The sequence below is a fragment of the Nerophis ophidion genome, linkage group LG01, assembly GCF_033978795.1.
Source record: "Nerophis ophidion isolate RoL-2023_Sa linkage group LG01, RoL_Noph_v1.0, whole genome shotgun sequence".
Classification (NCBI taxonomy): Eukaryota; Metazoa; Chordata; class Actinopteri; order Syngnathiformes; family Syngnathidae; genus Nerophis; species Nerophis ophidion.
Genome location: NC_084611.1, coordinates 50,493,543 through 50,565,631, shown reverse-complemented (window position 1 = coordinate 50,565,631; position 72,089 = coordinate 50,493,543). Strand labels below are relative to the sequence as shown.

The window sequence follows — 72,089 nt, the reverse complement described above, 5'->3', positions numbered from 1 at the left end:
ATCATACACCCTCCTCCAGGTGACCCAGCCGGGGCTGATCAGACCCCAGCTTGTGTCCAGATGGCTAGCTAGCTACCATGACTCCATGGCTCTCCCCTTTTGAGCCACAGCCATCTTGAGGCCCTCTCTGCCGCTTCGGTGGTACTGCGGATGGCTCTCCTCCTTCTCTCTTCCTCGATGCCCAAAGTGCTGAAGGCTCTGATCAAGGTGCGGGCTGAAAAACCCCTGCATCCAACCTCAACTGGGAGGCACCTCACTCTCCAGCCAGCCTGCTGACAGTCACTGACCAGTCCCGCGTACTTGGAGAGCTTCCTCTCAAAGGCTTCTTCCAGGCGGTCTTCCCATGGGACGGTCAGCTCCAGCAGCACTACCTGCTTGGTGGACTCAGACACGAGGACAATATCTGGTCGCAGGGTGGTGACTGCAATGTGGCTGGGGAACTTCAGCTGATGTTCAAGGTCCACCAACAGCTGCCAGTCTCTTGCAGAGGTTAGAATGCCCGCAGAAGTTCTTCTGGCAGGGGTTGGCTGCTCCCCAGCTCTGACAAAGGCGATGATTTTCTTGGAGGGTCGGAACTGCTTCGCCCACACAAGTCCTGCGCTGATGGTTTCAGCAATGGTCTTAAGGACTTGGTCATGCCTCCAGCGGTACCGACCATCTCCAAGTGCCCTGGTGCAGCAGCTGAGGATGTGTTCCAGGGTTCCTCGCTTGGAACACAATGGGCATGCCGGTGGTTGCCGTTGTCCGGATTTCGATAGAGGCCCTCTGCACTCTGGCTCAGCAGACTTGGTGAGCATGTTCATGGCCAGGGAGAATAGTGTCACAGAGATAGTGCACCCTGTGATGATACCGATCTCCACCTTGTGCCAACGAGATGTTATTGCTCCCGAGGAGACCCTCATCCTGAAATTGGTGTAGTAATCAGCAATGAGGTCTCTACATCTGCTGGGGAAATGATGTTTTGTTAATGTGAGCTGAACCAGCTTGTGTGGAATGGAGCCGAATGCATTTGCCAGGTCAAGCCAAAGCACTGACAGGTCGCCCTTGTTGTCTCTTGCCTCTCGAATGAGCTATGTCACTACACCGGTATGCTCCAGACAGCCTGGCATTCCTGAAATGCCTCCCTTCTGGACAGATGTGTCGATGTAGGTGTTCTGACCCAGGTAGGTACACAGCCGTTTGGAAACAGTGCTGAAGAATATCTTTGCCTCGACGCACAGCAGGGAGATGATGCGGAACTGGTCTAGCTGGGTGGAGTTTTCCTCCTTCGGGATCCACACCCCTTCAGCTACTCTCCATTGTTCTGGGATCCTCCCTCTTCTCCAGAAGACTCGCAGGATTTTCCACAGACGCAGTAGTATATATATATATACATATGTATATACATATGTATACATATATACACATATATATACACACACGCATATATATACCCACATATATATATAAACATATATACATACATACACATATATATAGACATATATATATATACACACACATAAATATACATATGTATGTATATATATACATACATATATATTTTATATGCATATATATACATATGTATATATGCATATACATATGGACATATATACATATATATGCAAACACAAACATACATACATATGTAAATACACACATGTATATATACACATATATATATATTTATATACATATGTATGTATATAATGCATGTATATATACATATGTGTTTATAGACAAATATATATACACATATGTACATATATATAGAGATACACACGTATACATATACAGTGATGCAAAAAAGTATTTAGTCAGCCACCGATTGTGCAAATTCTCCCACTTAAAATGATGACAGGACTGTAATTTTCATCATAGGTACACTTCAACTGTGAGAGACAGGAATTCTCATTCTAGGAATTTTGAAGAATTTATTTGTAAAATATGGTGGAAAACAAGTATTTGGTCAACCATTAAAAGCTCTTACTGATCGAAGGATGTTTTGGCTCAAAATCTCACAATACATGGCCCCATTCATTCTTTCCTTAACATGGATCAATCGTCCTGTCCCCTTAGCAGAAAAACAGCCCCAAAGCATGATGTTTCCACCCCCATGCTTCACAGTAGGTATGGTGTTCTTGGGATGTAACTCAGTATTCTTCTTCCTCCAAACACAACGAGTTGAGTTTATACCAAAATGGATACATGGATGATACAGCAGAGGATTGGGAGAATGTCATGTGGTCAGAACTTTTTGGTATAAACTCAACTCGTCGTGTTTGGAGGAGGAAGAATGCTGAGTTGCATCCCAAGAACAGTATACCTACTGTGAAGCATGGGGGTGGAAACATCATGCTTTGGGGCTGTTTTTCTGCTAAACGGACAGGACCATTGATCCGTGTTAAGGAAAGAATGAATGGGGCCATGTATTGTGAGATTTTGAGCCAAAACCTCCTTCCATCAGTGAGAGCCTTGAATGGTTGACCAAATACTTATTTTCCACCATAATTTACAAATAAATTATTTAAAATTCCTACAATGTGAATTCCTGGATTTTTTTTTCACATTCTGTCTCTCACAGTTGAAGTGTACCTATGATGAAAATTACAGACCGCTGTCATCATTTTAAGTGGGAGAACTTGTGGCTGACTAAATACTTTTTTGCCCCACTGTATATAAGTATATATGCATATTAATTTATATACATTTGTATATATACATATATACTCATATGTATATTTATATCTATATATATAGATATATATATATATATATATATCTCTATATATAGATATATATATATATATACAGTATATACATACATACATATATACGCACATGTACATTTATGTAAAGTAGGTATGAAAAGTATTCAGACCCCTTTAAATGTTTCACTCTTTGGTTCATTGTGTTTGCTAAAATTGAAACAAAGTTGATGTTATTCCTCATGAATGTCCACTCAGCAGCACAGCTTCACACAACATTTTTTATCACAAATAAAAACAACAACACATGTACAAAAGTATTTACAGGCTTTGCTCACTACATAGTTGAAGCACCTTTGGCACAAATTCCAGCCTTCAGTCTTTTTTCAACAGGAAGCCACTAACTCTGCACACCTAACTTTTCTTTGGGCACTTTCTCTCTTTCATTTGCAACGCCTCTCTAGCTCCATCAGGTTGGATGAGAAGTGTTGCTTGTCACCCAGGATTGATACAGTTTGTCTACAATAAATTGTCAAGTACAACATTGACACTTCAGTTGCAAGAATTGGACTGTAAAAAAAAAAAAACGTTAATAACTGGAGTGAAGTAAAAAATGATCTTGTGGTGTGTCAACATGTTGACACGTTATGGATGGATCTAATCAATGCCTTCGTGTTACAACAGCACAGTGTTTTAGGAACTGCTGACCATAGACTAAAAACATGACAAAGTCCATCTCTGTGTCACTGGCACACCTTCTCTAGACAGGACCACGTGAACCACGCAAGACCTGCTGGGTTCTTCAGAACAAGACCTCACACAATAGACTTTTATAGTGCAAAATTCAATTAAGAACCTAATACTTAGTTCTAGAACAGGGGTGTCAAACCTGTTTTTTATTGAGGGCCACTTTGCAATGAGGGCTGCCTTCAGAGGGCCAATTTAAAGGACTACAAGAGACAGACCTTGTAGACTGCCCCCTGTCCAGGGCTACAAGGGAAAGACGTCCAGGACTACATGAGAAAGAACTTGTAGACTGCACACGGTCCAGGACTACAAGGGAAAGACGTCCAGGACTACAAGAGAAAGACGTCCGGGACTACAAGGGAAAGACGTCCGTGACTACAAGGGAAAGACGTCCAGGACTACAAGGGAAAGACGTCCAGGACTACAAGGGAAAGACGTCCAGGACTACAAGAGAAAGACGTCCAGGACTACAAGAGAAAGACGTCCAGGACTACAAGGGAAATGCGTCCAGGACTACAAGGGGAAGATGCCCAGGACTACAAGGGAAAGACGCCCAGGACTACAAGAGAAAGACGTTCAGGACTACAAGGGAAAGACGTCAGGGACTACAAGGGAAAGACGTCCAGGACTACAAGGGAAAGACGTCCAGGACTACAAGAGAAAGACGTACAGGACTACAAGGGAAAGACGTGCAGGACTACAAGGGAAAGATGTTCAGGACTATAAGAGAAAGACGTCCACGACTACAAGAGAAAGACGTCCAGGACTACAAGGGAAAGACGTCCGGGACTACAAGGGAAAGACATCCAGGACTACAAGGGAAAGACATCCAGGACTACGAGAGAAAGACGTCCAGGACTACAAGGGAAAGATGTCCAGGACTACAAGAGAAAGACGTCCACGACTACAAAGGACAGACGTCCAGGACTACAAGGGAACAACGTCCAGGACTACAAGGGAAAGATGTCCAGGACTACAGGAGAAAGACGTCCGGGACTACAAGAGAAAGACATCCAGTACCACAAGAGAAAGACGTCCAGGACTACAAGGGAAAGATGTCCAGGACTACAAGAGAAAGACGTCCACGACTACAAGGGACAGACGTCCAGGACTACAAGGGAACAACGTCCAGGACTACAGGAGAAAGACGTCCGGGACTACAAGAGAAAGACATCCAGTACCACAAGAGAAAGACGTCCAGGACTACAAGGGAAAGATGTCCAGGACTACAAAAGAAAGATGTCCAGGACTACAAGGGAAGGACGTCCAGGACTACAAGAGAAAGACGTCCAGGACTACAAGGGAAAGATGTCCAGGACTACAAGAGAAAGACGTCCACGACTACAAGGGACAGACGTCCAGGACTACAAGGGAACAACGTCCAGGACTACAGGAGAAAGACGTCCGGGACTACAAGAGAAAGACATCCAGTACCACAAGAGAAAGACGTCCAGGACTACAAGGGAAAGATGTCCAGGACTACAAAAGAAAGATGTCCAGGACTACAAGGGAAGGACGTCCAGGACTACAAGAGAAAGACGTCCAGGACTACAAGGGAAAGACGTCCGGGACTGCAAGGGAAGGACGTCAGGGACTACAAGGGAAAGACAAACGGGACTTAAAGAGAAAGACATTCAGACCCACAAGACAAAAACGTCTAGGACTACAAGGGAAAGACATCCAGGACTACAAGGAAAAGACGTCCAGGACTATAAGGGAAAGACTTCCAGGACTACAAGAGAAAGACGTCCACGACTACAAGGGACAGACGTCCAGGACTACAAGGGAAAAGAGTTCCTGTGCATCCTTGTCGGGAGGTGAAATATTCCCCTTCGCCAGCCTGACCCACTTCCAAGTCTATTATCCATTATTAGCATTAAATAATTGATGAAAGCGCCTGCATTTTGCATTTTGGAGTGTGTTCATCAGCGCTGTGACTTGGCGGCGTGAGCGTGACACTCGCCGTGGGCAAAAAGCCAGCGCGGACAAAAGCTTTCAGGGATGATGTCAGCCTGTTTGAAAGGACCCCCCACACCCCAGGGAGGTCACGTGGGGTCAGAGTCTGGCAGGGCTGAGAACATTTGGTACACAAGCACCACGTCAGCTTGCTTCTCTTCCTGCTGCGCACGTGCATTCTAGACAAATCTCTGTCTGCCTTTCACTAAAATGAATAAAATGTTTTTGGGGTGATTGGCTTAAGTTACGTGAGTTTGCATTAGGTGTGAGCAAGAAATGTTGTGTGCAAACTCCACAAGCAGTTAAATTGTCACCTTGTGTAAATGGTAAATAAAAAGAGAATACAATGATTTCCAAATCCTTTCCAACTTATATTCAATTGAATAGACTGCAAAGACAAGACATTTCATGTTCACACTGAGAAACTTTGTTATTGTTTTGCATTTAATCATGAACTTTGAATTTAATGGTAGCAACACATTGCAAAAAAGGCATTTTTACTAGTGTGTCACATGGCCTTTCCTTTTAACAACACTCAGTAAAGGTTTGGGAACTGAGGAGACACATTTTTGAAGTGGAATTCTTTCCCATTCTTGCTTGATGTGCAGCTTAAGTTGTTCAACAGTCTCCCTTCTCATATTTTAGCATTCACATTTTCAATGGGAGACAGGTCTGGTCTACAGGCAGGCCAGTCTAGTACCTGCACTTTTTTACTATGAAGCCACGCTGTTGTTACACGTGGCTTGGCATCGTCTTGCCGAAATAAGCAGGGGCGTCCATGATAACGTTGTTTGGATGGCAACATTTGTTGCTCCAAAACCTGTATGTACCTTTCAGCATTAATGGTGCCTTCATGGATGTGTAAGTTACCCATGCCATGGCCACTAATACACCCCCATACCATCACAGATGCTGGCTTTTCAACTTTGCGCCTAGAACAATCTGGATGGTTCTTTTCCTCTTTGGTTCGGAGGTCACGAAAAACTATTTGAAATGTGGACTCATCAGACCACAGAACACTTTTGTACTTTGCGTCAGTCCATCTTAGATGAACTCGGGCCCAGCAAAGCCGACGACGTTTCTGGGTGTTGCTGATAAATGGCTTTTGCTTTGCAGAGTAGAGTTTTAACTTGCACTTACAGATGTACCGACCAACTGTAGTTACTGACAGTTTTTTTCTGAAGTGTTCTTGAGCCCATGTGGTGATATCCTTTACACACTGATGTCGCTTTTTGATGCAGGACGGCCTGAGGGATCCAAGGTCCGTAATATCATGGCTTAAGTGCAGTGATTTCTCCAGATTCTCTGAACCTTTTGATGATATTACGGAGCGTAGATGGTGAAATCCCTAAATTCCTTGCAATAGCTGCTTGAGAAATGTTGTTCTTAAACAAATTGCTCATGCATTTGTTGACAAAGCGGTGCCCATCGCCCAGTCCTTCTTTGTGAACGACTGAGCATTTCATGAAAGCTGCTTTTATACCCAATCATGGCAACCACTTGTTCCCAATTAGCCTGTTCACCTGTCGGATGTTCCAAATAAGTGTTTGATGGGCATTCCTTAACTTTCTGTTTTGCTTGCAGGAGGAGTTGTGATGGCACACAACCACAAGGGGGTTATATATAATATATATAATAATAGACAATACTAAATATACTAGAGAATGGAGTGTGATTAATTCAAAAGTGTGTGTGTGTGATTAGCTGTAGTGTTTTACCAAATGTTGAACGAGGAGAAGGAACAAGGCAGGAAGGCAATCCGTGAGCAGGCAGAGATAGTCAGGGAGAATGGCGAGGCGGCAGAGGTCCGTGTCCAAGCGAGGTCGAGGATGAAGGGAGGCAGTCCAGAATCCAGATGGGAACAACAGGGGATCACAGGAGAACTCGGGAAAGTACAGCGGGAGGACAACACGGACATCAAACACGGAAACAAGGAAGTCAGAGGGGGAGAGCGAGTACGCAGGATAGAAGCCAGACAAGGGTTGCTTACTAGGTACAGAAGACTAAGTTACGGCCAGGATCCTTGGGTCCACTGGTCTTTTTACAGCTCCCCCTCATTAGTCCCAGGTGTGCCGGCATGTGGGCGTGACGCGGCCGGCGCGAGTGTCGGTGCGCAGCCAACGGAGGTGCTGGCGGACACAGCTGCCGGAGAAAAGCGGGTTCGAGCCCGCGCCGTGACACTTTCTCAGTCTTTGTGCCAGGTTTTTTGAAACACGTTGCAGGCATCAAATTCCAAAAGAGCTAATATTTTCCAAAAATAACAAAGTTTACCAGTTCCAACATTAAGTATCTTGTCTTTGCAGTCTATTCAGTCGAATATACGTTGAAAAGGATTTGCAAATTATTGTATTCTCTCTTAGTTACCATTTACACAACGTACCAACTTCACTGGTTTTGGGTTTTGTACATTAAACAGTAATAGGATATAAAAAAAATATATATATATGTCAACACTGATTAATAATAACGCATATTTGTTTTTAAATGTGTGTTTACATATTTTGAGCCTTTTTACAGCAAATCCTACGATGGCGTCATGGTCACCACGCCCCTAACCACTCGTACCTTGGCAATCTCGTCACAAAAAAATCCAAAGAAAAAAATGGCTAAAGTCACAAATGGACCCCACCCCTTTCTTATCCTCACCGCCTCCGATATGGAAAAATGTTTCCTGTCTTTCTCTCTTTCACTTGTGCACAAGTAGGTCAGAGACTCCAGCAGGGCTGAAAGTCTGACGTGAGCAGAGGAGCTTCTTTAAATAAATCAGCGAGCAATCAGCACTCACGTATGAATCTGGCAGAGATGGACTGGAGGTGAAGTCAGGTGACTTTAATAGTCAAGCGAGCAGTGCAAAGGGTAAAGCGGACAATAAATCATCTTTTTGTTCCGTACTTCTATTGACCTGATTGACAGTTTGGTTTCAACCCTTGTATTTTGTGTCTGAAGACGTAATACTGCCAGACTTTCCGACAATTATTATTATTGCCACCTAATTTCCCCACTTTAGAGCCATTAGCTGGCCTACTTATGTAATGCAGCAATGGAACACCATCTATTTCCGTGTTTATAATTGAGTAGCAGTGCACATGTGTTATACAAACCCCAAAAGCAGTGAATTTGTCACATTGTGCAAATGGTAAATAAAAACAGAATACAATGATTGGCAAATTCATTAACACTGGAGGCAGCTCAAACTTATTTTAATGCAATGATTATGTCTCGTTTTTAATTGTATTATTGTATAACATGTTGGTCGCAGGCAAGCAAAATGACACTGAGGCCGTTGGAAACTTTGCACAAACAATCGCTCAATATCCTTGACCGAAAACCATGCCACCATCACTGTTTAGTTCTCCAAAAATATAGATTGTTGAATTTAGCTAACGTTCAAAAGATTAGCGTCAATACGAATGGCCCATCCAATCCTAAATAACACTGCACCAGCGCCACTTAAGCACTTTGTCCAGGATACATCTGCTGTGACAACTAAAACACACGAGCCTCCACCAGGGGGCAGTGTAGCGTACCTAACACAATCAGCCTTTTAATATAAAGCCATTAAGAAATGGAACGACCTCACAACAAACATGAAAAGTCTAACCGATTACTCTTCATTCACAAGTGAATTTAAAAAGTGGCTTTGGAGCAATCAAAACTGCTCACACGGTCACTAAGGTGGACACTATGTTTGACAGATCAACTTCATGTGTATTACGTATATTTATCCATCTGAGCATTTTTGTTGTAAATTGTAAGGTATGTCTGTTAAAATCATGATTGTTTTTACAAATGATGACAGATGTGAACAAGAGCATGTATTGTTTTTGTGCGATGATGTTAATGAGATGTGGTTGTATTGTATATTAAGTATGTCTCCATGACTTTTCTTAATTTGATTACATGCTATGGTATGATTTTATTGTAATGATTTTATTGTAATAATTTTATTGCGGGATTGTTGTATCCTTTCAATTTAGGTAGCCAGGGACTGCAGATGGAAATTAGCTATTTAGCTATAATCTGGTACAGAACATATCTGTTTTTGAGCTTAATGTTTCTGTGCATTGTCCCTTCAAATAAAGATCAAACAAAACTAAATCCTTATATTCAATTGAATAGACTGCAAAGAGAAGATATTTCATGTTCACACTGGTAAATTTTTGTTATTTTTTTGCAAGTATGAGCTCCTTTGAAATTTGATTCTTGCAACATGTCTCAAGAAAGCTGGCACAAGTAGCAAAAAGACAGAGAACATTGAGGAATGCTCATCAAACACTTATATGGAACATCCCACAGGTAAACAGGCTAATTGGGAACAGGTGGATGCCATGATTAGGTATAAAAGCAGCATCCGTGAAATGCTCAGTCATTCACAAACAAGGACAGGGCGAGGGTCACCTCTTTGCCAACAAATGCCTGAGCAAATTGTTTAAGAACAACACTTCTCAACCAGCTATTGTAAGGAATTTAGGGATTTAACCATCTGCTGTCCGTAAGATCGTCAAAAGGTTCAGAGAATTTGGAGAAACCACTGCATGTAAGCGATATTACGTACCTTGGACCCCTCAGGCAGTACTGCATCAAAAAGCGACATCAGTGTGTAAAGGATATCACCTCATGGTCTCAGGAACACTTCAGAAAACCACCGTCAGTAACTACAACTGGTTGCTACATCTGTAAGTCCAAGGTCAAACTCTACTATGCAAAGCCAAAGCCATTTATCAACAACACCCAGAAACACCGCCAACTTTGCTCGGTTTGAGATCATCTAAGATAGACTGATGCAAAGTGGAAAAGTGTTCTGACGAGTCCAAATTTCAAATTGTTTTTGGAAACTGTGTACATTGTGTCCTCTGGAACCGGATAGGAAAAGAACCATCCGGATTGTTCTAGGTGCAAAATTGAAAAAGGCAGCATCTTTGATGGTATGGGGGTGTATTAATGCCCAAGACATGGGTAACTTACACACCTGTGAAGGCACCATTAATGCTGAAAAGTACGCACAGGTTTTAGAGCAACATATGTTGCCATCCAAGCAACGTTATCATGGACGCCCCTGCTTATTTCAGCAAGACAATGCCAGGCCACGTGTTGAAACAGTGTGGCTTCGTAGTAAAAGAGTGCGGGTACTAGACTGGCCTGCCTGTAGTCCAGACATGTCTCCCATTGGAAAATGTGTGGTGCAATATGAAGGCTTCAATATAAGGCAGGAGACTGTTGAAAAACTTAAGCTGTACATCAAGCAAGAATGGGAAATAATTCCACTTCAAAAATGTGTTTCCTCATTACCCAAACCTTTACTGAGTATTGTTAAAAGGAAAGGCCATGTAACACATTGGTAAAAATGCCCCTGTGACAACTTTTTGCAACGTGTTGCTGCCATTGAATTCTAAGTTTGTGATTTGCCCAAAAAAAATTTAGTTTCTAAGTTCAAGCATTAAGTATCTTGTCTTTGCAGTCTATTCAATTGAAAATAAGTTGAAAAGGATTTGCAAATTATAGTATTCTGTTTTTATTTACCATTTACACAACGTCACTGTTTTTGTACATTCATACTACATTCTGTCAGCATTGGAGCATTCACATAATTCCTTCAGGAATTGCCTCATCTGGTTGACATATGATTTGGTTGTTTTGATCCAATGGGGACACCGTGTGGACAGAAGCTGCACTGCACTATGTAGAAACAGCACAACATGGAACGTGGATTAAAGATGTGTGCACATGTACATCACGGCAGGAATGTAAAACAATGAATCAAGGCTTTGTGAAAAGATGATCATTTGGAAATTTCGCAGCCATTCTCAGTCTCGTGTGAATCACCAACAAGGTTGTCAAGGAGGCTTTCTGTGTCATTTGTGAGGAAGAACCAGCACAATCCAATTAGTGTAATTAAAGAGGAGCCCTGAAAAGAAACTAGGACTAATAAATGAAGGATTAAAGACCTGCTGACCTCCACTGTCAGGTCAGCCACTTGGTGGTGCTTCTGTTAAAAAAGGACACGGGTACTTTGAGTTTCATGTTTGTGTTCTGCCAATTACTGCAAATTCTTAAATGACCATTTCACACAGACAAAAGCGGTTAATACCAGATGGAATTTGTGTCTATCCGAATTCACAAACAAAGTTTGTTGCTGTTCGAGTCTTGGATTATCTAATACAAAAGTGTTATCTTCCATTTCACGCCGCTGAATTTCCAGTTGATTGATGGGTGGAAAAAATATGTAGACGTTGCACACTTTTAATTGGAAGACAATTAGACAGGATGTGAGGACCCTTATCTTTTTTTTATATTTCATATATATATATATATATATATATATATATATATATATATATATATATATATATATATATATATATATATATATATATATATATATATATATATATATATATATATATATGGGCTTCACGGTGGCAGAGGGGTTAGTGCGTCTGCCTCACAATACAAAGGTCCTGCAATCCTGGGTTCAAATCCGGGCTCGGGATCTTTCTGTGTGGAGTTTGCATGTTCTCCCCGTGAATGCGTGGGTTCCCTCCGGGTACTCCGGCTTCCTCCCACTTCCAAAGACATGCACCTGGGGATAAGTTGATTGGCAACACTAAATTGGCCCTAGTGTGTGAATGTGAGTGTGAATGTTGTCTATCTGTGTTGGCCCTGCGATGAGGTGGCGACTTGTCCAGGGTGTACCCTGCCTTCCGCTCGATTGTAGCTGAGATAGGCGCCAGCGCCCCCCGCGACCCCATAAGGGAGAAAGCGGTAGAAAATGGATGGATGGATATATATATATATATATATATATATATATATATATATATATATATATAAAATTTAGGCATAGCAACCACAAAAGAACACAAACTAATTGTCCTTTCTTTATAGTAGGGAATATACTGGATTGTATCACAAAGTTCCTCAAACAAGTTGATTTGCAAAATGTCTCTTTGTGACACTGATTTTTTTTGTTTGTTTTTTCGATATTTTTCCCAAAGCTCTTATCGCCTCCTTGAGCTGAATAGAACAGTATGTGTTACAAAACAAGTTAATCATTCCCCGCTGATTAACCGCTATCTGGTTGTCAATTTGAGGCGTTAATCTGCTAACTTCACTTTGTGTCTCCTTTGATCCTTTTTGGTCCTTAAGCTTGGGGATTTGGTCCAAAAATTGTATTTTGTTTTTTTTCCAGCGAGGAAGACATCAATCAAGCAAAGGGAGAATCATTTTAGCATCTGTTGAGACAACTACTACACTTGAATTTAGCAATTACAATGCTCCTAAAAGTCCAATTCTAAAGTTGGCCTTCAGAGGTTGAACCAACTCAGAAGATCTCTTGAATATCTCAAGGATCAAATCCATAGGGGCATTCTCTTGTTTTGTTTTGTTCAAAACACCACAGAAGGGTCAAGAGTCAAGAAATGGAACAAAGTTGGCCTTCAGAGGTTGAACCAATTCAGAAGATCTCTTGAATATCATAATGATCAAATCCTTAGGGGCATATTGTTGTTTTGTTTTGTTCAAACCACCACAAAAGGGTCAAGAGTCAAGAAATGGAACAAAGTTGGCCTTGAGAGGTTGAACCAATTTAGAAGATATCTTGAATATCTCAAGGATCAAATCCATAGGGGCATTCTGTTGTTTTGTTTTGTTTAAACCACCACAAAAGGGTCAAAAGTGAAGAAATGGAACAAAGTTGGCCTTTAGAGTTTGAAGTAATTCAGAATATCTCTTGAACATCTCAAGGATCAAATCCATAGGGGCATTCTGTTGTTTTTTTTAAACCACCAGAGAAGGCTCAAGAGTGAAGAAATGGAACAAAGTTGGCTTTCAGAGGTTGAACCAACTCAGAAGATCTCTAGAGTATCTCAAGGATCAACTCCGTAGGGGCATTCTGTTGTTTTGTTTTGTTTAAACCACCACAAAAGGGTCAAGAGTCAAGAAATGGAACAAAGTTAGCCTTCAGAGGTTGAACCAATTCAGAAGATCTCTTGAATATCTCAAGGATCATATCCATAGGAGCATATTGTTGTTTTGTTTTGTTCAAACCGCCACAGAAGGGTCAAGAGTCAAGAAATGGAACAAAGTCAGGACAATTAAAAAAAAGGGGTTTCCTCCAAATTCTTCAGGACAGGCTAAAATCATCAGCCCGGAGGTTGGGTCTTGAGCGCAGTTGGGTGTTCCAACTGGACAATGACCCCAAAAACACGTCAAAAGTTGTAAAGAAATGGCTAATTCAGGGTAGAATTTAGGTTTTTCAATGGGAAATTGTGTTAGATGTAAATATAAACGGAATACAATGATTTGCGAATCATTTTCAACCCATATTCAGTTGAATGCACTAAAAAGACAAGATATTTGATGTTCCAACTCATAAACTTTTTTTTTTTTTTTTTTTGCAAATAATAATTAACTTAGAATTTCATGGCTGCAACATGTGCCAAAGTTGGGAAAGGACATGTTTACCACTGTGTTACATCACCTTTTCTTTTACCAACACTGAATAAACGTTTGGGAACTGAGGAAACTAATTGTTGAAGCTTTGAAAGTGGAATTCTTTGTCATTCTAGTTTTATGTAGAGCTTCAGTCGTTCAACAGTCCGGGGTCTCCGCTGTCATATTTTACGCTTCATAATCCGCCACACATTTTCCATGAGAGACAGGTCTGGACTGCAGGCCTGCCAGGAATGTACCCGCGCTCTTTTTTTTTTAAGAAGCCACGCTGTTGTAACACTTCTCTCGCTGAAATAAGCATGGGCGTCCGTTATAACGTTGCTTGGATGACAACATATGTTGTTCCAAAACCTGTATGGACCTTTCAGCATTAATGGTGCCTTCACAGATGTGTAAGTTACCCATGCCTTGGACACCCCCGTACCATCACAGATGCTGGCTTTTGAACTTTGCGCCTATAACAATCCGAATGGTTATTTTCCTCTTTGTTCTGGAGGACATCACGTCCTCTGTTTCCAAATATAATTTGAAATGCGGACTCGTCAGACCAAAGAACACTTTTCCACTTCGCATCAGTCCATCTTAGGTGAGCTTGGGCCCAGCCAAGCCGGCAGCGTTTCAGGATATTGTTGACAAATGGGTTTGGCTTTGCATAGTAGAGTTTTAACTTGCACTTACAGATGTAGTGACCAACTGTAGTTACTGACAGTGGTTTTATGATGTGTTCCTGAGCCCATGTGGAGATATCCTTTACACACTGATGTCGGTTTTTGATGGAGTACCACCTTAGGGATCAAAAGTCTGTAATATCATTTCTTACATGCAGTGATTTCTCCAGATTCTCTGAACTTTTGGATGATTTTACGGACCGTAGATGGTAAAATCCCTAAATTCCTTGCAATAGCTCGTTGAGAAAAGTTGTTCTAAAACTGTTCGGCAATTTGCTTACAAAGTGTTGACCATCACCCCATCCTTGTTTGTGAATTGCTTAGCATTTCATGGAAGCTGCTTTTATACCCAATCATGGCACCCACCTGTTCCCAATTAGCCTGTTTACCTGAGGGATGTTCCATATAAGTGTTTGATGAGCATTCCTCAACTTTATCAGTATTTATTGCCACCTTTCCCAACTTCTTTGTCACGTGTTGCTAACATCAAATTCTAAAGTTAATGATTACTTGCACAAAAAAAAGTTTATCAGTTTGAACATCAAATATGTTGTCTTTGTAGCATATTTAACTGAATATGGGTTGAAAATGATTTGCAAATCATTGTATTCCGTTTATATTTACATCTAACACATTTTCACAACTCATATGGAAACAAGGTTTTTATATAGCCCTAAATCACCAGTGTCTCAAAAGGGCTGCACAAGCCACAGCGACAATCTCGGCTCAGATCCCACATCAGGGCAAGGAAAAACTCAACCCAAAGGGACAATGAGAAACATTGGAGAGGACCCCACCCCACCCCACCCACCAAGGGCGACCGGTGCAATGGACGTCAAGTATATCCAACATAACCTAAAGAAAGCCATTTTTGAATGGCTTCCCCAAAGTCCTGACATAAACGTATGGACAATGCTGAAAAACAAGTCCATGTCTTTACAAGTGTATGTAAACTTTTGACCGCAACCGTATATCAGCTCGATGTTTGACTTAAGAACATTAACATAGTCCTAAACACCGTTTGTACAGTTCATTGACCCCGAAGCTAATTCTTCTTGTTTCCATTCATTCCTTTGGGACACTTTTCTAAAAAACATTTAGACAAACTGGATTTGACCGGTGTCCCGGAATTGATTGTCCGCATTGGAAAAGCGTGTCTATTTGCTCGGCATGAGAGTAAATACTGATAAATGAGCCTCATGATGGACATGTGGCCTCCTGAAGTTGGCCGCACAATGTGTTCGTTCGTTATACCCGATGCTAATTTGTTTAGCCACAGCCTGCTACTGGTTACAAGCTTGTCCCAAGGACAATGACCGGGTGATCTAATGGAATTAAGACGGACAGTCTTCATCTGAAATAGATCACCACCTTAGTCCTTCCTTGACTAGGCTACCTATTTTTAAATCCCATTGACGCAGGAGAAGACGTGGCCTTTTAGAGGGATTAGACAACAGCTTGGGGAGGTTATAAGTGGACGTAGGAGGAGGATTCAGGATAGGAATCAGTGTAACCCCAGCAAGGTGTTGTCCTCCTGACTCAGAGCAGACATCTAACCCACCTGGGGAAGTTTACCTTGGAGGAAAACAACCGACCATGCAACCTGTTGCTCAGACGGTGACCGGCACCCCGGCTTTCGAACGGGACTCATTCCCCAGGAAAGCTTTGCGTGCGGCTCCGAGAGGCGCCTCGTCTCATTTCGTGGGGAGCTCCATTATCATCCTGTCTTCGTTCGCGGTCTCCACTCTGGCCATGAACTGCGGGAAAAAGATGCAGGAGTCTCGACAGAAAACTGGTGATAACTAGCCGCAGCCAACAGGTGGATGCGGTGTTTAGCGGACTGTAGCTCAAAGTGACGTGTCGTCATACGTTTGCTGTCTTCTGTGGCTCGTGCAGGACACATGGACGAATCTGGCTACCATCTCCGGGACTTACAACGCCTTAAAAAAAAGGAACAGTATGTCACATCTGCTTGCTTCTTATTTACAGTATGTTCTACAGCTCAATTGTGAGATGTACAACATAATGCTGAAAGTGTATTTTTTGTTCGATAAGTTTGAAGTTATGTCATATTTACAGCAAGTTTGAGGTCAAATCTCGCAAAGTCTCTATTGCATGAAATGTGTCTAACACATAAAAGCCAAAGGCTGGCATTTAATACCTGTATTTTTTTAAATGATGACTTTTGTTTCTGAATTCGATTTTTTTTCTTATTGTCAGAATAATTGTAAGTTATCACAAAACTTCCGGGCGAGGAGATAAAAGCTGTCTTTGATCTTACCAAGCAAAAGGCTTGTAAAACTCCACTGTGTACGATGGGAAGCGGTTTCTTTGATCTATTGTGATCCACAGGAAGATCTTGTCTTGACTCGAGATCTACATAGCGGAGAGGAAGCAGGACCTGACACAGCTCCTGGCACCTTTTCTTTGAACTATATGTGACCGAGGACAACAGCTGTTTCGACCGCCTTCTCTTTAGAAACAGCTGACGCTATGTAATCAGGGAAAGTCCAAATAAAAAAAGATGCGTAGAACTCTGTCAGAGCGTGGTGGAAGACTGTACAAGAGTACAGCCCAGACGTTTCATCTCATGAGCCAAATTGAATCCTGTCTCTGTTTAATTCCTTGCTTCTTGTCTATTTAATAGACGTCATCGGGGTTTGAACCTGACATGTATGTGTATCAGAATTTGAAGCCCTATTTTTTGAAGTGATTTGTTTGCACCCACCAAAAAATGTTATTGTATTTGCAAACATGACTTAAAATACCATTCAATCAGTCTTGTTTCAAAGTGTTTTGTCAGCCTATAGAAACAGTATTCTTGAAACATCAAGGTTTGTCTTGTTGCCAATTGAGAGAGCATTAATGGAATTACAAACAACATATTTTCCAGTTTTCAAACGTTGGGAGACGAATAAATATATAAATATAAATATATTGTACATACAAATACACATACATACAATTATTCATAAATGTGCACACACATAGGTACTTACCCACATACGCTCCAACATACATACACACTGAAGGTACAGTACATACATCCACAGGCACAATAACTGTGCAGACATCATCATCATCATCATCATCGGCAGTCACTCGAACGAGTATAACGATCCTCCTGGTAGGGGTGTATCCCTTTATGGAAGATGCCTGTGCGTGACTTAGTTTAACGTGGGGAGACTGGTGCACAGACAGTCACCACACGATCCTTGACAGAATTGGGTCAGGCTCCAGCGGCATGGAGTTCAAGACGACTGGGCACCCTTTTCTGCTGCAGCCTTCTCCCGCCATCGCAGCCGTTGCGGTAGTTCTTAAATCTACCGGCTTCCGCCTGCTCCGCCGTTGAGGTCTTCACCGTATCTCTGGCTGGGGGGCAGTCAGGTACTAGGCCTTTGCCAAGGGCCACCTGAGGTAACAGTAGTAAAGGGGTTAACCTCCTAATGCTCCAAGTCCCCATAGAGGAGTCTCCACTGCCGGATGCACTTTACCGTCAAGCCCAGGACATGACAGACATACATATACACATACACGCACATGATATGCATACATACCCATGCAAATAATCACCTTTCTTCAAAAATATATTACCTACTTTCCCTTAGGCCAGGGGTCGGCAACCTGCGGCTCTAGAGCCGCATGCGGCTCTTTAGCGCCGCCCTAGTGGCTCTCTGGAGCTTTTTCAAAAATTAATGAAAAATGGAAAAAAAATTAGGGGAAAAAAATACACTTTTTTGTTTTAATATGGTTTCTGCAGTAGGACAGACATGACACAAACATATCTAATTGTTATAAAGCACACTGTTTATATTAAACATGCTTCACTGATTTGGGTATTTGGCGAGCGCTGTTTTGTCCTACTAATTTTGACTGTCCTTGAACTCACCGTTGTTTGTTTGTATGTACAACTTTCTCCGACTTTCTAGGACGTGTTTTATGCCACTTCTTTTACTGTCTCATTTTGTCCACCAAACTTTTAACGTTGTGCGTGAATGCACAAAGGTGAGCTTTGTTGATGTTATTGACTTGTGTGGAGTGCTATTCAGACATATTTGGCTACTGCATGACTGCAAGCTAATCGATGCTAACATGCTATTTAAGCTAGCTAGATGTACATATTGCATCATTATGCCTCATTTGTAGGTATATTTGAGCTCATTTAGTTTCCTTTAAGTCTTCTTAATTCAATTTATATCTCATGACACACTATCTGTATGTAGTATGGCTTTTAATTTATTGCGGCTCCAGACAGATTTGTTTTTGTATTTTTGGTCCAATATGGCTCTTTCAACATTTTGGGTTGCAGACTCATGCCCTAAGTGAACAACATTAACACACGCATACTGCTCAAGCTTAACATAAAGTTACTATAACAATCCACAAGGTTATTATGGTTCACTTCTCTCTTTACCCTCTAATGAGCCAGTTTCCTTTTTACATCAAGATCATTGCATTGATCATTACACAATTGTATTGTTGATATTGGAGGTAATTACTATTATTCAACATCAATAGTATTATTTCTATTGGTATTTTTAATCTCTCCATTTTCAGTGCAATATAGTTCACGGTCATTTCTGTGTTATTAATATTTACTTCACTAACTGCTTCTTTGATATCACTTTTACTATCATATTTGTACATATCCTATTTGCTGATGTTGTTCTGTTGTTGTTGTCTCTGTCTTATCCCCCTCTTGTCCCCGTTTCTTCCTTTCCCACCCCCCTTCTTTCTATCCCTTCCTGCTCCGAACATTAATATAACTCCATTTAATAAAGTCAAATACAAATAAAGCAACAAGTATCCCACACTGTAAATGTGTACAGCAGATATAGATCATCGACATCAACATTGATTTTTCTGAGTGGCTAGAAAGACAAAAAAAAAAACGGTTTTCCCCTTCAGAAAACAAGAGTCAAGTTCAAGCAAAGGTTCAAAACAGACTTTCTAAAACATGTTTATATAAGTAAAACATGTAAAGACATTCCAACATGTTTTGAGTGCTGGTGCAAAAACATTATGGCTCACAGTGTTTAGTACACAAGGCATGCAAGACCTTCAAAGTCCTCAGAGAGTGTCCACGCTCTTCAGCCTGCGCTCAGTGAAGAAGCGGTGTGTCTGGTTCTGGGTCTGGTTTTGGTTTGTACTGCCACCTGCTGCACTGAAGTAGGACAACATGGACCGGTTGGCTTGACGCTGCGCTGCCTTTTCCCCGTCTTCCTCGTCATCGTCCCTTAGAGATTGAACAGGGGGTGTGTGTGGTTAGGGCTGGACCAGTGTGGCAGAAATATTAATCACGGCTATTATGATTGATAATAAAATTGCGATTAACAACACGATTATTATGTGAGTGTGAATATTGTCTGTCTAGGTGGCGACTTGTCCAGGGTGTACTCCACCTTCCGTCCGATTGTAACTGAGATAGGCACCAGCGTTCTCCGCGACCCCAAAGGGGAATAAGCGGTAGAAAATGGGTGGATGGATGAACACAATTATTATGTGAGTGTGAATGTTGTCTGTGTATCTGAGTTGGCCGTGTGATGAGGTGGCAACTTGTCCAGTGTGTACACCGCCTTCTGCCCAAATGCAGCTGAGATAGGCTACAGCACCCCCTGCGATCCCGAAAGGGACAAGCGGTAGAAAATGGATGGATGGAAAACGATTATTCACTCTTTTGAAAACATGAGTAACAACTGGATATAAATAGTAACAAATAAACAACAAGTAAATACATAATACAAACAACAATACATTTAAATAGCATAAAACAATTCAATTCAGTTTTTCCATATTTTTTAATTCTGTTTTTGCCTTTTAGATTGCAAAAAAGGGTAAATTGATTTGTAATAAAATATTTCCAAAAAAAAGGCCTCATATTTATTTGTTGCAATACATCTTTGGACAATATCGGCCAGTATTTTAAGTCCAAGCATAATAATTGCGTAAATGTATCAATAAGTGCTTTAAAGGGGAAATGCTAGTTTTTTGGAATGTTGTCTCTCTTTCACAATCATTATGAAAGACATGACGACGGATGGATTTTTTTTATTAATGCATTCTAAATATTAAATAGACAAAGTTTGCTTATAGTGGCGCAAATGGGAGCGCCACTATTCCGCCCATAAAATCTGATAAATAACCATTCACTAAGCGCCAACAATACTCCATTTACATTTGGTGACTTGAATATTAACAAGTATTAGTGATATTTTTGTTATAAGCGCTAACGGAGAAAAATTATTTATAGCGGCGCCATGGTCACTTCTTAAGTCCCTATGTTTACATTATCGAGTGGTCTGCTGCTTCCTCGCTTCCTTGCTCCCTGTAAGTTTATTTTAGAGGAGGGATCTCCGATACGAGAAGTTATTTTGCGGCCCCCACCTTAATATGAAAGTTTAACGTTAGTGCGGCCCGCGAGTTTTATATGAATGGCGCTTGACAGCCTTGTGTTATTTGGGTCCAAAATGGCTCTTTCAACATTCTGGGTTGCCTACCCCTGCGTTAGTGGAAAATCGGCAAATGAGTGAAAGCGACAGAGACGTTGCCATGGAGACAAGGGTTTTCTTACGGGCCTGGCCGCAGTCACACCGTGACACCTGTCCGTCAGTAATAACAGTCCCCGATAAACTGGACTAATTGAAACCGTCATTTGTTTTCTTTATTGTTTAATTTGCATTGCCTCACAAGATGAACACTACATATATTTCTATATAATGCCGGATAACACTCCGGGAGCAGTCACTTTTTTGCGCTCGATATCCCGGTACTTTCCCGGCTATTATTCGCCGACTGTCGTGTTGCTGTAGGGAGGGAAAGCGGAACGACACACATTAGGGAAATAACATTATTCTCCGCATGTCGCCTAAATACAAATATATTCCACAACCTCAAACGTGTCTTTTTCAACGCCTACAGTGAAGAGAAGAGTTAGTGATGCGCAAAGACAAATCGAGGAAAAGTGGGAGATGCAATATATCTTTCTTGAGCACAGCGGCCCCCCAACGTGTCTTATTTGCACAGAGAAAGTTGCGGTGCACAAGGGATACAATTTGAAAAGTCATTATACAACTAGACATGCTGAGGAGTATGAAACATTTTTTTAAAGAAATCTTTTCTTGCGGCCCAGCCTCACCCAGACTCTGCATCCAGTGGCCCACAGGTAAATTGAGTTTGAGACCCCTGTTCTAGATCATAAATCATGCCTCTCTCCTGGAAAGTAGATGGCTGAGGACGTGATTCGACAAGTTGGGACACCATTTAAGAACTGGAACTGGCGAGAGCGACACAAAAAGTGCGTGTTCCCCCAACTGCACTCTTGCCATGTTTCTTTGTGAGGATTATGAGTCATTCTTCATCTAAATGGGAATATATGAACATCCTAGCAGTCGGCATACTAATAACAGCAGACATTATTCCGTAAGTGATGTTTTATTATGTTTGTTAGCGCTCATAAAGTCTGCAGTGCGAAGAAATCAGTGATGACGTTTTTTTTTTTTTATATTTATTGGCGCTTTTTAAATGGTTATTTGTCAGATTATTTATCAGATTTAACCACTCAAAAGTTTGTCTCTGTGTGATATAGAAAATGACACATTTTCACACATTCACACACTGGCAATGTCAGTGTGTGAATGTGTGTGTGAATGGGCGAATGTGGAAATACTGTCAAAGCGCTTTGGGCTCCTTAAAAAGGGGTAGAAAAGCGCTATACAAGTACAACCCATTTACCATTTACCATATATTGTAATATTCGAGTATACGTTCTCACGCAGTTGCTTTTAGCGGCGGGCATTACACTGCATGCTCTTCTTACTCTTTCCTGTCTCTCATTCTCCCAGACAAGCAAGCGCACATTCTTACATACGTCACACACTGTCATGTCATATGTCACAGTGTCCGCCATCGCAGAGCAGAGAGGTAGCAGACTGGGCTACGTTAGCTGCTACATTAGCTGCTAACGTGGCCGTACGAGTAAGAATAAGAGAGAAAGAAGGAAAACTTAATTACTAATAAAAACAGCAGGGTTTCCATCGTCTGGCGGTGGTTCGGCTTCAAGCTTTGTCGAACAGACAACCGTAATTTGTCAAGTGTGGGGGGAAAAAGCGTTGCTATAAAAGGTAGCAATACTGCTAATATGTAGCATCAATTGTAAAGTCACTCGCTAGAGAATGAAGAGAATTTCATAACCTTAGTAACATACCGCATAGTGAAGGACGAATAGTATTTGATCTCCTATTATGCAGCTCATTTTTATTTGACACTTCAAAGGTCTCTGACAATCTTGCACTTTGTTTTGGAAATGACTTGAATGTTTGTGCCATTGCTTAATAACTTTAATAAATACACTTTTGGTCAATTGACATAGTCGTGATTTCCCTCTCAGCATGAAAGTTTAAAAGCAGCATATATGAATGCAGTATGAAGAAGAATATTTTTATGTATACACAAAATCATCATACTGCTGTGATTATATGCATCAAGTGTTCATTCAAGGCCAAGGCAAAATATCGTAATATATATCGTATATCGCAGTATGGCCTAAAAATATCGGGATATTAAAAAAGGCAATATCGCCCAACCCTACCAACATTACTCCATTTACATTTGGTGACTTGAATATCAACAAGTATTAGTGATATTGTTATTATAAGCGCTAACGCAGACAGGTTATTTATAGCGACGCCATGATCACTTCTTAAGTCCCTATTGTCAGAATAATTGTATATAAGTTATCACACAACTTTGTGTTCCCATTATTTCAGGTCGCCCTGCGAGAAGACAAAGGCCGTCTTTGTTCTTATCAAGCAAAACGCGTGTAAACCTCCACTGTGTGTGATGGGATGCAATGTGGTGTCGGTTTCTTTGATCTATTGGACAGCCACAGGAACACCTTGTCATGTCCCGAGATCTACAAAGCAGAGAGGGATCATAACCTGACACCTCTCCAGGCACCTTTTCTTTATGACTGAGTGCGGCAGCTGTTTATGACCCCCCGTCCCTTTAAAAATAGCTGCAGCCATATAATCAGGAAATGCCCAAATAAATGAGGAGACGTGGCGCTCCCTCCACAGAGCGGTGGGGTGACGCTGTACGAGGGTGCAGGCCCGCATGCGCTCTCCTCTTGAGATAAATTGAATTGTGTCTCTGTCTTGTCTAATAGATGTCATCGGTGTTTGAACCTGAAACCTATGTTTACATCATCGAGTGCTCTGCTGCTTCCTCGCTTCCTGTAAATGTATTATAGATCATAAATCAGGCCTTTTACTTGGAAAATAAATGGCTGAGGCCATAATCTGCCAAGTTGGGACACTTTGACCGCCATTTAAACCTGTAACTGGTGAGAATGAAACGAAAAGGCGCTTGTCCTCCCCCTTTCACGAGGATTAAGAGTCATTCTTCATCTAAACTGGAATATATGAACATCCTGACAGTCTGTATCCGAGGGATAGCAGACATTGTACAGTAAGTTTTATTATGTTTGTTGGGTATCATAAAGTGTGCAGTGAGAAGAAATCAGTGATGATGAATTTATTTAATACTTATTGGCGCTTTTTGAATCGTTATTTATCAGATTTTTGGGGGCGGAATAGTGGAGCTCCCATTTGCTGCACTCTAAATAAACTTTAATTTATGTTTAGAAAGCACTAAAAAAAATTGTCTGTGGTCATGTCTTACATAATGATTGTGAATGGAAGGTAACCTCTCAAGTGGTGAATGCTGTCCCTGTTTATACAATGACCTTACATCCATGTTGTTGTTCACAACAGCACAAGCAGATGAGATGTGTTGTAGCTGTCCGGATTGTTCTTGCTAGCTTTAGTGTCTGAGTTTCCAGTAGCTGTTTCAGGAGTGAATAACACAAACTAATGTTCCTTCTCCTCACAATGACAACATTTCACTCAACATTTCCATGATATTCCTTGATATTTTATTGGCCAATTCTGTGATTCCATCCGTGGTAACGCCTTACTTTTTTCAGAGATAAATGATTATTGATTAGGCAAACAAAAAGTAGCAACCATGGTGAGATCCAAAACTTCTCGGACGTGTGGTCTTTTTTCCACTCATTCACTCCTCATTCGTTTCAGTTTCAGTTACAAGCACAGGAAACTGCATGCACATCGCACGGCCCATTAAGCCTTTTGTTTTTTTTCCCGATTACACTATCTTTATGATTCTGAGAAGATCAAAATCGAAAACGAGATTAAAACTTTATGAGTTGTCCAGACCCTGCGTGTGGTAATCGCTCATCTCTTCGGCTCAAACGTTTCACGCAGTCATTAAGAAATCAAAGCTATTTAAGCTTTCACACATTAGCAAGTCGAATGTTTGAATCCAAACCGAAGCTAATTTTAAATCATTTTTTTCCTTCCTTTTTGTCTTTATGGACATGGGAAAAAGCAAGAAAGTTGTTATGCTTTCAATTGATTATTTCTCAAACATTTCTTTTCCACATTTATGGCCTACATATACACATATATATATCACCAAGGGCTCGGACACAGTGAATTATATTGGAATGCTGGTCAATAAATCATATTCTTTAAATCTCTGCATAATCTTCGGAGTCAAAGTCAAACACGTTGTGGAGCACTTACCAATGGACGGTCACCCCCTTGCTGTCAATTAAGGCTTTGGCTGTGCTCCAGCTGAAGCGCACAAACTGGGGGTAGCCAAACAGCGGGTCCAGGTACTTCAGCAACCACGCTTTGGTCTTTGGGTCTGCGGGCGCAAAGTTGTGGCATGAAGAGGCTTCCTAAAAAAACTGCAGCTGTGATGATGAAACCACCTGACGGTGTGCTGTTAGACTGATTTGTTACCGTTTGGGTAGCCTGAGCCATAGTCACTATCCACCTCTGTCAGTTCCTCAAGGAAGGTCCATTTTTTCACAGCATGATCCCTGGCCACCTGATCAGAAACATGAAAATATTCAACTGTCCTTCCATCTAACCATCTATCCATCTTCCTGAGCTTATCCGGGGGATCCTGAGGCGTTCCCAAGCCAGCCGGGACACATTATCTTCCCAGTGGCCTCCTACCGGTCGGAAGTGCCCTAAACACCTCCCTAGGGAGGCGTTCGGGTGGCATCCTGACCAGATGCCCGGACTACCTCATCTGGCTCCTCTCCATGTGGAGGAGCAGCGGCTTTACTTTGAGCTCCCCCCGGATGGCAGAGCTCCTCACCCTATCTCTAAGGGAGCACCCCGCCACCCGGCGGAGGAAGCTCATTTCGGCCGCTTGTACCCGTGATCTTGTCCTTTCGGTCATAACCCAAATCTCATGACCATAGGGTAGGATGGGATCGTAGATTGACCGGTAAATTGAGAGCTTTGCCTTCCGGCTCAGCTCCTTCTTCGCCACGACGGATCGATACAGCGTCCGCATTACTGAAGACGCCGCACCGATCCGCCTGTCCATCTCACCATCCACTCTTCCCTCACTCGTGAACAAGACTCCCAGGTACTTGAACTCCTCCACTTGGGGCAGGGTCTCCTCCCCAACCCGGAGATGGCACTCCACCCTTTCCGGGCGAGAACCATGGACAAATATTAAACTGTCTTGTCTGCCTAAAAATGTACTAAAACGACTCGGACAAATCCAAAATTGATGTTAACGCACTTTTTGTGTCTTTTAAGCATTGATATCAGAAAGGACAAGCATTTACGGAAGTCCACGCGTCCCCTGGACGCAGATTTTTTTTTTTTTTACCAACCCTGCCTTTTGGGACAAAACTCAAAACTCTGCTTTGCCTGTTTTTTGTTTTTAAATCAATTGTCGCTTTCCACCTGTATTTTGTTTATATTTGCCGGTGTTGTGCCAAAACATTGCTTGGCTTGGTCTTTACACAGCGGCTTACTAGGTGTGAGACAAACACTTTATCTTCGTGGTTATAGTAACGCTACGTGTTTGACATTATTTAAGCCTTTATCGTGTCCGGAAAATGACATTTAGCCTTTTCTGTGGCGTTAATGAGATTTACAGGAGTGCTGTTAGTCCGATTTTGATGTGCTAAAACCTCTTTCTTGATTGGAAGATACATACAATTGTAACTGTTATTTCTTCCTGCACATAATAAATATTTATAAAGTGTTTGGATGTACCGTATTTTTCGAAGTATAAGTCGCTCCGAAGTATAAGTCGCACCTGCCGAAAATGCATAATAAAGAAGGAAAAATACATACATAAGTCGCACTGCATTTTTGGGGGAAATTTATTTGATAAAACCCAACACCAAATATAGACATTTGAAAGGCAATTTAAAATAAATAAAGAATAGTGAACAACTGGCTGAATAAGTGTACGTTATATGACACATAAATAACCAACAGAGAACGTGCCTGGTATGTTAACGTAACATATTATGGTAAGAGTCATTCAAATAACTATAACATATAGAACATGTTATATGTTTACCAAACAATCTGTCACTCCAAATCAATAAATCCCATGAAATCTTATACGTCGAGTCTCTAACGTGAATGGGCTAAATAATATTATTTGATATCTTACGGTAATGTGTTAATAATTTCACACATAAGTCGCTCCTGAGTATAAGTCGCACCCCCAGCCAAACTATGAAAAAAACTGCGACTTATAGTCCGAAAAATGTGGTATTCATTTATGTAAAATTGTCAATAAAATTGCCTCACAAAAAGGGATTCAACATTATATTTTGATATTGTCATCTCATCTCTGCATATTTGACCAGAATACCGTTATGGGCATTACATATATCAAAATCAAGTCCCTTCTGTACTATTTATGTGTCGAAATACCCTTCAAATCAATTTTTGGCAGCAGCAAAGTGGTCGTTTGGGTAGATATTTGCTATTAAAACGGTATTACAATAAGTAAACGGTACAGCTGGTACTTGATTTTGATATATGTAATGCTCATAAGGGTATTCTAGTAAAATATGCAGAGATTAAGATGTGTCAGTGGTCCTCGTCAGCCAGACAACTTTGATTTTGGGGCAGCAGCGGTAAAGTTTAGATCCATGAAGGAAAGAGGAAAGTGAATGAATGTTTATAACTGAATACATTTATATAGGCATACAAATTTGTTTTCTTTTGTATTATTTGTTTAATGAATTAAGTCACGTTTGTGACAACCTTTTTTCAAAACACAATATAGAATGTGAGATATAACAGGATAATGCATACATGTATCATTAATATTCAAAATGGTTACAAAAAGTGGGACCCCATTTTTATGACTTGAAAATTCCTATCGCCAACACTAAAATCTTTATGAAACTGATGTTTGGTCCTGAAAGACAGCAAACGTGCTGCAAGGGTTTCTGGGTATTTGTTCTGTTGTGTTTATGTTGTGTTACGGTCCAGATGTTTTCCTGAAATGTGTTTGTCATTCTTGTTTGGTGTGGGTTCACAGTGTGGCACACATTTTTAACAGTGCTAAAGTTGTACATATGGCCACCCTCAGTGTGACCTGTATGGCTGTTTCTCAAGTATGCCTTGCATTCACTTATGTGTGTGGTAAGGACGCACATATTATAGGACTCGGCCGGCACGCTGTTTGTATGGAGGAAAAGCGGACATGACGACAGGTTGTAGAGGACGCTAAAGGCAGTGCTTTAAAGGCTCGCCCCCAATATTGTTGTCCGGGTGGAAATTGTAAGAAATTTGGGAGAATGGTTGCCCTGGGAGATTTTCGGGAGGGGCACTGAAAAACGGGAGTCTTCTGGGAAAATTGGGAGGGTCGGCAAGTATGGCCGCGGCACACTAGTGTGCCGTGAGATACAGTCTGGTGTGCCGTGGAAGATTATCTAGTTTCACCTATTTGCTTAAAAATATTTTTTTGCAAACCAGTAATTATAATGTGCAAATGATGTTGAGTGTCGGTGCAGTCTAGAGCTCAGCATAGTAACCGTGTAATAATACTCTTCCATATAAGTAGGTGGCTGCCGGTGGGATAACTGCTCTGGACATGTCGGAAACAGCGGGAGCCAGCGTGCAGGTAAAAAAGTATCTAATGCTTAAACCAAAAATAAACGGCATTGAAGCTTAGAGAAGGCTATGAAGAACGAAACTAAAACTGAACTGGCTGCAAAGTAAACAAAAACAGAATGCTGGACGACAGCAAAGAATTACTGCGGAGCAGAGACGGTGTCCACAAAGTTCATCCGAACATGACATGACAATCGACAATGTCCCCACAAAGAAGGATAAAAACAACTGAAATATTATTGATTGCTAAAACAAAGCCGGTGTGGGGAAGAGCGGCCAAGGAAGACATGAAACTGCGACAGGAAGATACCGAATAAAGAGAAAAAGCCACCAAGATAGGAGCGCAAGACAAGAAGTAAAACACTAGACACATGAAAGCAAAAAAGTCCTAATAAGTCAGGGTGTGATGTGACAGGTGGTGACAGTACACCTACTTTGAGACAAGAGCTATAGTGATGCATGCTTGCTTATGCTTTAAAGTCATATCCAAAAATTGCGACAACGACTGTGTTTCGTTTTTTCATGATTTCTGCTGGTGGTGTGCCTCCGCATTTTTTCAATGAAAAAAATGTGCCTTGGCTCAAAAAAAAGTTGAAAAAGACTGCTGTAGGGGTCTGACCTTTGCACAGATACTGGCTGCGCTGACAACTGGGAAGAGGGAGTCAGCTTTGGGCCTCACTGTCACGCTGATGCCAGGGAACTGCTTGGAGAGCTTCTCTTCATACTTCTCAGCTGGGCCAACCGTGTCCACAAACACCTTCAAACAGAAGTGACATTCTTCCCATTGGTTTATGGCGTTTTCTCGATGCTGTGACCAACCTCATCCCTCCTCCAGGATTCAAACGGTAAACCAGTTCAACACAAACCATTGACGTACCTCTGTGAGCTGTACGCCGCTGTCCAATGCAAACTGAACTAAACCGATGGCTGCGTCGTGTGACAGGGTGTTCAGGTTACACTTGGTCCTGTCAAAAGAGACTTGTCGTGGTGTCTGCTGCACATACATGTACTGTACAGCGTGGGTCACACAAACAGTACCTCTGTAACATACTGCTGGAGATGGTGTTGGGGGACAGAATGTGCAGGGCCCAGCCGATGAAACCTTTGGCTTCATCCAGTTTTTGGAATAGGTTTTCTCGTTCTGCCTCTGATAGAGTTTTGGAATCTGTCCAAAAAACACAGTAAATATGTTAAAAATAAAGGATAGAATAAACTGTAAATGTATGCACCTATATACTATTGATTAGTAGAGTGGACAATATGACGTGTTGGTGGTTCGAGACGCATGGAAATCGGACAATATGATGTGTCGGTGGTCCTAAACCAGTACGGCCCAGAAAAAAGAATGTGTCAGTGGTGCTAGAATGTGCAGACCAGACAATATGACCTGTTGAAGGTCCTAGACTTCTGCGGATCAAATAATAAGACCTGTCAATGGTCTTAGACTCGTGCGGACCGCACAATATGCGGGTCGGTGGTCCCAGGCTCTTGCGGATCGGACAATAAGCCGTGTCGGTGGTGCTAAATTATGCAGACCAGCCAATAGGACGTGTCGGTGGTACTAGACGCGTGCGCACCGGACAATATGAGGGGTAGGTGGTCGTAAACGCATTGAGACCAGGCAATGGTCCTAGACTTTTGCGGACTGGACAATATGACGTGTCGGTGGTCCTAGACGTGTGGGGGAACAGACAATATGACGTGTGGGTGGTCCTAGACGGGTGGGCACCAGACAATATAGATAGCTAGTACTTTGTTGATTCCATTTAATAATAAAAAAAATATTAAATAATAAATTCCATGCGTCTCGGACCACCAACACGTCATATTGTCTGGTCCCGCACGTGTTTAGGACCACCAACATGTCATATTGTCTGGGCCCCACCCGTCTAGGACCACCGACACGTCATATTGTTTGCGGACTGGACAATATGACGTGTCGGTGGTCCTAGACACGTGGGGCCCAGACAATATGACCTGTTGGTGATCCTAGATGTGGTTGGACCAGACAATTTGACATGTCGGTGGTGCTAGACGAGTGGGGACCAGACAATGACGTGTCTGTGGTCCTAGACGTGTATGGACCTGACAATATGACCTGTTGGTGGTCCTAGACGTGTGTGGAACAGACAATATGATGTGTCTGTGGTCATAGATGTGTGTGGACCAGACAATATGACCTGTTGGTGGTCCTGGATCGTGTGGGGACCAGACATTATGACGTGTCGGTGGTCCTAGACGTGTGTGGACCTGACAATATGACGTGTCTCTGGTCTTAGACGTGTGTGGACCTGACAATATGACCTGTTGGTGGTCCTAGACGTCTGAGGACCAGATAATATCACCTGTTGGTGGTCCTAGACGTGTGTGTACCTGACTATATGACGTGTCAGTGGTCCTAGACGTGTGTGGACCAGACAATATGACCTATTGATGGTCCTGGACGTGTGTGGACCAGACAATATGATGTGTCGGTGGTCCTAGACGTGTGGGGACCTGACAACATGACGTGTAGGTGGTCCTAGACGTGTGTGGATCTGACAATATGACGTGTCGGTGGTCCTAGACGTGTGTGGACCTGACAATATGATGTGTATGTCGTCCTACATGTGTGTGGGCCAGACAATATGACCTGTTGGTGGTCCTGGACGTGAGTGGACCAGACATTATGAGCTGTCTGTGGTCCTAGACGTGTGTGGACCAGACAATATGACCTGTTGATGGTCCTGGACGTGTGTGGACCAGACAATATGATGTGTCGGTGGTCCTAGACGTGTGGGGACCAGACAATATGACCGGTTGGTGGTCCTAGACGTGTCTGAACCTGACAATATGACCTGTCGGTGGTCATAGACGTGTGTGGACCTGACAATATGACGTGTGTTTGGTCCTAGACGTGTGTGGACTTGACAATATGACGTGTCAGTGGTCCTAAACGTGTGTGGACCAGACAATATGACGTGTCGGTGGTCCTAGACGTGTGGGGACCAGAAAATATGACGTGTAGGTGGTCGTAGATGTGGGTGGACCTGACAATATGACGTGTATGTGGTCCTATATGTGTGTGGAGCAGACAATATGACCTGTTGGGGGTCCTAGATGTGTGTGGACCAGACAATATGACCTGTTGGTGGTCCTAGACGTGTGGGGACCAGACAATAAGATGTGTCGGTGGTCCTAGACGTGTGTGGACCTGACAATATGACGTGTCTCTGGTCCTAGACATGTGGGGACCAGAGAATATGACCTGCTGGTGGTCCTAGATGTGTGGGGACCAGACAAAATGACCTGTCGGTGGTCCTAGACGTGTGGGGACCAGACAATATGACTTGCTGGTGGTCCTAGATGTGTGGGGACCAGACAATATGACCTGTTGGTGGTCCTAGACGTGTGTGAACCTGACAATATGACCTGTCGGTGGTCATAGACGTGTGTGGACCTGACAATATGACGTGTGTCTGGTCCTAGACGTGTGTGGACTTGACAAGATGACGTGTCAGTGGTCCTAGACATGTGGGGACCAGAGAATATGACCTGCTGGTGGTCCTAGATGTGTGGGGACCAGACAAAATTACCTGTCGGTGGTCCTAGACGCGTGTGGACCTGACAATATGACGTGTCTCTGGTCCTAGACGTGTGGGGACCAGTCAATATGACCGGTTGGTGGTCCTAGACGTGTGTGAACCTGACAATATGACCTGTCGGTGGTCATAGACGTGTGTGGACCTGACAATATGACGTGTGTCTGGTCCTAGACGTGTGTGGACTTGACAATATGACGTGTCAGTGGTCCTAGACGTGTGTGGACCAGACAATATGACGTGTCGGTGGTCCTAGACGTGTGGGGACCAGAAAATATGACGTGTAGGTGGTCGTAGATGTGTGTGGACCTGACAATATGACGTGTATGTGGTCCTATATGTGTGTGGAGCAGACAATATGACCTGTTGGTGGTCCTGGACGTGTGTGGACCTGACAATATGACCTGTTGGGGGGTCCTAAATGTGTGTGAACCAGACAATATGACCTGTTGGGGGTCCTAGATGTGTGTGGACCAGACAATATGACCTGTTGGTGGTCCTAGACGTGTGGGGACCAGACAATAAGACGTGTTGGTGGTCCTAGACGTGTGTGGACCTGACAATATGACGTGTCTCTGGTCCTAGACATGTGGGGACCAGAGAATATGACCTGCTGGTGGTCCTAGATGTGTGGGGACCAGACAAAATGACCTGTCGGTGGTCCTAGACGTGTGGGGACCAGACAATATGACTTGTTGGTGGTCCTAGATGTGTGGGGACCAGACAATATGACCTGTTGGTGGTCCTAGACGTGTGTGAACCTGACAATATGACCTGTCGGTGGTCATAGACGTGTGTGGACCTGACAATATGACGTGTGTCTGGTCCTAGATGTGTGTGGACTTGACAATATGACGTGTCAGTGGTCCTAGACATGTGGGGACCAGAGAATATGACCTGCTGGTGGTCCTAGATGTGTGGGGACCAGACAAAATTACCTGTCGGTGGTCCTAGACGCGTGTGGACCTGACAATATGACGTGTCTCTGGTCCTAGACGTGTGGGGACCAGACAATATGACCGGTTGGTGGTCCTAGACGTGTGTGAACCTGACAATATGACCTGTCGGTGGTCATAGACGTGTGTGGACCTGACAATATGACATGTGTCTGGTCCTAGACGTGTGTGGACTTGACAATATGACGTGTCAGTGGTCCTAGACGTGTGTGGACTTGACAATATGACGTGTCAGTGGTCCTAGACATGTGGGGACCAGAGAATATGACCTGCTGGTGGTCCTAGATGTGTGGGGACCAGACAAAATTACCTGTCGGTGGTCCTAGACGCGTGTGAACCTGACAATATGACCTGTCGGTGGTCATAGACGTGTGTGGACCTGACAATATGACGTGTGTCTGGTCATAGACGTGTGTGGACCTGACAATATGACGTGTGTCTGGTCCTAGACGTGTGTGGACTTGACAATATGACGTGTCAGTGGTCCTAGACATGTGGGGACCAGAGAATATGACCTGCTGGTGGTCCTAGATGTGTGGGGACCAGACAAAATTACCTGTCGGTGGTCCTAGACGCGTGTGGACCTGACAATATGACGTGTCTCTGGTCCTAGACGTGTGGGGACCAGACAATATGACCGGTTGGTGGTCCTAGACGTGTGTGAACCTGACAATATGACCTGTCGGTGGTCATAGCCGTGTGTGGACCTGACAATATGACGTGTGTCTGGTCCTAGACGTGTGTGGACTTGACAATATGACGTGTCAGTGGTCCTAGACGTGTGTGGACCAGACAATATGACGTGTCGGTGGTCCTAGACGTGTGGGGACCAGAAAATATGACGTGTAGGTGGTCGTAGATGTGTGTGGACCTGACAATATGACGTGTATGTGGTCCTATATGTGTGTGGAGCAGACAATATGACCTGTTGGTGGTCCTGGACGTGTGTGGACCTGACAATATGACCTGTTGGGGGGTCCTAAATGTGTGTGGACCAGACAATATGACCTGTTGGGGGTCCTAGATGTGTGTGGACCAGACAATATGACCTGTTGGTGGTCCTAGACGTGTGGGGACCAGACAATAAGACGTGTTGGTGGTCCTAGACGTGTGTGGACCTGACAATATGACGTGTATCTGGTCCTAGACATGTGGGGACCAGAGAATATGACCTGCTGGTGGTCCTAGATGTGTGAGGACCAGACAAAATGACCTGTCGGTGGTCCTAGACGTGTGGGGACCAGACAATATGACGTGTTGGTGGTCCTAGATGTGTGGGGACCAGACAAAATGACCTGTTGGTGGTCCTGGACGTGGGTGGACCAGACATTACGATGTGTCTGTGGTCCTAGACGTGTGTGGACCTGACAATATGACCTGTTGGGGGTCTTAGATGTGTGTGGACCAGACAATATGACCTGTTGGTGGTCCTAGACGTGTGGGGACCAGACAATAACACGTGTCGGTGGTCCTAGACGTGTGTGGACCTGACAATATGACCTGCTGGTGGTCCTAGATGTGTGGGGACCAGACAAAATGACCTGTCGGTGGTCCTAGACGTTTGTGGACCTGACAATATGACGTGTCAGTGGTCCTAGATGTGTGTGGATCTGACAATATGACGTGTCTGTGGTCCTAGATGTGTGTAGACCTGACAATATGACCTGTTGGGGGTCTTAGATGTGTGTGGACCAGACAATATGACCTGTTGGTGGTCCTAGACGTGTGGGGACCAGACAATAAGACGTGTCGGTGGTCCTAGACGTGTGTGGACCTGACAATATGACGTGTCTCTGGTTCTAGACGTGTGGGGACCAGACAATATGACGTGTTGGTGGTCCTAGATGTGTGGGGACCAGACAAAATGACCTGTTGCTGGTCATAGACGTTTGTGGACCTGACAATATGACGTGTCAGTGGTGCTAGATGTGTGTGGACCTGACAATATGACGTGTCTGTGGTCCTAGATGTGTGTGGACCAGACAATATTACCTGTTGGTGCTCCTGGAGGTGTGTGGACCAGACAATATGACTTGTTGGCATTCCTAAAAGTGTGTGGACCGGACAATATGATAACCCTAACCCTATTCATTTGAGATACGAGTGTTTTCATTTATAACTTTGGTCTTAGAACGAATCGTGCTGGTAAATTGAAGTACCACCGTTCAGTCAGACTCCAAGTAGAAATGTCCGTCTGATGGATTACCTGCCACTTTCAAGTCCTTCAGCGCCTCCTTTTTGGAAACAGGGCAGAAGCAGATTCCATACACCATTGGCCCTGCATCACAAACATTACAGACACAAGTACACTGAGCAAACATGACAACACAATAACAATTGCACTGAGGGTCATTACAATATGTTATCAGATCTTGATGATTTCTAGTGTTTATTGCTTGTACTCTGTCACCTGACTTCTTCCCGGAAGTGAAAATCAGTGGTGGTCGACCAAGCAAAGATGCAAGTAAAAAGGCTTAAATATTCCTGCAAAAAAGCAAATACGACCAAGAAAAAATAACTATGCAATGGAATTGATGTTTATACCTTATCAAAGAAAAATTTGTGGAGCGATAACAAGGATTTTACGTCGGTTGAGTTCACGGACCTATGGAACTACTGTGCTCCAGAAATCATTCTACACGACGATACAGATGAAACTTGGAAAAACATGGAGGTCTCCAACTTCTTTGTGTGTGGCTGGGTCAAGGTTATTGGTATCAAAACTCTACCGGATAAATATGCCTTGTTTTTGCTTGGCTAAGATTGCACTTCATGATTTAACTTTGCGTCTACTGCCATGTTTGTTGTTGTTGTTGCACGCGGTGTTTACGAGTAGCGTGTTTTTCCCCGTCTTTATCAAAATATAACTATAGATGTCAACATTGTGTATGTGCTGAAAGATTCATGTATGACTGTTTAACAAAATATAACTATTGATGGCCAACATTGTGTATGTGCTGAAAGATTCATTATTGATTGTTTATTAAAATATAACTATAGATATCAACATTGTAAATGTGCTGAAAGATTCATTTATGATTGTTTATTGAAATATAACTACAGATGTCAACATAATGTATGTGCTGAAAGATTAATTTATGATTGTTTATCCTAATATAGACGTCAACAATGTGTATGTGCTGAAAGATCCATGTATGACTCTTTAACAAAATATAAATATAGATGTCAACAATGTGTATGTGCTGAAAGATTCATTTATGATTGTTGCTTTTGGGGAAAAACTTAACTCTTTTAGGTTTTGCTCTCATTTGATTTATTTTATTCAGACTCTTGCTTTTTGAAACACTTGTAGCAAACATGTGTTTAAGAAATACAAACTATATCAAAAACATAAAGCAGAATAAAAAAGCTTACAGACGAAATGTAATTTAGAAAAAGTGGCAATGTTGACTAATAAAAAAAGCTAGTTTTTTCTTTAAAACTGTCATTGCTCAGAATAATGATATATATATATATATATATATATATATATATATATGTATATATATAAGTCCCGTTTCCATATGAGATGGGAAATTGTGTTAGATGTAAATATAAACGGAATACAATGCAAATCCTTTTCAACCCATATTCAGTTGAATGCACTACAAAGACAAGATATTTGATGTTCAAACTCATAAACTTTATTTTTTTTTGCAAACAATAATTAAACTTAGAATTTCATGGCTGCAACATGTGCCAAAGTAGTTGGGAAAGGGCATGTCCACCACTGTGTTACATCACCTTTTCTTATAACAACACTCAATAAACGTTTGGGAACTGAGGAAACTAATTGTTGAAGCTTTGAAAGTGGAATTCTTTGTCATTCTAGTTTTATGTAGAGCTTCAGTCGTTCAACAGTCCGGGGTCTTTGCTGTCGTATTTCACGCTTCATAATGCGCCACACATTTTCTATGGGAGACAGGTCTGGACTGCAGGCGGGCCAGGAAAGTACCCGCACTCTTTTACTATGAAACCACACTGTTGTAACACGTGGCTTGGCATTTTCTTGCTTAAATAAGCAGGGGCGTCCATGATAATGTTGCTTGGATGACAACATACGTTGCTCCAAAACCTGTATGGACCATTCAGCATTAATGGTGCCTTCACAGATGTGTAAGTTATCCATGCCTTGGGCACTAATGCACTCCCATACCATCACAGATGCTGGCTTTTGAACTTTGCGCCTATAACAATCCGGATGGTTATTTTCCTCTTTGTTACGGAGGATACCACGTCCACAGTTTCCAAATATAATTTGAAATGTGGACTCGTCAGAGCACAAAACACTTTTCCACTTTGCATCAGTCCATCTTAGATGAGCTCAGGCCCAGCGAAGCCAGCAGCGTTCCCTGGTGTTGTTGATAAATGGGTTTTGCTTCGCATAGCAGACTTTTAACTTGCACTTACAGCTGTAGCAACCAACTGTAATCACTGACAGTGGTTTTATGAAGTGTTCCTGAGCCCACGTGGTGATATCCTTTGCACACTGATGTCGGTTTTTGATGCAGTCATAGACAATTTAGAGTGAAAAGCAAATTTTATTTTCACTCGCATACAAATCATTGTAACTTGGATTGTTTCCCTGGCTTCGAGACTATCCCGAAGGTCACTGCAGCGAAGACACAACAAACTATTTTCTTGTCCCTCATGGACACACACCTGTTGTTGTTGACTTTGGACCAGCGACTGCATAATACATCAAAGCCGCGGAACAGAGACACACTGCGGGCTTACACACACACACACACACACACACACACACACACACACACACACACACACACACACACACACACACACACATCCGCAAAAAAATATACGCCACACATACACCCCCCCCAACCAAACGCCCTCGATGCAAATCCCGTAGGGGTGATGAATGGATGGTCAGCGCCTGAAGAGCTGCGGCCTATCACCATGACCTTGAACTACCTTCCCTCTGTTGCTAGATATCTCGAGATGTATGTTGTAATATGTATATATGGTTTGCTATGGAGGTTTTTTTCCACTCCAGACTGAGCCCCATTTGGAGCCCAGACTAGACTGTATTTTTTACACATCTTTCCCCAGCGTTTGCCTTTTTCCCCATCTTTTGGGGCGGTATAGCTCGGTTGGTAGAGCGGCCACGGCAGCAACTTTAGGGTTGCAGGTTCGATCCCCGCTTCCGCCATCCTAGTCACAGCCGTAGTGTCCTTGGGCAAGACACTTTACCCACCTGCTCCCAATGCCACCCACACTGGTTGAAATGTAACTTAGATATTGGGTTTCACTATTTAAAACACTTTGAGTCACTAGTCACTAATCTTGAACAGGTTTGTGCTGAAAACAAAGTTTTGTTGTACTTGTGCAATTACAATTAAGACCTATCCTATCCAGTACCGCCTGAGGTTTCAAAGGTCCGTAATATCATCGCTTACGTGCATTGATGTCTCCAGATTCTCTGAACCTTTTGATGATTTCATGGACCGCAGATGGTAAAATCCATAAATTCCTTGCAATAGCTCATTTAGAAATGTTGTTCTAAAACTGTTTGACAATTTGCTTACAAATTGGTGACCCTCGCCCCATCCTTGTTTGTGAATTACTTAGCATTTCATGGAAGCTGCTTTTATACCCAATCATGGCACCCAGCTGCTCCCAATTAGCCTGCACACCTGTGGGATATTCCAAATAAGTGTTTGATGAGCATTTCTCAACTTTATCAGTATTTATTGCCACCTTTCCCAACTTCTTTGTCACGTGTTGCTGGCATCAAATTGTAAAGTTAATGATTATTTGGAAAAAAAAATATTTTTTTATCAGTTCGAACATCAAATATGTTGTCTTTGTAACATATTCAACTGAATATGGGTTAAAAATAATTTGCAAATCATTGTATTCTGTTTATATTTACATTTAACACAATTTCCGAACTCATATGGAAACAGGGTTTGTAATACATACATACATACTATATATATATAAACATACATAAGATAGGCACCAGCGCCCCCCGCAACCCCAAAGGGAATAAGGGGTAGGAAATGGATGGATGGATATATATATATATATATATATATATATATATATATATATATATATATATATATATATATACATACATACACACACCCCTCCCCCTAGCGGGCCTTTAGAATATCTCCCTAATTCTCAGGTCTCAAGGTTGGCAAGTATGGTGGGACCTCATTTATATGACTTGATGGGGTCCCCCAGGACCCCACTTTGAACATTCCTATCGCCAACACTGTTAATGTATCGTAATGCAGTTAATAATAATATTAATAATGACAATGATAATAATAATAATAATAATAATAGTAACAATGACCATACCCAGCACAGGTCCCCTGCCAGCCTCGTCGATGCCCAGGCAGCAGTCTTCAGTCTTGCAGACATCAGGAATTGTGGAAGCTAACCGACAGCTGACGGAGTTATCGGACTCAAAGTCGCTGAAATCCATGACTTCTGCTGCAGAACAGATTAAATCCAACATCGTTATGTCGATCATCTAATGTCACGACAACGATCACTGGCAGCTATTGTTGCTAGGCAACAAAAACCACCCCCGGTTCTACTTGAGCTTCGGCTTTAAGGAGTTCAATTGTTATTGAAACAAAAACCACACAACATCGAATGTGTAAATTACTTAAATTTAACTCAGTCTTACCTTATAGGATAAAACACAACTTTTTATACGCAAGGCCGTATTGTTTCTCTTGGTGTATATAAAAGGGAAAACGGAAACACTCGAACTTTCAGGTGGAATTCGCGCCTTGCGATGACGTCACTGACATGACGCCAGATGTTTATGTAACACTGCCACCCGATGGCCTGGAGGTGCACATGCAGGTAGCCACTTTTAGCGAGGCTGAAGGTGATCTGTGTTACTTGTTTCATTTGTGTTGAAATATATTTTGGAGACTATTAATAAAATAAAACGAAGCAATAAGATCACGTAACTTAAAAAATAAATCCAAAAAATAAATATGTTTTTAATGGAGACAACAAAGAGGAGGAACATGACATAGCTTTTTTAAATGATTGATTGAAACTTTTATTAGTAGATAGCTCAAGTTAATGGTATATATTTTCTTTTTTTTTTTTGTCAGAAGAGTGCCCAAAAAACAAAGAATCCGATAAGTATCCGAGGCAACAAAGAGGAGGAACAGGACATAGCTCAAGTTAAAGGTATATTTTATTCATAAATGATGAGTGATTATGATGTTGTTTTATTTTTATTATGGATGCAATTATATATGTATCCTGAAATGTATACTAAATTTACTATAATAGAATAAATACTATAGCATAAAATAAACAAAACTTTAAAAAAAAATTGTATTCAGCCTGTCTATAATTTTTTTTATTTTTTTTTATTTGTTGTCAGAAGAGTGCCCAAAAACAAATAATCATATACATATGTTTTATCTGTGTTTAAATATATTTTGGAGACTATGTAGCTGAGATAGGCGCCAGCGCCCCCCGTGACCCCGAAAGGGAATAAGCGGTAGAAATGGATGGATGGATAGATGGATGAGTAAAATAAAACGAAGCAATAACATCACGAAACTTAAAAAATAAATCCAAAAAATATGTATGTTTTTGATGGAGACAACAAAGAGGAGGAACATGACATAGCTCAAGTTAAAGGTATGTTTTATTCATAAATGATGAGTGTTTATGATGTTTTATTTTTATTATGGATGCAATATGTATCTATATGTATCCTGAAATGTATACTAAATTTATTGTAATAGACTAGCATAAAATAAACAACACTTTAGAATAGAATAGAATAGAATATACCTTTATTGTCATTGTAGAGTGTACAACAAAATTGGATGCAAACTAATTTAGTGCAAAATCCTACATAAAAACATAAGAACAAAGATAAATAGATAAAAATACAGAAAAATGCAAAGCATACAGCTCACATGCACAGTCATTATTGTTATCTTGTGTTCAGCGACACTATTGCTCTCGGGTAAAAAAAATTTTTTATTCATCATGTCTATATTTTTTTATTATTTTTTTTTGTCAGAAGAGTGTCCAAAAAACAAATAATCATATACGTATGTTTTATTTGTGTTTAAATATATTTTGGAGACTGTGAATAAAATAAAATGCATCAATAACATCCATCCATCCATTTCCTACCGCTTATTCCCTTTTGGGGTCGCGGCGGGCGCTGGCGCCTATCTCAGCTACAATCGGGCGGAAGGCGGGGTACATCCTGGACAAGTCGCCACCTCATCGCAGGGCCAACACAGATAGACAGACAACATTCACACTCACATTCACACACTAGGGCCAATTTAGTGTTGCCAATCAACCTATCCCCAGGTGCATGTCTTTGGAAGTGGGAGGAAGCCGGAGTACCCGGAGGGAACCCACGCAATCACGGGGAGAACATGCAAGCTCCACACAGAAAGATCCCGAGCCTGGATTTGAACCCAGGACTGCAGGACCTTCGTATTGTGAGGCAGACGCACTAACCCCTCTGCCACCGTGAAGCCCCATCAATAACATCACGAAACCTAAAAAATAAATCCCAAAAATATATATGTTTTTGATGGAGACAACAAAGAGGAGGAACAGGACATAGCTCAAGTTAAAGGTATATTTTATTCATAAATGATGACTAATTATGACGTTGTTTTATTTTTATTATGGATGCAATCATATATGTATCCTGAAATGTATACTACATTTACTATAATAGAATAAATACTATAGTATATAATAAACAATACTTTTCAATTTTTTTTGTATTCATCCTGTCTATAAATTTTAATTATTTATTTATTTTTTTCATACGAGTGCCCAAAAAACTAAGAATCATCCACGTATGTTTTATTTGTGTTTTAATATATTTTGGAGACTATGAATAAAATAAAACGAAGCAATAACATCACGTTGCTTGAAAAATAAATAAAAAAATATATATATGTTTTTGATGGAGACAACAAAGAGGAGGAACATTACATAGCTCAAGTTAATGGTATAGTTTATTCGTAATTGAATAGATGGGTTGTACTTGTATAGCGCTTTTCTACCTTCAAGGTACTCAAAGCGCTTTGACACTACTTCCACATTTACCCATTCACACACACAATCACACACTGATGGAGGGAGCTGCCATGCAAGGCGCCAACCAGCACCCATCAGGAGCAAGGGTGAAGTGTCTTGCTCAGGATACAACGGACATGACGAGGTTGGTATTAGGTGGGATTTGAACCAGGGACCCTCGGGTTGCGCACGGCCACTCTCCCACGCGCCACACCGTCCCCAAGTCCCAATGATTGAGACTTTTATTAGTAGATTGCACGGTAACAGTACATATTCCGTACAATTGAACACTAAATGGTAACACCCAAATAAGTTTTTCAACTTGTTTAAGTCGGGGTCCACGTTAATCATTTCATGATACAACTATATACTATCAGCATAATACAGTCATCACACAAGTTAATCATCAGAGTATGTACATTGAATTATTTACATTAATCTTAATAATGTAATTGATGAGTGTTTATGTTTATTTTAATATGGATGTAATTATATATGTATCCTGAAATGTATACAATTTTTTTCATAATAGAATAAATACTATAACATAAAATAAACAATACTTTTCAATTGTTTTTGTAATCATCCTGTCTATATACAGTATATATATATATATATATATATATATATATATATATATATATATGTATATATATATTTTTTTTTTTGTCAGAAGATTGCCCAAAAAACTAAGAATCATGTATAATACATTTTGAAATTGTCACATTGAGTTTGTGATGAACCCCAAGACGCAGAGAAGGCGGCAGGCATCGTGCAGCTAAACATGATTTAATTTAACACTTAAACAAGAACAAACAAATGGGTACAAACAAAAGGCGCACACAAGGCGGAGAACAAACTTGGCTATGAACAAAAACTAGCACAAATGCTAACTGTGGACTAGAAACAAAAACACTTACTGTGACACGAAGGAAATGAGCAGAGTGAACAGAAGTAGACACAGCTACAACAATAAGTATTAATGACATTGATAGCTCGTGATGACAATAATCCAGCACTGACTGTAGGGGAAGGCAGCTTTAAATAGTAGCTGACTGATTGACACCAGTTGTGGCCAGGTCCCAATCAGTCACAGCTGGGGAGACACGGCACTCAGGGAGACAAACAGGAAACGGACAAGATAAGAGCGCTGACAGGAAACAAAGACAAACGCAGAGGAAAAACTAAAACATGGCCAAACTGTCAGGGACAAGCATACTTGCCAACCCTCCCGAAATTTCCGGGAGACTCCCGAAATTCAGCGCTTCTCCCGAAAACCTCCCGGAAGAAATTTTCTCCCGAAATTCAGCCGGAGCTGGAGGCCACGCCCCCTCCAGCTCAAACATGCACAGTTCGAAGCTTGAAAATGAGGATTGCAGTCGGATCTGACGGCATTTTTAAAAACGACTGCTAATCGTTCTCCTTTTCGACCGGACGACCGCGGAGAATTAAAGAAAGAACACTCCGGAGGCAGAAGTTCATTCAGAGGGGCGGACTCACAGGCTCTCAGCCATGTTTCCGTCACACAGAGGAAGTCGAGTCCGCGGGAAGTGAAGAAATCCTTCAGGATAAACGTTTTGTTTGTCAAAGATCTTGCGTTCACAAGACCGAACCTGGCGGGGGCCAACACGTCCAAGGGCGCAGCTAATTCAGGTAGTGATGGGATCGTCAGTTCTTTTGACTGTACTGAATCACTAAAATCAGTTCCTTAAATTGATTCGTTCAAAAGATTCGTTTGCTGAATCACTTCTGCAGTAGCAGTTCTGTGTGCAGGCAGGCGAATCATGAGTCAGTCAGTAACAGCTTCCCCAGTGGCAGATTTCCGTGTGTGTGAATCTGACAAGATAATAAGAATTTATTTTAAAATTTGCTACAAATATTATTTTCTTTTTCTTCTTCTTCTTTCGTTTGTGTCCTCTCCATGAGGTGTCCATGACATTTTAAAATGGATCTGAAATCAAAATAAATAAATAAAAGTTTTTTAAAGTGGTAAAAATTACATACACATTTACAAATGGCATTATAATTTTTACATTTTAACATTTGACTCGACAACAAAATTTAAATATATTCTTACATGTGTTTGAAATGCAATTATTTTCTACATTATTACATTACATTTATTTTAACAATTCATAGTGGATTTGACAAGATAGAAAAAACGATTCTAAAATGTGTTACAAGTTTTTTTTTTTCACATTACATTTTATTATTTTAACATGTAATGTTTCTAACAAAACATACATGTATAAAAAATGTAATAAAATCACTCTTCCTTTTATATCACATTCAATGTGGGTTTTTTTTTTAAACAATTATGATCACTCTAAAAGCGGTATATAATAAACACGATATGAAAAATAGAACAAAAAATGTGTGCAGGTTGGCGAATCATGTGTCAGTCAGTAACAGCTTCCTCAGCGGCAGATCTCGCTGTGTGTCTGTTGGCGAACGACACAAGCCTTCAGCACCCAATGAACGACGCACACAGTGACTGAACGAGATCCTCAATGTGACGTCATCCTCCGCGACACAGTCAGTTCTCTGTGTCAGTACGTTCGCGAACGTGATTCACGTGATTCACGGGATTAGCGCCAGTTCCACTCATACCGGCATGGTCGCGGCGGAGCTCAACTGAACTGAGAAAGGAACGAATTAGTTCTTGACGTGATTCGGTTCAGTACGTTCACTCAAAAGATTCGTTCGTTTGAATGAATCGTTCGCGAATGACACAACACTAAATTCAGGTGGGGCCCGACACACAGCCCGCAGGTGGCGGGGGAGAGGAGCCACGAGGCGGGAAAGGAAGGCAGGAATCCGGCCAGGTGAAAAAGCTGACCGGGACGTCGAAAAACCAACGTCAAAGTTGATCATATCAGTGGGAGAGGGGCAAAGATCCAACAGTGTTTGGCGGTCATACACAAGCAGTGAGCTGACAGAGACGAAAATAGACACAAACAGCACAAAAACGAACAGAGCTGACAGCGAGAGACGGCAGGGCAAAGCACATACTGGTGCCATCTTCTGGAAACTCGGAAGTGACATTACTCAAATAGTGAAAGGTAAGTGTTGTTGTTGTTTTTTTAGTACCCAGCAAGCACAGTACAGTTAGTAGAACAACTGTGTTTTTATTACTGTGTATTTGATAGGTGCCCTCTGAAATCCAATTATTTCTTTTATTTATATATATATAACAAAATAAATATATATTGCTAGAATTCACTGAAAGTCAAGTATTATATATATATGTATATATATAAATGAAATATATATGAAATATAAATGAAATACTCGAGTTGGTTAATTGGCTGTAAATATACTCCTCCCCTCTTAACCACGCCCCCGCCCCAACCACGCCTCTGCCCCACCCCTGACCACGCCCCCCGACCCCCACCTCCCGAAATCGGAGGTCTCAAGGTTGGCAAGTATGGGGACGAGTCTGACAGAATTATGCATATTAACCTGCTTTGGGGCGGTGGGTCAAAATGGATCGTAGTAGCTTTGTTTTTATTTGTATTTCAATATATTTTGAAAATTATGAATATAATAGAACCAAGCAATAGCATCATGTGATTAAAAAAGAAATACAAAAAAATATATGTTTTTGATAGAAACAAAAAAGTTAATGGTATATTTTTTGTCACATAAACTGCATTTGATGAAATATTGAGTGTTCATTCTATTATGGATGTAATTATATAAGAATCCTGAAATTTAAACTAAATTTACTATAATAGAATAAATACTATAACCTAGAATAAACATTCATTTTAAAATTTTCTCGTAATTAGACAATAACTTGGGTATATTAGATGGATTTTTTACCCATCCCTCTATCCACCTATCAATCTAATCCATCCATCCATTTTCTACCGCTTATTCCCTTTTTGGGGTCGCGGGCCTATCAATCTAATATATCGAAAATGTTGTCTGATTACAAGAACATTTGAAAAGTGTATGAACAAGAAGACATAATAAACCTTTTTGAGCAAAATAAAAGAAACTAATATTGTTATATAAGGTCATCATGCATTATCCTGCTGATTAAAAATTACATTATTACATCATTGCTTCTTCCCGCTCCTTTTTGGAATCACGCCATGTTATTTTATACTATTTATTTTCTTTAAATTGTATAGAGATGAAGATAGTTTTTGGCAGTGGCAAATAAAATAAAGGATACGCATATGTCAAACTCAGCAATTATATTCCAATTATCTTAATATTCCATTTGTTTGTTGCATGTTATGGACTCCATATGTCTAGTTTTCAATCAATCAATGTTTACTTATATACCCCTAAATCACGAGTGTCTCAAAGTGCTGCACAAGCCACAATGACATCCTCGGCTCAGAGCCCACATACGGGCTAGGAAAAACTCACATCCCAGTGGGATGTCTATGAGAATGACTATGAGAAACCTTGGAAAGGACCACAGATGTGGGTAACGCCCCCCCCCCCGCCCCGCATAATATTGTGAAAGTCCAGTTCTTAGTGGATCTAACATAATATTGTGAAAAAGTCCAGTCCATAATGGATCTAACATAATATTGAGAGTCCAGTCCATGGTGGATCTAACATAATAGTGAGCGCCCAGTTCTTAGTGGATCTAAAATAATATTGTAAAAAAAAGTTCAGTCCTTAGTGGATCTAACATAATATTGTGAAAAAGTCCAGTCCATAATGGATCTAACATAATAGTGACAGTCCAGTCCATAGTGGATCTAACATAATAGTGAGCGCCCGGTTCTTAGTGGATCTAAAATAATATTGTAAAAAAAAAGTTCAGTCCTTAGTGGATCTAACATAATATTGTGAAAAAGTCCAGTCCATAATGGATCTAACATAATAGTGACAGTCCAGTCCATAGTGGATCTAACATAATAGTGAGCACCCAGTTCTTAGTGGATCTAACATAATATTGTAAAAAAGTTCAGTCCATAGTGGATCTAACATAATAGTGACAGTCAAGTCCATAGTGGATCTAACATAATAGTGTGAGAGTCCAGTCCATGGTGGATCTAACATAATAGTGAGCACCAAGTTCTTAGTGGATCTAACATAATATTGTAAAAAAGTTCAGTCCATAGTGGATCTAACATAATAGTGTGAGAGTCCAGTCCATAGTGGATCTAACATAATAGTGTGAGAGTCCAGTCCATAGGGGATCTAACATAATAGTGTGAGAGTCCAGTCCATAGTGGATCTAACATAGTAGTGAGAGTCCAGTCCATAGTGGATCTAACAAAATAGTGCGAGTCCAGTCCATAGTGGATCCAACATCATAGTGTGAGAGTCCAGTCCATAGTGGATCTAACATAATAGTGAGAGTCCAGTCCATAGTGGATCTAACATAATAGTGAGAGTCCAGTCCATAGTGGATCTAACATAATAGTGAAAGTCCAGTCCATAGTGGATCTAACATAATAGTGAGAGTCCAGTCCATAATGGATCTAGCATAATAGTGTGAGAGTTCAGTCCATAGTGGATCTAACATAATAGTGAGAGTCCAGTCCATAGTGGATATAACATAATAGTGTGAAAGTCCAGTCCATAGTGGATATAACATAATATTGTGAAAGTCCAGTCCATAGTGGATCTAACATAATATTGTGAAAGTCCAGTCCATAATGGATCTAACATAATATTGTGAAAGTCCAGTCCATAGTGGATCTAACATAATAGTGAGAGTCCAGTCCATAGTGGAGCTAACATAATAGTGAGAGTCCAGTCCATAGTGGATCTAACATAATAATGTGAAAGTCCAGTCCATAGTGGATCTAACATAATAGTGAAAGTCCAGTCCATAGTGGATCTAACATAATAGTGAGAGTCCAGTCCATAGTGGATTGAACATAATAGTGAGAGTACCATTCCATAGTGGATCTAACATAATAGTGAAAGTCCAGTCCATAGTGGATCTAACATAATAGTGAGAGTCCAGTCCATAGTGGATCTAACATAATAGTGAGAGTCCAGTCCATAGTGGATCTAACATAATAGTGAGAGTCCAGTCCATAGTGGATCTAACATAATAGTGAGAGTCCAGTCCATAGTGGGGCCAGCAGGAGATCAGCCTGAGTGGAGAGACGCAGAGCAGAGACGTCGCCAACCAATGCACAGGCAAGCAGTCCACCCCGGGCCCCGACTCTGGACAGCCAGTGCTTCATCCGTGGCCACCGAACCTGAGTTGCAAAACGTTAGCGGACATCCGTTGTTTCTGGATATGTTTAGTTTTGACAATTTTTATGAGTTTTTTTTCTCCTGTCTATAAGGTTTTATTTGTCAGATGAGTGCCCAAAAAAAGAAAATAATAATGTACTTATGTGGCAGAATGTGCATTAAATAATATATATTGAAATATTCATATTAACCTGCTTGGTGGCAGTGGGTGGAAATGGAACTTAAGTAGATTTTATCAGACATGCATTTATTCAGGTGTAGAGGAGAGGGCAGTGTGAGAGGAAAGCCATTACTGGGCTGAAAATTGGCCTGCTCTCTGGACTCTTAACACCCCTCACTTTCTATCCCTCTCATTTGCTGAATGGCTTTCTTTGTCGATTCTTTTTTTTTTTGCAGTAAAACGCAGTGCCCAGCCGATTAAATTGAGGAATTAGTTGTAAATTTTAGCCGACTGTGCACACAAACGCACTAAACAGCTTAGGTAGCAGGGGCGCTGATTGTGTTATTATTATTATTATTATTATTATTATTAATATTATTACTACAGTTCACACGTCAGCAGTGTGTTTGGAAATGACTTACTGCAATGTACGGCATGAAATGTGAAAGTTGTATTCAAGGAGCAATGGGCAAAGAGGAATGGTTGAGACTGGCCAAAGATAGGTGTGGCCAACTTGTGGCAAAGTATTGAGCCAAGGCTTTCAATACTTTTGTTTTTTTGTACTTTTTACTTTTAATAACTTTGCAGAAAAAAAAAAATCATTTAACAATATGGTCATCAAACACTTATTTCCACCTTGGATTTGTGTTGGAGAAAATTGGTTGGGAAATGACCAAAATTCAATGGTCAAATCAACATTACAACCTGACAACATTTTGTTTCAACATTGTATTTGTGTTGTAGCATATTAGTTGAGATATGACCAAAATTCAACCGTCAAATCAACGTCAGAAGCCAACATTAAATAAACATTGACAAAAAGCATGTTGTTTCAACGTTATGTTTGCGTTGCCCAAGGTCAGAACCGGACATTGATTAAACGTTGTCAAAAAGCATGTTTTTTCCACATTGTATTTGTGTTGTAAAATATTAGTTGAGATATGACAAAAATTCAACAGTCAAAATAATGTCAAAACCTGATATTGACAAAACGTTGTTAAAAAACATGTTGTTTCAACGTTGTATTTCTGTTGTACAGTATTGGTTGAGATATGACTGAGATTCAACAAGCAAATGAACGTCACAACCCGACATTGAAAAAACGTCGTCAAAAGGCATGTTGTTGCGAAATCACCAAAATTCAATGGTCAAATCAATGTCAGAACCCAACATTGAATCCATGTTGTCAAAAAGCATGTTGTTTCAACGTTGTAGCGAAATCACCAAAATTCAATGGTCAAATCAATGTCAGAACCCAACATTGAATCCATGTTGTTTCAACGTTGTATTTGTGTTGCAGAATATTGGTAGAGATATGACCAAAATTCAACGGTCAAATCAACGTTACAACCTGACATTAAATAAACATTGTCAAAAAGCATGTTGTTTCAACGTTATGTTTGAGTCGCCCAAGGTCAGAAACGGATATTGATTAATTGTCGTCAAAAAGCATGTTGTTTCCACGTTGTATTTGTGTTGTAGAATATTAGTTGAAATATGACCAAAATTCAACAGTCAAATGATCGTCAGAACCTGATATTGAAAAAACGTTGTCAAAAAGCGTGTTGTTTCCACGTTGTATCTGTGTTGCAAAATATTGGTTGGGAAATGACCAAAATTCAATGGTCAAATCAACCCCACGACCTGACATTGAATAAACGTTGTCAAAAAGCATGTTGTTACAACGTTGTAGTTGTGTTGTAGAATTTTAGTTGAGATATGACCAAATTTCAACATTCAAATCAACGTCAGAGGCCCACATTGAATAAAAGTTGACAAAAAGCATGGTGTTTCAACGTTGTATTTGTGTTGTAGAAAATTGGTGGGGAAATGATCAAAATTCAAAGGTCAAATCAACGTCACAACCTGACATTGAATAAAAGTCGTCAAAACGCCTGTTGTTTCAACGTTATTTTTTAGTTGTAAAATATTGGTTGGGAAAATGACCAAAGTTCAATAGTCAAATCAACATCAGAATCCAACATTGAATGAACCTTTCAATGTTATGTTTGAGCTGCCCAAAGTCAGAACCTGACTTTGAATAAACGTTGTCCGAAAGCATGTTGTTTCCGCATTGTATCTATGTTGTAGAATATTGGAATATGACCAAAATTCAAACTTCAAATCAACGCCAAAACCTGACATTAAATACATGTTAAAGCAGGTCGTTTCAACGTTGTATTTGTGTTGTAAAATATTGGTTAAGATATGACTAAAATTCAACAGTCAAATTAACGTCACAACCTGACATTGAATAAACGTCGTCAAAAGGCATGTTATTTCAACATTGTATTTGTGTTGTATAAAATTGTTTGGGAAATGACTAAAGTTCAACCCTCAAATTAATCTCAGAAGCCAACATTGAATGAACGATGTCAAAAAGCATGTTGTTTCAACGTTATGTTTGCGTTGCCCAAAGTCAGAACCTGACATTGAATAGACGTCGTAAAAAAGCAAGTTGTGTCAACGTTGTATTTGTGTTGGAGGATATTGGTTGAGATATGACCAAAATTCAACCGTCAAATCAACGCCACAACCCAGCATTGAATAAATGTTGTATTTGTGTTGTAGAATTTTGAGGGGAAAACAATGGAATAACGCTGTGACAAAACAAAATGTGGAAAAAGTGATGCGAATACTGACACAAAAAATTAATAAAAGAAAATGTCTTGCATAGTAAATTATTTTATAAATAAATTGATTTAATAGGTGACAACAATAATTTTTCAACATTGCTTTTTCTTGTAAGGAAGCAAAATGCTCAACGTATGGCAAACACTTTACAAAAACTATTTGGGAATTATACAAAAAATGGAGGAAAGAAAAGGCGTGACATAATTAACAGGAACAATAACTGCATGGTCAGTATAAAATGCTAAAATATGCGTCATGTAGCAGAGGTGTAATATTCACATTGCCCAAGAGGAAGTATAGTAGCCCCCCTAGGAGCGAGCGGCCAAGTGGGACACGTGCACAACAATCGTACACGTGATTCCAAGTAATCCTTAAGTCGCACCCAAAGCTGGCCAATTATCTCAAGGGATTTGATTGAGACTTTGTACTATAGCTCATTACCACAACTCAGCAAATTGTTACAAAAGCAAGGAGAAAAAGAAGCAAGACAGTTCGTTGAAAGTGGACTTTTTCTCTTGGAATGGCACAAGGTGAGAGTGAGAGTTGAGGTAAAAAAAAAAGTGTCCGAGACGGAGCGAAAAAAGCTGTCGTATCTTTTTGAAGAGCTCTCTTTCCCTCTGGTATTCCTATGTTGATCCCGTACGCGCTGCAGGTGGAAGGACAAAGACGCACGCCGTGAGGAGTTGGGCGAACAAGGTCTCCCCAAGCGGTGTAAGTGTGTTATATAAAGTCAGTCACAATAAAGTTACACTCTAGCATACTACTTATAGAAAAGAACACAAAATTCCGAAAATACTCTTTTAGTTTGGTTAATAAATGGGATGGTGCCAGTGTGAACCTACACAACATCTATAGGTTGTGTTCAGCCATGTGACTTTTCAATGGGCTGTCAAAACCAACGCTTTCACCCAGCAGGAACGAGAAGTTGTTACAACGTTGGTTATACGTACACGTCCTTGGAAACTGACTTCCAAACTACGATGGAAAATAGCTGCATTTGTAAACGGAGAAGACGTCGGTGTCTAACGTTGGATCTGTGTTGTTGGTTGGGGGAATGACCGGATTTCAATGGTCAAATCAACACACACTCTGACATTGGATAAACGTCGTTAAAAGCATGTTGTTCCAACGTTATGTTTAAGTTGCCCAATGTCAGAACCTGATGTTGAATAAACGTCGTCAAAAAGCATGTTGTTTCCACGTTGTATCTATGTTGAGGTATGACCGAAATTCAACCGTAAAATCAACGCCAGAACCTGACATTGAATGCTTATCATCAAAAAGCATGTTGTTTCAACGTTATGTTTGAGTTGCCTGACGTCAGAACCAAACATTGAATAAACGTTGTCAAAAAACATTTTGTTTCCACGTTGTATATATGTTGCAGAATGTTGGTTGAGGTATGACCGAAATTCAACCGTGAAATCGACCCCAGAACCGGACATTGAATAAACGTCGTCAAAAAGCTTGTTGTTTCAACTTATGTTTGTGTTACCCGACGTCACAACCGGACGTTGAATAAACGTCGTCAAAAAGCATGTTGTTTCAACGTTGTATCTATGTTGCAGAATGTTAGTTGAAGTATGGTCAAAATTCAATAGTCAAATCAACACCAGAACTCAACTTTGAATACATGCTGTCAAAAAGCATGTTGTTTCAGCGTTGTATTTATGTTGTTGAATATTTTTTTTTCAAATGACCAAAATTCCATGGTCAAATCAACGTCAGAACCTAAGATTGAAAAAACATCTTCAAAAAGCATGTTGTTTCAACGTTGTAGCTGTGTTGCAAAATATTGGTTGAGATATGATCAATATTCAACGGTAAAATCAATGTCACAATCTGACATTGAAAAACGTTGTCAAAAAGCATGTTCTTTCAACGTTGTATTTGTGTTGTAGAATATTAGTTGAGATATGACCAAAATTCCACCATCAAATCAACATCGGAAGCCAACATTGAATAAACGTTGTCAAAAAGCATGTTGTTTCAACGTTATGTTTGAGTTTCCCAATGTCACAACCTGACATTGAATAAACAATAAAAAGCATGTTGTTTCAACGTTGAATTTATGTTGTAGAATATTGGGTGAGATATGACCAATATTAAATGGTCAAATTAACGTTACAACCCAACATTGAACAAATGTTGACAAAAAGCATGTTGTTTCAACATTATGTTTGCATTGCCCAATGTCGCAACCTGACATTGAATAAACGTTGTTAAAAAGCATGTTGTTTCAACGTTGTATTTGTTTTGTAGAATATTGGTTGGGATATGACCCAAACTCAACGGTCAAATGAACGTCAGAACATGACATTGAATAAAAGTTGTCAAAAAGCATGTTGTTTCCACATTGTATTTGTGTTGTAAAATATTGGTTGAGATATGACCCAAATTAAAATATCACAACCTGACATTAATAAATGCATCGAAAAGAATGTTGTTTTAACTTTGTATGTGTGTTGTAGAATATTGGTTGAGATACGACCAAAATATTGAATGATCAAATCAACGTCAGATTGGGAAATTGATTTAACGTCGTCAAAAAGCATGTTGTTTCAACTTTGTATCTGTGTTGTAGAATATTGGTTGGGACATGACCAAAATTCAATGGTTAAAATCAACGTCAGAATGCAAAATTGATTAAATGCCATCAAAAAGCATGTTGTTTCAACGTTGTATTTGTGTTGTAGAATATTCGTTGGGAAATGACCAAAATTAAACGGTCAAATCAACGTCACAACCTGACATCAAATAAACGTTGTCAAAAAGCATGTTGTTTCCACGTTAGATTTGTGTTGTAGAATATTAGTTGAGATATGACCCGAATTCAAAGGTCAAATCAATGTCACAACCTGACATTGAATAATCATTGTCAAAAAGCATGTTTTTTCAATGTTGTGTTTCTGTTGAAGAATATTGCTTGGGAAATGACCAAAACTCAACGGTCAAATCAAAGTCAGAACACGACATTGATTAAACGTTGTCAAAAAGCATGTTGTTTCAACGTTATGTCTGTGTTGTAGAATATTTGTTGAGATACGACCAAAATATTCAAAGGTCAAATCAACGTCAGAACGCGACATTGATTAAATGTCAAAAAGCATGTTGTTTCAATGTTATGTTTGTGTTGTACAATATTGGTTGGAAAATGACCAAAATTCAATGGTCAAATCAACGCCAGAACTCAACATTGAATAAACGTTGTCAAAAAGCATGTTGTTTCAACGTTGTATTTTGTGTTGTAGAATTTTGGTTGAGATACGACCAAAATTCAATAGTCAAAAAACATCAGAAGCCAACATTGATTAAATGTCAAAAAGCATGTAGTTTTAACGTTGTATTTGTGTTGGAGAATATTGGTTGGGAAATGACCAAAATTCAATTGTCAAATCAACATCAGAATCCGACATTGATCAAACCTCGTCAAAAAGCATGTCGTTTTAACATTGTATTTGTGTTGTAGAATATTGGTTGGGAAATGACCAAAATTCAATTGTCAAATCAACGTCCAAATCCGGCATTGATCAAACCTTGTCAAAAAGCACATTGTTTCAACATTACGTTTGTGTTGTAGAATATTGGTTGGGAAATGGCCCAAATTCGTTAATCATTGTCAAAAAGAATGTTGTTTCAACATTGTATTTGTGTTGTAGAATATTGGTTGGGAAATGACCAAAACATAACGGTTAAATCAACGTCACAACCTGACATTGAATAAACGTTGTCAAAAAGCATGTTGTTTCAACGTTGTATTTGTGTTGTACAATATTGGTTGAGATATGACCAAAATTCAATGGTCAAAAAACATAAGAAGCCAACATTGATTAAATGTCAAAAAGCATGCACTGTAGTTTTAACGTTGTACTTGTGTTGTAGAATATTGGTTGGGAAATGACCAAAATTCAATTGTCAAATCAACGTCCAAATCCGGCATTGATCAAACCTTGTCAAAAAGCACATTGTTTCAACGTTACGTTTGTGTTGTAGAATATTGGTTGGGAAATGGCCCAAATTCGTTAATCATTGTCAAAAAGAATGTTGTTTCAACATTGTATTTGTGTTGTAGAATATTGGTTGGGAAATGACCAAAACTAAACGGTTAAATCAACGTCACAACCTGACATTGAATAAACGTTGTCAAAAAGCATGTTGTTTCAACGTTGTATTTGTGTTGTACAATATTGGTTGAGATACGACCAAAATTCAATGGTCAAAAAACATAAGAAGCCAACATTGATTAAATGTCAAAAAGCATGTACTGTAGTTTTAACGTTGTATTTGTGTTGTAGAATATTGGTTGGGAAATGACCAAAATTCAATGATCAAATAAACGTCAGAACGCGACATTGATTAAACCTTGTCAAAAAGCATGTTGTTTCAACGTTGTATTTGTGTTGTAGAATATTGGTTGGGAAATGACCCAATTTCAAAGGTCAAGTCAATGTCACAACCTGACATTAAATAAACGTTGTCAAAAGGCATGTTTTTTCAAAGTGTGATGTGTGTTGTAGAATATTGGTTGAGATATGACCCGAATTCAATGGTCAAAAAACATCAGAACGCGACATTGATTAAACGTCGTCAGAAAGCACGTTGTATCAATGTTGTATTTGTGTTATAGAATATTTGTTGGGAAATGACCAAAACTCAACGGTCAAATCAACGTCAGAACGCGACATTGATTAAACATCGTCAGAAAGCACGTTGTATCAATGTTGTATTTGTATTTGTCCCCAACCTTTTTGTAGCTGCGGACCGGTCAACGCTAGATAATTTGTCCTGCGGCTCGGCGGGGGGATTTTTTTTTTTTTGTCATGTAAAAGGGAGGTTTTTTGGGTTGGTGCACTAATTGTAAATGTATTTTGTGTTTTTTATGTTGATTTAATTAAAAAAATTTAAGAATTTATAAAATAAAAACATTTATAAAAAATTATTCTGCGGCCCGTTGGTTGGGGCTCACTGTTGTAGAATATTGGTTGAGATAAGACCAAAATTCAATGATCAAATAAACGTCAGAACCCAACATTGCTTAAATGTCGTCAATAAACACGTTATTTCCACGTTATGTTTGAGTTGCTCAACGTCGGAACGTAATTCACCAAGTCCTCAACGTTGTTTCAATGTCTCGTGCCTGCTGGGCAAAACCCGAAAACAACGGGGCGTTTTTCCTGGAGAAATGCAAAATTCTTCCTTGAAGGTTTTGGACCACAGACTGAAGGCTGGCCCACAACTTTGAGTCTGACATAATTCAACACCACCTATTGGCTCCTCTCCACTTGCTGTACAACAATCCTGATGGCACACCTTCCTTTCAAACACTTCTAATGATTGGCTGCACACTGAGCCCCTACAGGATGCTTTTTATCAGCTAAAAAATGTAAAAACTTCAAATTGTACAAGAACATGGCATACACACTCACAAACACACGCACACACACACGCACTCACACACACGTCAGGCGAAGCCATTAACACACTTCCCATATTTCCCTCGACTCCACCCCCGCCCCTCAGGGTCTTGTGAGCGTGGTGTAAACAGGCTGCTCCCAGTGTGTGGGGCTGTGGGAGGGGGCCACGCTGGAGGGGTCTCCTATGGTGGTGTACAGAGGCCTCTGTGTCGGCCCCATGTAGGAGAAGGCGGAATACAGCCCGGGGGCCTGACTGGAGTGGGCGTAGTACGCCCCGGGCGCCTGGTGGTCCCCGTACTCAAATTGCGCTCTGGAGGCCAGCGAGGGGAACGCCGAGCCGTAGTGGGGGAGGCTGAGCGGGGTGTAGGTGACGTGGGTCCCCGAGGAGGGCGACGAGGAGGCCTCGGCGTAGTGGCCCCCGGTCGCCGACTCACTTTTGATCTGGGTTTTGGAGGGGTCGGAGGACGAGGGCGAGGCCTGGGGCTGCTGCTGCTTGGAGAGCCAGGCCGAGTGGCCGCTGGCCGCGGCCAGGGCGTAGGCATAGGAAGAGGCGGAGGATCCCGCGGCGGGGGCCCCGGGCGTGCCCTGGGGGTGCCCGTTGGGTGGCAAGTACTGGTCGAACTCGTTGACGTCAAAAGGCTCGATGTTGGCCATCACCTCGTGGCTGATCTCGCCGATGTCCATGGTGCCAAAGTCGATGTGGGGCTTGGAGCCGGACGACGAATGGCCGCCGGACACCCCTTCGCCCAGGGCTCCCCTGGCTCCCCCCGACCCTCCGGCTGCCCCCTCCCTCTTGCTGTCGGACATCTTGCCGGACTGGAGCTCTGTCTTTGGGGTGGTGGGGGGAGTGGGGGGGCTGTGACCCTGACCTAGATGATAAAAATAGACTTAGCTTGACACACCCGTGCAAACATCAAACACACTCAAGGATTTCCATCAGGATCGACAAAAAATATGAAACTAAGAGGGAGGAGAATCTCAGAGTGACTCGTCAAGTATTAATTATTGCATCGCTTTCTCAATCAGAACAGAGAATTAGATAGATGAGATTGCTAGATAACCAGTAGCTACAGTACAGTACGTACACTTAATATTATTAAATGGATGGATGGATACTTAGACAGATTGATATAGAGCAGGGGTCCCCAAACTACGGCCCACGGGCCAGATCCGGCGTCTAACATACATACATATATATATATATATATATATATATATATATCCCGAGCGCAATGATGTCACGTTAGAGATGGGAAAATGCATTTTTAGACAATAGGATTTTTTTCCCTGAGCGGCTAGGAGACACCAAGAGTAACAAGCAGTAGAAAATTGAATAGTAAGGGCAAATTAAAAAAAATGGAAAAAAATATTTTTTTTTTAACTTGGGACTTCCCGTGGGGTGGATTTTGGATGTTGGCGGGCCCGCAGGCCGTAGTTTGGGGAGCCCTTGCTATACGTTTATAATCCAATAACCATGTGACCCCAAGCGGGACAAGCGGTAGAAAAGGATGCACAGACGTGAAATGCCTGTCTTTTTGATCTCATTTTGCTCATTAAAAAAAAAATCCTCGATTTTTCAAATTCATATAAACCGATTTAGAATATGAATAAAAAGAAATCGCAATTTGGATGTGAATCATTTTTTTAGGAACCCCTATTATGTTTTCTAATTTTAATAATAAACAATATAATTTTCTACACCACTTATCCTCCTATACGTTTATCATTTAATAACCATGTGAAACGCCTGTCTTTTCCATTTGTTCCACCCTGACCCTTTAGGGACGCCCTTTTTCCTGTTTATGTCGCCATAGCGGAAGTAGGTGACGTTGCCAATGCAGGATATCAAGTGTCTCTCTGATCGGTAACTTATATGTTTATAGCCTTAATACGCTTTAGGAGACAACGTCTGTACGTAAATAAGTTGTCTAAAAGTTAAAGTGACAGAATTTGCTCATTACAAAAAAAAATCCTAAACTTTTTTTAAATCGATGTTTTAAATTTATATGAATCGATTTAGAATATGAATTAAACAAATTAAAATTGCAATTTGGATGTGAAGCACCGCTATTATTTTTTAATCATAAACAATATATATGACGTGACGTCGCCGAAATCGAGTTACGTCGTCAATGCGAGATATCGTCCTTTTAAAGTGTCTCTCCAAACAGTAACTTATATGTTTATAGCCTTAATACGCATCAGAAAACAATTTATGTAAGTAAATAAGTTGTTTAAAAGTTAAAGTGCAAAAAAATTATGTCGCCACTGCGGTATTTCATCCTTTTAATGTGTCTCTCTGGACAGTAACACATATGTTTATAGCCTTAATACGCTTCAGAAAACAATGTCTTTAAGTAAATACCGTATTTCCTTGAATTGCCGCGGGGCATATAGTATGCGCCTGCCTTGAATTACTGCCGGGTCAAACTCGCTTCCCAAAATAATTAGCGCATGCTTGGTATTACCACCTGGTCAAACTCGTGAAGTCACGAGTGACACTTCCCCTGTCATCATTTTCAAAATGGATGAGGCTGGTTTCAATACCGGTAGTTTGAAATCGCAGAAAGAGAAGAAGATTAAGAGCTATTCAGTAGGATTTAAGGTCCAAGCTTACATCACACTCAATTTTTTTACTGCATACTTTTGGTAAGTGCCGGAGTGAGAAGAGGTTTTAAAATAATTAGCGCATGCTTACTTTTACCGCATGCCTTTGGTAAGCGCAGGAGTGAGAAGAGGTTTTAAGCTAATTAGCGCCCGGGCGGCAATTCAAGGAAATACGGTAAGTTGTTTAAAAGTAAAGTGAAGAAAAACAGTGATGTAGCCAATGCGGAAGTGAGTTACGTCGTCAATGCGGGATATCGTCCTTTTAAAGTGTCTCTCCAAACAGTAACTTGTATGTTTGTAGCCTTAATACGCACCAGAAAACAATTTATGTAAGTAAATAAGTTGTTTAAAAGTTAAAGTGACAGAAAAGTGATTTCGCCAATGCGGAAGTGAGTGACGTCGCCATTGCGGAAGCGATATACGTCGTCAATGCGAGATATCGTCCTTTTAAAGTGTCACTCCGTACAGTAACTTATATGTTTATAGCCTTAAACGCACCAGAAAACAATTTATGTAAGTTAATAAGTTGTTTAAAAGTTAAAGTGACAGAACAATTATTTCGCCAATGCGGAAGTGAGTGACTTCGCTAATGCGGGATATTGTCCTTTTAAAGTGTCTCTCTACATGTGTATGGTCTTAATACGCTTCAGAAAACAATGTATTTAAGTAAATAAGTAGTTTAATAGTTAAAGTGACAACAAATGTTGAGTGACGCTGCTTTGTTGTCTAATTGTAAATAATGCAGACGAGGCGTCGAATGCGCGACACTACTGTTGCATGCTGGGTAGTGTAGTTCCTTTATTCCCGAGCGCATAACATCACACTTCTATTTGAACCGGGATGAAGCGCCACCTACTGGCCGGGTGATGGTGGTGATGGTGGTGATGATGGTGCAGGTCGCCCAGCGGGGAGCCAGGGCCGCCATTGTGCTCCAGATGCAGGCTCTTGTAGTGTGACTGGGAATGGCTGGCCCCTTCTTCCCCCGGGCTGTCCGACTCATTGGCGGGCGTGAGTTTGCCGTTTTTGCGTCTTCGGGGCTGGTACTTGTACTCCGGGTAGTCCTTCTTGTGCTGCTTCCTCAGCCTCTCCGCCTCCTCGATGAATGGCCTCTTGTCACTCTCGTTGAGCAACCTGCGGGAAGGAAAACAAGGATTAAAAAAAAAAACCCAAAAAATGGTAAGTTTGTGTTGCAAATGTGTGCAAATAAGACGTGTTGGCGCCCTGCGCAAAGACGCGCTGGTGCCGCGCGTAAATGGAGACGCACGCGTAATTGGAGCACAAATTAGACCGGCTCCTGCAAACAAACTTAGTTGGATGTTTGTCTTTTTAATCTGGCATCACATTTTACTACTTTTGGCGCAAATTGCACAGGAAATGAAGTGCTACTGTGTACGTTCTTTCACCAACCTCCACAGTTTGCCCAGGGTCTTGCTCAGCTCGGCGTTGTGCAGATGCGGGTACTGGTCGGCCAGCTTCCTCCGGGCGGCCTGGGCCCACACCATGAAGGCGTTCATGGGCCGCTTGACGTGCGGCTTGCTCTTGTTCCCGTTGTTGACGCGCACCGGCATGGGCACCAGAGTCCAGTCGTAGCCGTCCAAGACCTGGCTCACCGCCTCCCGGATGCCGATGGGGAAGCGGTCGTCCTCCTCCTCCGACTTGATCGCGGACCTGTCGTCCCTGCCGCCCTCCGCCACGCAGAGCGCCGTCAGCTGGGGCGCAGAGCCGCCCAGAGGTGAGTCGCGGCCGGGCGGAGCTCCAGCCCGGGCCGGGGAGAGGGAGTGAGCGTCGTCCGAGCCTCCGGGGCTCAGCTCCGCCTCGGAAAGGCTGTGCTCCTCTCCGGACATTTTTATGTTACTTTTAACACTGCACAAAGTCGAAAAGTAAGTCTAACTTAAAAATATATATTTTAAATGGATGTCTGTTATTGTCGACTATTTAATACAAAGCCATTCTGGTGCGTAAAAGTGTCCAGATCCTTTTTACGAGTGGAAATCTGCTACACCTGTAATAGATACCAAAAAAAAAGTATTTATACCAACACGTAACGTTCGAATTAATACTAGTTTATAAGAGTTTTATCAAATCATAATTATTTTTACGAGTGGAAATCTGCTACACCTGCAATACAACATATACCCGAAAAAGTAATTATACCAACTCGTAACGTTTTAATTAATAATAGTTGATAAGAATTTTAACAAATCATAATTAAAAAGTAACATTTTGTAGCCATATGACCAAAAAAAGGCATAACTTACCAATGTAGTCGTGCAGCGGTTCAACATGGGAGTGTGTGTGGTGCTGGTCGGGGAGCCGATGAATGGCTGCTCTGTGTGGCGACACCGGAGCTTAAAGAGCGCCTTGTGAGGAGGGAGAAAGAAAAAAAAAAGTGGAGATTGAAAGTAGAAAACATTCTCAGAGAGGCAGCATTCCAACACATCACGTCGACCCCGCCCCCCCCACTCGCGCGAGCCCGGCTCCCTGATTGGCGCGCGTCTCGGCCGGCGGCGCGCGCCGATTGGACGAGAGCGCGGATGGCGTTCAACCCGGCCTGGATGTGCGTCGCCTGCAACATTTCCAACAGTGAAGAGGTGAGATTTGACATCGGAGTTGCTTTAAATGACTCCACAGTGAGCCCATTTAGAAGCAGGGAGAAGGCCAGCTTTGTTGTGAGTGTTGACACGCTACATCAAACAAATAAACAATCATCTACTGACTTATTACTTTCTTGTGGCCACGCTCCAACATAAAGGTTACCTCTGGTTTTCCTAGGAAATGTTGAATTACACTTCTTACAATTAGATCACCTGTTGAAACTGTCCATGTATACGTATGTACTGTATATATGTATGTATGTATGTTTGTATGTTTAACAGACAAGGAGATTGACTTGCTATGCTCTCTTGTTCAACGTAAACAAATAAGGATTAACTACAAAATATAAACACAATAACTAATATGTGCAAGGCTAATAAATAATAATGCAAGGCAAAAAGATGACGACATGAACATGAGCTGGTACATTCACAGGGACAGATTAGTTCCAGAGCTATTTTTGTGAATGAGTATATGTGATTTTCACCAGAATTAATGACTGCAGGCTAAAATTGCTTGTATTTAACAAAGGAAAGAGAAAAAAGTACATATTTTTATGGGCTTGTCAATGTATTTTTTTCTGATTGCAGGTACAAATGCTGCAAACTAATCAAAATTAAAATCGTTTTTTGTGTAAAGTGTGTGTGTGTGTGTATATAATATGTGTGTGTATGTATATATATGTGTGTATGTATATATATGTGTGTATATATATATATATATATATGTATATATATATATATATATATATATATATATATATATATATATATATATATATATATATATATATATATATGTGTGTATGTACAGTGGGGCGAAAACGTATTCAGTCAGCCACCGATTGTGCAAGTTCTCCCAATTAAATTGATGACAGAGGTTTGTAATTTTCATCATGGGTACACTTCAACTGTGAGAGACAGAATGTAAAAAAAAAACAGGAATTCACATTGTAGGAATTTTAAAAAATTTATTTGTAAATTATGGTGGAAAATTGGAAAATAAGTATTTGGTCAACCATTCACTGCTCTCACTGATGGGAGGAGGTTTTGGCTCAAAATCTCACAATACATGGCCCCATTCATTCTTTCCTTAACACGGATCAATCGTCCTGTCCCCTTAGCCGAAAAACAGCCCAAAGCATGATGTTTCCACCCCCATGCTTCACAGTAGGTTTGGTGTTCTTGGGATGCAACTCAGTATTCTTCTTCCTCCAAACACGACGAGTTGAGTTTATACCAAAAAGTTCTATTTTGGTTTCATCTGACCACATGACATTCTCCCAATCCTCTGCTGTATCGTCCATGTATCCATTTTGGTACAAACTCAACTCGTCGTGTTTTGAGGAAGAAGGATACTGAGATGCATCCCAAGAACACTACACCTACTGTGAAGCATGGGGGTGGAAACATCATGCTTTTGGGCTGTTTTTCTGCTAAGGGGACAGGACGATTGATCCGTGTTAAGGAAAGAATGGATGGGGCCATGTATACACACACACATATATATATGTATCGTGAGATTTTTAGCCAAAACCTCCTCCCATCAGTGAGCGCTTTGAATGGTTGATCAAATACTTATTTTCTACCATAATTTACAAATGAATTCTTTAAAATTCCTACAATGTGAATACCTGGATTTTTCCCCCCACATTCTGTCTCTCAGAGTTGAAGTGCACCTATGATGACAATTACTGACCTCTGTCATCATTTTAAGTGGGAGAACTTGCACAATCGGTGGCTGACTAAATACTTTTTTGCCCCACTGTATGTTGCGGACTCCATGTATATATATATATGTGTATATATGTGTGTGTATATATGTATGTATATGTATGTATATATGTATGTATATATGTATGTATATATATATATATATATATATGTATATATGTGTGGGTATATATATGAATGTATATGTATGTATATGTATGTAAATATGTATATGTATATTTAGATATATGCATATATGTATGTATATATGTCTATATATGTGTATGTATATGTATATATGTGTATGTATCTGTATATGTGTATATATATATATATATATATATATGTGTGTATATATATGTGTATGTATATATGTATGTATATGTGTATATATGTATATATAGATATATATGTATGTATATATATATATATGTTTGTATGTATGTATACATGTATATGTATGTATACATGTATATGTATGTATATATATGTATGTATGTATATATATGTATGTATATATGTGTATATATGTATGTATATATATATATATATGTATATATATGTATGTATATGTATATGTATATGTATATATATATATATATATATATATATATATATATATATATATATGTGTGTGTGCGTGTGTATGTATTTATGTATTTTATTTTTTTAACATTTCTGTATTGGTTTGCAGACACACAAGACAGGAATTGTCCAAAATACATCCGATAAAAAATAGAGCTCCAACACCCCCGTGACCCCGAAGGGACAAGGAGTAGAAAATGGATGGATAGAAAAATAACGATAATATAAATAAAAAATTAAACCACAAACAGATATTCACATAAAACCCTGGATTGCCGCAGGCTCGAATGGTCCAATAGCAACCAACAAGCACACAAAAGGCTCATCAACCACCCACATTTCAAATGTGTTTCAATCAGGGTTCATTTGGAGATCAGTCCCTCTAACAGATCTCAGAAAGGCACCTCAAAGTTATATTTTAATATTTTAAATGATTTGATTGCCATTTACGGTTTCTTACAGGTTGAAATGCACTTGAAAAAAAGTGTTGGGAAAATTTGTAATTTTATGCCACAAACACAATTTACATGTGTTAAATTATTAGTTAATAATGCATGACCCTCGTTCAGGTCTAATTCAACACACAAACAATTAAAAAAGAAGCTTTACACGGAGTAAAATGACGGAACAGATCTAACAATGTGCTTTTTCCTATTCTTTTTCGGACATATTGAAATAATAATGCACATATGTTATAATAGAGTAAAAGAGAGGCAAAAAAGTAAGTAATTTAATTAATTAGTGTGTCGAAACGTGGGAAAATAACAACAAAAGTACACTTGGCTTACTTACCATGTTACAAAAAAGGTAAGTTATAATAGTACATAATGTTGACGATAGAGAACATTCAAAAATGTATTTATTAAATCCAAAATACCAAAATTCAATGATTGGGTGCATTTGCAAACAGTTAGAATTATGTACAAGCTTGCAGTAATCTAGAACAATTCTAAACAAAAGAGGAAAAATATACTTGTAAATCATTTGTATCCACGTGCAACACTTAAAACCTTTACTATATCAATATGTCCGAATAAATTATGGAACAATGTACTAAAATGATCCACTTTAAGAAACTATTCAAACTCAAAATGCTTGTTTACAAAGTAAACAAATGTCATGAACTTATTGAAAATAAGATATAATTTATGTCAGTATGTTAACCATACTTATTGAGAACAGGAAGTGAACATACATGTCAGTAATTTTTGTGAAGCGGAAAACAATGTTTCATTGGTTGCTGCTCATAAACTATTGAAAATAAGATATCATTTATGGCATTATCTTAACCATAAATTACCTAGTTATTTATTTACTAGAACTAGAATGTAAATTGTGTTGTTAATTGAGAACAGGAAGTGAACATACGTTAGTAATTATTATAAAGTGGAAACCAAAGTTTCATTGGTTGCCGCTCATAAACTATCAAAAATAAGATATAATTTATTCCAATATGTTAACCATAAATGACAGCTATTTATTTACAAGAACTAGAATGTAAATTGTGTTGTTAATTGAGAACAGGAAGTGAACATACGTTAGTAATTATTATAAAGTGGAAACCAAAGTTTCATTGGTTGCCGCTCATAAACTATCAAAAATAAGATATAATTTATTCCAATATGTTAACCATAAATGACATAGCTATTTATTTACAAGAACTAGAATGCAAATGTTGTTACTAAGTGAGCACAGGAAGTGAACATACGTGTTAGTAATTTCTAGGAACCGGAAACCAAGGTTTCATTGGTTGCCGCTCATAAACTGTTGAAAATAAGATATCATTTATGTCAGTATGTTAACCATAAATGACATAGCTATTCTTTTACAAAAAAGTGAATGCAAATTGTGTTACTAATTGAGAACAGGAAGTGAACCTACGTATTAGTTATTTTTATGAAGCGGAAACCAAGGTTTCATTGGTTGCCGCTCATAAACTATTGAAATTAAGATGTAATTTATGTCAGGCAGTTAACCATAAATGAAATAGCTATTCTTTTACAAAAACGAGAATGCAAATTGTGTTACTAATTGAGAAGAGGAAATGAACATGCGTATTAGAAATTTCTATGAAGTCGAAACCAAGGTTTCATTGGTTGCCGCTCATAAAATATTGAAAATAAGATATCCTTTATGTCACTATGTTAACCGTAAATGACCTAGCTATTTATTTACAAGAACTAGAATCTAAATTGTGTTACTATTTGAGCACAGGCAGTGAACATATGTGTTAGTAATTTCTATGAAGCGGAAACCAAGGTTTCATTGGTTGCCGCTCATAAACTATTGAAAATAAATATAATTTATGTCAGTATGTTAACCATAAATGACATAGCTATTTATTTACAAAAAAGAGAATGCAAATTGTGTTACTTATTGAGAACAGGAAGTGAACATACGTGTTTGAAATTATTATGAAGTGGAAACCACCATTAATGTCATTAAGTTAACCATAAAAGACCCAGCTATTTATTTACTAGAACAAAAATGTAAATTGTGTTAACAATTGAGAATAAGAAGTGAACATACGTCTAAGTTATTTCTATGAAGCGGAAACCAAAGTTTCATTGGTTGCGGCTAATAGACTATTGAAAATAAGATCTCCATCCATCCATCCATTTTCTACCGCTTATTCCCTTTCGGGGTCGCGGGGGGCGCTGGCGCCTATCTCAGCTACAATCGGGCGGAAGGCGGGGTACACCCTGGATAAGTCGCCACCTCATCGCAGGGCCAACACAAATAGACAGACAACATTCACACTCACATTCACACACTAGGGCCAATTTAGTGTTGCCAATTAACCTATCCCCAGGTGCATGTCTCATTTATGTCATTATAAATTACCTAGCTATTTACTTACAAGAACTAGAATGTAAATTGTGTTATTAATTGAGAACAGGAAGTGAACATGCGTGTTAGTAATTATTATTACGTGGAAACCACCATTTATGTCATTAAGTCAACCATAAAAGACCTAAGTATTTATTTACAGAACGAACATGTAAATTGTTACTAATTGAGAACAGGAAGTGAACATACGTGTTTGTAAATATTATGAAGTGGAAACCACCATTAATGTCATTAAGTTAACCATGAAAGACCCAGCTATTTATTTACTAGAACAAAAATGTAAATTGTGTTACTAATTGAGAAAAGGAAGTGAACATACGTCTTAGTTATTATCATGAAGTGGAAACCAAGGTTCTATTGGTTGCCACTCATAAACACCAAATACAGTATTTACAACGTTTTTTCTGGAGCGAGACTGATGCAGTCGAGTCTCGGCCTGGCGGAGGCTTTGCACACGCTCGAAGGCCGCGATTCGTGCAGATGAGCTCGGCCCGCATGGGGGGGGGGGGGGGGGGGGGAGCGTGCGCAGGCTGCAACAATGGCTCTTGTGTCCCGCCATATCGGCCTCTCCATGGCTCTCGCGCGTCTCTCTTTGCTTTCTTTGTCCGCGTCTCAGGTGAATTGTAGCCATGTGATCAAACGCCCAAGCCTCTATCCATTAAACGAAAAAAATGGGGAACAAAAAGCAGTTTTGTGCTTGCAAACATGAAAAAAAAATGATAACAGAGAGCGATGTGTGCGTCTTTTCTCCCCCTTATGTCCAGCATTGACACTGGTCGCGCACACGCAAAATCCTCCTCAGCAGGACTGGATGTCCCTGCCTCACCCTGCGACATTTACCCTTTTTTTGTTTTGTTTTTGTTGCACATTTTATCTTTCTTTTTTTGCACATCGTGTGGATTTATAACGCCGGGGAACGGAGAGGGGAGGGGCGGGGGGGCATGAGGGTTGCAGGTACAGTCTGGAAAGGAGTGGGGGGGCGAGGCCGGGACGGGGGGTATACCTTCCGGCGGCACCCCGTCCATCAGCTGGCATCACCGGAGCACGGACGTGAGTGTTGTGTTGTTGTTTGCTGCGTCCACGTCTCCCTGCCTAATTTGCCTCCACGGGGGAGGAAGCTGCGGTTTTTTGCGCGCAGAGACGCGGGACCTCATGCACGACCCCCAGGGAGCGATTTGGGGGTCGCTGTGATTAACACTTGTCATGAAGTGGAAGTCATTTATTCGCCATTTAAAATCTGCCTTTTGGAAGCAATTCGTCAATATTTACTTTTATTTAACGCAGTTGGCCGCAACGAAAGTGTCAATAAATAAAATGAAAAACTTCTTTTTTTTCTTCCAGAAATTAACGCAGCAATGTATGAATATGATATGATATATATCGAAATAAATCTTACATTATGGCACTGTTTTTGTAAATTGCTTTTTTTTCTTTGTTTTAAAAATAGGCCTAACAGTTAATTCCGTGCCTCCAGCAAATTTGAAATACCAATAAACGGTGTTTATTTTGTCATTTATATTCTTTCATAATTTATATTTATTTTCACGATTGTTTTCGTTATTTTGTTCAAACTTTCGTTCAAAATAACTTGAAATTGTTTGACTTATTTTTAACACTTTATTGACTGAGACCCTTAATAAATATTGTATTGGTTTTGAAAATGAAAAATGTCAAAATTGCCTTTGCATAATTACGTTTTTTTTAACCACATTTTTTTTATGTTACTTATTTTTAACACTTTATTAAAAGTGTTAAGGACCTTTAATGTCCACCAAAATTGAGGGGACCCTAATAGTTGCAATAAAATTGTATTGGTTTATAAAAATGAAAAATGTCAAAATTGCTTCTGCATAATTAAATTTTTTTAACTTGAATTTCTTTTAGAACTTTTTTTCAACACTTTATTCCTGAGACCCTTTTGTGTCCCCAGGACCTTTAATGTCCACCAAAAGGGAAGGGACCCTGGTAGTTGCAATAAATATTGTATTGGTTTTTGAAAATGAAAAATGTCAAATTTGCCTTTGCATAATTATGTTTTTTACCTTGATTTTTTTTTTTGTTACTTATTTTTAACACTTTCTTAACTGGGACCCTTTTGTGTCCTCAGGAACCTTTAATGTCACCCAAAAATGAGGGGACCCTAATAGTTGCAATAAATAAATTGCAATTGGTTTATGAAAATGAAAAATGTCAAAATCGCCTTTGCATAATTAAATAGTTTTAACTTGTTTTTTTTTTTAAACTAATTTTTAAAACTTTATTACTGAGACCCTTTTGTGTCCTCAGGACCTTTAATGTCCACCAAAAGTGAAGGGACCCTAATAGTTGCAATAAATATTGTATTGGTTTATGAAAATGAAAAGTGTCAAAATCACTTTTGCATAATTAAATTGTTTCAACTTGAATTTTTTTTAAACCTATTTTTAACACTTTATTACTGAGACCCTTTTGTGTCCTCAGGACCTTTAATGTCCACCGAATGTGAAGGGACCCTAATAGTTGCAATAAATAGTGTATTGGTTTTGAAAATGAAAAATGTCAAAATTAACTTTGCATAATTACGTTTTTTTTAACTTGATTTTTTTTAAACTTATTTTTAACACTTTATTGACTGGGACCCTTTTGGGTCCTTAGGACCTTTACCATCCACCAAAAATGAGGGCACCCTCCTGGTTGCAATAAATATTGTATTGGTTTTGAAAATGAAAAATATCAAAATGGCCTTTGCATAATTCCATTTTTTTTAACTTGAATTTTTGTTTGACTTATTTTCAATACTTTTATTGACTGGGATCCTTTTGGGTCCTCAGGACCTTTAACATCAATCAAAATTGAGGGGACCGTAATGGTTGCAATATATATATATATATATATATATATTTTTTTTAATGAAAAATGTAAAAATGGCCTTTGCATAATTAATTCATTTTTTTTTTTTTTGCAGAAATAAGTTCATAATTGTATGAATACGACATGAATTATATCAAAAATATATCTTAAATTATGGAACTGTTATTTTAAATTGTTTTTTCAAATTGTTAAAACAATGTTTTCAAATTAGGCCCAACAGTTCATTTCGTACCTCCAGCATTCGAAATAACAATAAACGGTGTAATTTATATTATTTCATAATTTATATTTATTCCATGGTTTTTGATTTTATTCGTTATGAAGTTCAAACTTTCGTTCAGAATGACCTCCATAGAACAAATAATCCCATAATTAGACAAACTTTAATGATCCACAAGAGAAATTGTTCATTTTTTCCCTCTCTCTTTTTTTTCCGACTTTTTGACTAATATTTTAATATGTACAAAATCACCACCAGTTCGTTTTAAATATTAGTAATACTATAATTAATTTAAAAATATCGGCATCATTCTGTGGCTAAATTAAGCATTTTTTTTCCCGACCATAGGCCTAAACATTGTTTCTTTATCGTTGCAATATTTATTGGCACCGCGTCAAGATAGCCAAAGTGACATGCATGGAAGATGAGATTGATCAAATGTTTTGTTCTTCCCTTCTAGCCTGCAGTTTGTTTTTCATGGCCTTCTTCATTTATTTACGTCAGATTTGTGGCTAGAAATGCAGCTTATTCAGCGTCCTATTCAACAATTAAATCAATATCAAACATGCAAATAACAAAATAATTGCATTTAACTGTATTAGTGGAATAATAAAAGTTTCAATTAATGGAGCATAGTTGACATGTCTAAAATAAAAAATGTATCTATATTATAAACTAACTACACTTGTCTAAATGTAACCATGCTTAACAGAATCGAAACACTAAAATGGCTCAAATTCAATAAAAACGAAGCTCACTTCATCATAGTTTGAAGTAAATAAAGTAACTCATGACAATAAACATAAACAAATCACACATAAAATATAACTAGTATATAAAGAAAGCCTAATTGCGTCCATAATCCCACCTCTAGGCCATTTGCAGCCTGCAGCTCTTTTTGTGTTGGTCCTTTCTACAAATTCTACAAGACAAGAAAACTAAATTAAAACATACTAAAACGGTTTTTTAAAAAAAGAAACAAAGAAAAAAGAAGAAATGTGTAATAATTTACCATGCTTTGTCTTTCTGTGTTTCGTCTGAAGTTGGTTTTAAGTTGTTTGCAGCACTAAAATACCCAATCCGTGTTTTTGTTTTTGTTTTTTTTGTTTCATTAAAGCAGTATTCAGTGGAAAAAGTTTGGACACGCCTGACCGAGCCACAGAGAACATACAGATCAGGGGTTTTGATTGATTGATTGAGACTTTTACTAGTAGATTGCACAGTACAGTAAATATTCCGTAAAATTGACCACTAAATGGTAACACAGCAATAAGTTTTTCAACTTGTTTCAGTCGGGGTCCACGTTAATCGATCATGGTGTCCAAACGTTTTTCCTCCAAGGGCCACAGTGAAAATGTGCCAATGGTCCGAGGGGCAAACAGCGATTTTTTTTTTAAACCAGTCAACAGCACCATGAGTGTAGAATGTATACAGCGTCATACCGATATATATACTATATATATATATATATATATATATATATGTATATATATACAAACAATCATATATATGCATATATATATATATATATATGTCTACATATAGGGTACTCCAGCTTCCTCCCACTTCCAAAGACATGCACCTGGGGATAGGTTGATTGGCAACACTAAGGTGGCGACTTGTCCAGGGTGTACGGCGCCTTCCGCCCGATCGTAGCTGAGATAGGCGCCAGCGCCCCCCGCAACCCCAAAAGGGAATACGAGGTAGAAATGGATGGAAATGGATGGATACATATATATATATATATATATATATATATATATATATATATATATATATATATATATATATATATATATATGTATATGTATATATATATATATATATATATATATATATGCAGTATATGTGTGTGTGTGTGTTATAAATAATTAAAAAATAATTTTATACATGTATATGTTAATTTTGAAAATGAAAAATATCAAAATGGCTTTTGCGTAATACATTTTTTAAACTAATTTTTAACACTTTATTAACTGAGACCATTTTGGGACCTTTAAATTCCACCAAAATTGAGGGGACCCTACAGGTTGCATTTAAATTCTGTGTGTATGCTAAAATAAGCATAGATCCTGGTAGAAGATGCAAAAATATTTATTTAGCACACGCACAGTGATTTATCAATACTCATCATCATGAAAACATCAAGTATATGGGCGCTATTTTGATATTTTATTGATTTACTTTC

The 72,089-nt window shown here is 39.9% G+C and overlaps 2 protein-coding genes across 4 annotated transcripts; both read right to left on the bottom strand.

Moving 5' to 3' along the window:
• Window positions 1–19,456: 19,456 nt before the first annotated feature.
• Window positions 19,457–43,116, bottom strand: rnaseh2a (ribonuclease H2, subunit A). 3 transcript variants are annotated; one of them, XM_061906296.1, is made up of 9 exons: window positions 43,012–43,116; window positions 39,356–39,490; window positions 35,226–35,297; window positions 29,521–29,647; window positions 29,360–29,447; window positions 29,102–29,239; window positions 25,336–25,423; window positions 25,114–25,237; window positions 19,457–19,748 (listed from the first exon to the last, which is right to left on the bottom strand). In XM_061906296.1, exons 2-9 carry the CDS (start codon window positions 39,480–39,482, stop codon window positions 19,583–19,585), a joined length of 930 nt encoding a protein of 309 aa, XP_061762280.1. In that variant the 5' UTR covers window positions 39,483–39,490; window positions 43,012–43,116; the 3' UTR covers window positions 19,457–19,582. The 3 variants fall into 3 exon arrangements, with proteins under 3 accessions (XP_061762280.1, XP_061762269.1, XP_061762287.1); XM_061906285.1 differs by lacking the exon at window positions 43,012–43,116 and adding an exon at window positions 39,690–39,842; XM_061906303.1 differs by lacking the exons at window positions 39,356–39,490; window positions 43,012–43,116 and adding an exon at window positions 38,440–38,587.
• A 6,032-nt stretch (window positions 43,117–49,148) lies between these two features.
• Window positions 49,149–61,497, bottom strand: LOC133556389 (transcription factor Sox-10-like). The gene is made up of 4 exons (XM_061906271.1): window positions 61,348–61,497; window positions 60,497–61,091; window positions 59,946–60,220; window positions 49,149–57,351 (listed from the first exon to the last, which is right to left on the bottom strand). Exons 2-4 carry the CDS (start codon window positions 60,931–60,933, stop codon window positions 56,585–56,587), a joined length of 1,479 nt encoding a protein of 492 aa, XP_061762255.1. The 5' UTR covers window positions 60,934–61,091; window positions 61,348–61,497; the 3' UTR covers window positions 49,149–56,584.
• Between the last annotated feature and the right edge of the window lie 10,592 nt (window positions 61,498–72,089).

Coding starts and splice junctions, on each gene's coding strand:
- rnaseh2a (XM_061906296.1), bottom strand. CDS start 39,482: ATGGATTTCAGCGACTTTGAGTCCGATAACTCCGTCAGCTGTCGGTTA. Junction 29,448..29,520: donor TCCAGCAGTATGTTACAGAG/GTACTGTTTGTG, acceptor CTCTTTTGACAG/GACCAAGTGTAACCTGAACA. Junction 29,240..29,359: donor GCGGCGTACAGCTCACAGAG/GTACGTCAATGG, acceptor TTCTGTTTGAAG/GTGTTTGTGGACACGGTTGG.
- LOC133556389 (XM_061906271.1), bottom strand. CDS start 60,933: ATGTCCGGAGAGGAGCACAGCCTTTCCGAGGCGGAGCTGAGCCCCGGA. Junction 60,221..60,496: donor ACCCTGGGCAAACTGTGGAG/GTTGGTGAAAGA, acceptor TCCTTCCCGCAG/GTTGCTCAACGAGAGTGACA. Junction 57,352..59,945: donor TCACCACCATCACCCGGCCA/GTAGGTGGCGCT, acceptor TTTATCATCTAG/GTCAGGGTCACAGCCCCCCC.